Source organism: Quercus robur, chromosome 2 (genome assembly GCF_932294415.1).
Source record: "Quercus robur chromosome 2, dhQueRobu3.1, whole genome shotgun sequence".
NCBI lineage: Eukaryota > Viridiplantae > Streptophyta > Magnoliopsida > Fagales > Fagaceae > Quercus > Quercus robur.
The window spans coordinates 82571367-82632314 of NC_065535.1; the positions used below are offsets into that span (position 1 = coordinate 82571367).

Sequence of the window (60948 nt, forward strand, 5' to 3'; positions counted from 1 at the left end):
ACTATTTGTTAGTGGATTCACGTGGACATCTGTTTGCATTTCCAGATAACCTTAACAACTTTCCTACATTTTCTTAACCAGTGCTATTTCTAACTTTGTATAGTCACGTTCATGATTCATCTTGCCCTTCATATGAAGTTAATTGTTTAATAAATTTAAAGAAAAAAAATTACTCTGACTCGAAATCATTACTTTTTGGAGACTTTTCAATTTCATTCTTAGTTGAAAGCTTGAAATTGTCTAAAAACACAAGAGCTATTTAGACCCCCAAATTAAATATTACGGCTCGATTGATTTTACTCTAACTTAAACTAAGTGCGAAATAAAGTAAATGCGAGCAAACAAACAATAAAACTACTCTAAGCCATATTCATCAAATCACAGTAATAAAATGAAAGCTAAAAGAGTAGAGAAGAAGAATGCAAATACAAGATAACACGCCAATGTGTTATCGAAGAGGAAACCAAAATACTCGGCGAAAAACCTCTCTGCCGTCCTGATGGAAATATGAGTGTACGCAGCGGAAAAAATAAAAATAATGGATCTACTTCATTCGCAATTTATAACATGTATTATGTAAGTTTCAGAATTCAAGAATAAGAGAGTGTACCTTGGTGTGGTGAATTTCAAAACTGAAGATCAGAAGTTCTTAAGAATACTTTCAATCTTCACTTCAATTCCACTTATGCCCAAGAAGTGTGTTCTCTCAATCAGTTTGTTCTAGGGAGAATGAGAATAGTGTCTCTTTTACCACATACAAACCTTTTCATATCCTATATAAATTCTGTATGTTTCTCTTTTTAAAACTGATTATCTAATTGGGCTAGCCTTTTGGGCCTTTCCAATTGGGTTTTATTATGTGGCTTGAAGTGGGACTAAAAGGGAACAAATAAGACACTAGCTCCAATAGGCCTTAGGCTTTTCTGTCAACTCTTGACAAGTCCAAAGTTGCCATTAATTATATTTAATACCACTATATAAATATAATTGCACTCTAAACTTTATTAATAAATTATATCCCAAGACTTTATTATACATGCAACCCCTTCATAAAATATTCGTAGTAATACAAAGTCATGAATGTAAACTGTCACTTTGTAAATTACTACATCTTAATCATTGAGTACCTGGTTTAATCCTTTTAAGTTATTCTTCATATATTTATGAAATCCAATTTCATAAATATATACTTTAGTAATTTCTTACAAAAGTGGTTAGACCTAACTCTCTGAATAACAAATCCATTAAACTTATCTCAAGGGAATATTTTGTATCTCCATTAAGAGACTATGAATTCCATCTTGAGAATATATGTTCCATCAACACTAAATGTGGTTGTCCAACATACTGAGATTTTGACCATTAATATAGATCTCACTCCTAATATATCAAAACAACCTACACTTCATGATTAGGTCCATTATTCTCTCAGGATTAAGAGTTTATGTAAATAGAAGTCGTGAGATTTATTATTCAATTAACAGTCATTAGCAGAATAATAAATCTCACAGCGGTCTAATTCAATATGTCTTAACTCTTAAAACATATCAACATATCAACTAGAAGTCTCCACTTCCATGATTAAGACAAATCATCTTAGTTGATATGTTATAGTTTTCGCAAATGAAATGCCCAATTTCATCACCGACTATGAACTATAATTTTGAGTTCACAAAGAACTTGTGATTTATATCTTCTATGACTTTTCACATAAATCACATACTATACATCTCATGGACTATATGATAATGTACGAATATTCATGTTACCATTATTTTAGATAATAATAAAACAACTTTATTAATCACAATATTAAGTCATACATCATGTCATACATAATGTCATATATAATATCATACATAGCATCATACAATAGAATTTAAGGGCACTAATCCTAACACGCCCTCCAAGCAGTAAATCGATCCACTAGACAATAAGTTGGGATACACAAATAGCAAGAGACCTTCTAAGCCTAATCCACCCAACGCACCTAAGCCCTCCAAGCTCCTACTCCAACAAGGCTTCTCGGAATCGTGTCTTGTCTAGCTTTCCAAATCCCGCAATACGCCCGATTGCATCTACCAAACAAATGGCTTCTTCCAATACTTCCCAGCAGCAACAAAACTTCACTTTACACTTAGAATGGGTGTGGTAAGTGTTTGAGTTATCAACCTTTCAAGGATTTGAAAATGGAGAGGTAGGAGTTAAGGAAAACCACAATGGATTATGTAGAGGATTGTAGATATAGAAATCTCTAACTCTCAAAGGTTGTGGCTAGGGTTTTCTCTTTGAAAAGCACTCCTCAATATATATGGTAATGATGGTATATATAGTGTGGGTGAGGATGTAGTAGAGCAGATATGACAAAATAGCAAAACAGAATGTTTTGCGGGTATCTCACGGGAAGGCCTTACTCGCGAGACACTTGCGAAAACCAACTGTCACCATCCTGTCATGACTCTTCGCAATCCAGTCATGTGCTAAGCACATGCTTCACTTCACGGGAAGGCTACTCGTGAAAACTTCTTTGGTCTTCAATTTGCCTTGAGTCTTCACGCTCTCTCTCACACACATAACCCTTACAAAGAAATCTCACATAAAATATAGGGTACATAAGATTGAACAAAATTATAATCAAATTTGGCACGGAATTAAAACCAACACAAAATAGTTGTAAATCACAACTTTACATTAGTCCTAGGACTATCTTTAATGCAGAGCTCCTTGATCTGGTTACTACAGAAATGAAAATGGATTTTGTTCTAGTATTAGTATTTGCATATGATTTTTGTATTTCACATTATCTCATGCCACAATTGCATTTTAGGAACTGAAGGATTCAAATATCATTTCTTATAGTTGCATTTCATTTAATAGTAATAGCTTGATAATTTTGACATAATTAGTTAGTTTTCTCTATGATAGATTATTGCCTGTTCATTTCAATAATATTTTCTTTAAGATGCTGATCGCTCCTCACATTGCAGATTGCTTTGCTCATCTAGGCCAAAATGCTTCTGCACAAGGTATATCACTATTGCATATTGCTTCTAATAAAAGTTAATCTTTTCTCCTCATAACTGATCGATAGGGTTGTCTAACTGTATGTTTTCATGAAAATATTATTTTTTAGAATATTATTGTTGATCATTTTCCTTCACCTCTCTCACTCCCCAGCGAATCCTTTGGTAATCTCTAAATATGGAGCAAGCAAAGATTACCTTGGTTGTACGGATTTAGCAAATAGGAAAGCTATTGATGATCGGGTAGATATACTTGACTGTCTTGTTCGATTGGCAAAGTCTAGGACTCCATTTTGCTTTACTATTAATCTTTTCTAAGCATACCTGTGCTAATAGAATTAGGTTGAATGGTAATTATATTGGTCAAATTTGGTTTTGGGGGCTCTGGTGTGTAGAACCATCTTCAACTCTTTGCACAGGACATTCGCTACAAAAAAAACGTTCTATAGTTGCGTTTTTAAAATGAGGCTATAGCTCAGAAAAACGTGGCTATAGGACGATTTGGCCTATAGCCACCTTTTTTTAGACCGCGTTTTCAAAAGTGGCCTAAACCCTGTGACTATAGGCCTGAGGGGTCTATGGCTGCACTTTTTCAAAGGTGGCTATAGGATCGGACCAATGGCCATGTTTAAAACGTGGCTATTTTTTTTTTTTTTAGCAAAATGTAAGCGAGATATAGCTATAAGTGAAAGCTATAGCTACGTTTAAAACGTGGCTATAGGTGAAGGCTATAGCCACGTTTTTTAAATGTGGCTATAGGACATATTTTTAGCCGCGTTTAAAAACGCGGCTATAGCCCCTTTTTTTTTTCTTTTTCCTAGGCCAAATGGCTTAAGAAGGATCTCCACACCTGAGTTTAAGTTAAGCAAGCTTTAGCTTTGTTTTCTACACAAGAGACTATTATGTGGAAAATTCATTATACTAGTGCAATCACCACAACTTATCTAGAAGAAAATAACCCAGCATATGCAACATCAATTGTTTATTAGAACATCTTCAGCAAGAAAGAACATAATATTCCAAATGTATCACTCAAAATAAGCAGTATAAGTAAGATATAGAAATAGGCTGTGTAACCCACTAGATGAATTAACTAGCATGGCAAAGAGTAGTATTCCAAATCCTATTTTTCATATATCAAACCTAACTACCAAGTATCTAAGAGGTTAGTGACTGAGATTAAGGCTTTTTATTAGTTGAGTTGACTAGTTACGTAAACATTAGAATAACACCACATCTGGCTGCACAGAATTAATATATAACTGGCAGCTAAGAATAAACAAAATATAGATTTATCTAAAGAAAAATTTAGAGTACCCAAGCCTGAAATGCACAATTTATTTATATGAGAATCAACCAAGTCAAAAAGCTAGAGGGTGTAATCAATTTCCATGCAACCAAATTAACACAACCCAATTGTTAATCACTAACTGGATTAGCTATAGGTCAAGAATAAATTGCAACACCATTAATAGCCTTCCTTTGAGGACCAATCAGCACAATGCTGAAGAAAGATATTCACTATCAAATAAATCATCAAATTCTTATCAATGTAACTCTCCTCAAACGAAATCCTTGTTTTCAATTTCAATTTACTGTATTCCTTACAAGATCTCCACCCACACAGTAAACAATTAAGTTGGGACTCCTAACCTTTTGCTTAGTAAATCAAAATAGGCATTTAACCAAACATAACAAAAAAGAAATCCAAATCTGAATATGATGGAAAAGAAACCAAAGAAACAAACTTTAAAATGAAATGAAAGATATTCATATATCCACCCCCCCCCCCGGCCCCCCCAAAAAAAAAAGTTCATATGAGTATAAAAGGGGGGAAGAACATAACACAGTAACTATTCTCAAGGACTAAATTGTGAAATAAAAAGAAAACTAAAAGAATCTTAGTTTGAGTCACAACTCCATTGCCTAAAATTTTTTGTAATTGCATTAGCCAATTCCAATAGGCCAGAAGTAATCAAAATTGATATTTACTAAGAGACAAATTCAATGCATACATAGGGCTTGGGCAGCAGTTTGTCTTGCCCGAGGATCCTTCACCAGTAACTTCTTTACAAAATCTTTCACACTGTTGCTTATGGTTGGCCATGGTTTGCGGCGAAAATCAAGCTTGTTTCATAAGACCTACAAAAGTGAGACAGTTAGATAAGTATACAAAAGGAAACTATGGGGGGGGGGGGGGGGGGAAGAAGCAATATTGAAGACACAAACTTTATGGGAGATTGAGATAGATAAGGCTCGACGATTGAACTCATTTTCTGCAAATTCACCGAACCGGGTTTTCCACAACTCCATTGCCTCTCTTCCTCTCCCTCACCCCAAGACATCACACACACCTCGATTCCGCAAACTCCTTCGATCCCGCTTCTTCAGCGCTGATTCTAGTAAACGACGACGAAGCAAAGATCGTCAAAGCAAATAGAAAAAAGCAAATCAAAACCCTAATCGCAATTGCAAACAATACAATTATTTGAAATTTGTTGAGTCTTTGGGGACAACAATCCAACCAAGGTTAAAAAAAAGTTCAAAGATTGGAAGGATAAGAACTAATATTAAAAATTTTCAAGTTTATAGAATCTTTTTAGAGGCTAAGTATTGACAACCAAATTGATAATATGCATCTGGCAAAATATTGATGCCAAGCATGGATAACATCTTGGTCGTGTATTTGAGATTGAGATTGAAACGGAAAAGTGAAAGGCCAAAACTCAGAATAGCAAGAGGTAGAAAGCTATGAGTTTGTGTAATTGAGGAGACGTTTGGATTTTGCAAGAGTAAGAGACATAAAGAGAGAGTTGTGTTATGAGAGGGAACTTCAAAGGCACTACATTGTTCTATGTGCATGGGGTTAATTGTAGCTATTAATTATTACTTATTAGAGTTTGGCTGGGATAAAAAATGGGCTTGGGCTTGCTATGAACTTTGATCTTGGACAAAATATATTGTTAATTTTAAATATATTGTTAATTAAAAATGGGCTTGGGCTTGGGCTTGAGCATCATCGATTGTTGTTATACTAAGTCCTAACCTTACTTGTTTGCAAACTAAGAAGAGGTAATTAATTAGGAAATCAAATTTGTTATTGTCTTTTGATATCATACTAATTAATTGACGGCTTTAATTTTTTATTTGGCTAAATAGTAAATACTGCTTATGGAGCATCTTCGATTGTAAAGAGGAAAAACAAGAATCAAAGAAAATAAGAACTATAGAAAGGGATTTTACGAACCATAATCTAAAATTCATATCTTACCAAGAAATATGCATCATAGATAAATGACTATCTGAAATCGAAAATCTAGAAATTGCAAAACAAGAAGTTAATTCCCTTAATGTTTTACCTAAGGAGTGGACAAACCTTTACTTCAGATTTCCTCAAAGTCTTAATCATGAATCGATCATCTTGGGACAGGAAAAAAACACTCCCACTTTTCCCAAGAGAAGAAAGTTCCCGCAGAGCATTATTCCCACAAATGGACATCATGTAATCAGCAGTGATGACGTCGAAAATTGTCACCAGTGGGTCACACCGTACTCGCGACTCGAAGCGAACCTGCACGACAGAAGCAATCGAAAGAAGTCCTTCAAAGAGCACCGGTGTGGTGCCGGCCAAAAGCTCTCCGACGGTCAAGTTAAAATTCTTCTGTTTTACTTAGAGCGTTAGAGAGGGTCAATTAAAGCGTACCTCGATTTCTGAGGGTGGCAGGCCTTTTATAGTGGCAAAGGGTTGACTTTTCTTCTTGGTTTCCAAATCTTTTCCATGTGGGACTCTAATACAAATTCCTCTGAGCGTGGTGAGCAAGGATTTCCATTTTTGGCTCTTAAGGCTTTTCTAGGCGATATGGACCTCGGATCATGGGCCCTTACTACGTCTGTCAGCAATGGGCCTTCAAAGTGCAGGGGATCATCTTTATACAGGCCCACCAGTTCCGATCCGTCAGGCCCATTAAGGTAGGCCCATCAGGCTCTATATTTTACCATCTTCAGTTGCCCCCTTCACCCCAATGGTCCGTCACCTTTTAGGTCAAAGGATCAATGGGGTGACGATCCTTACGTATGGGTATGGCGGGCATTTTATGACGGATTCATGCAAGATAGGACGACGGTTCCAGATGGATCAACCCGTCAGAGGAAGATTCATCAAGTTGACGGTTACATGACGGGTACAAATCTGTTGGTACGTACTGACAGGTTGTCAGCATTTATTAAGCATGCCACGTGTCACTCTCTGAATGGCCGTTGTATAGGATCGAAGCGTCGCTTCGTCTTCCGTGCATCTCCTATATATATAAGGCGCCTCACTCTCTCATTTTTCAATTTTCACTCAGAAATCATTTGTCAGAGCGAAGCCGTCAACCTTGTCAGAGTAATCCGTCGAGGACGAGCATCTACTGATTACACCAACCGTCACCTCTCCTCTGCTAAGTTTGGTAAGTACTTCTAATATACTATAGTCAAGTTACATTTCCGTCCATGCATTGTTGTTAGGCTTTCCATGCCCGTCAATACTTTCAAACCTGTCGGTCTTAGGTTTCATTGTCAATTGTAGGAAATGTCTAGTGCGTCAAGTAACCAGTCGGTGGTTCGTGATGGGACGGAATACGAGGATGTATACCCGTCCGGTCATAAAGACCAAGAGAGCCCCGGCGAAGATAGGAGTCCGTCTTCCTCCTCTTCATCCTCAACAAATGAGGATGTGGAGATAGTTGAAATAGAGGGTTCTGATGACGACGGGGATCAAGCACTGGAGTCCGTTGTAGGTGCTGATGGACTAAGGCAGTTCATCATGTTGCCAGAGTGGACGGTGCATAGGTTTACATCCGTCATCAGGGAGAAACATTTCAGCACCTTCAGAACCAACTTCCAAATCCCGGACTATGTTTCCATCCGTCTACCATACGTGTCGGAGAAGTGTTACTATGAAGGGGTAGACGGTGTCGGAGTGTACGAGCAGGCGTTGAAGGCTGGACTTCGATTCTCGCTTTCTACACTTCATAGGGAACTTTTACAGTATCTGGGGTTGTCCGTCACCCAGATATCCCCTAACGCCTGGAGGGTCTTCATAGCCATGGAGATTCTTTACGGTGCAATGTCGGATGGGGAAAGGAAACTGACGGTCCGTGAATTTCTTCACTGTTACCGTCCAGACGAGATTTCTGGATCAAGGGGGATGTATAGTTTTGCTAGTCGGAGCCCCTTGTTGAAGGTGATCTTTGAGACCCCAGACTCAAATAGAGACTGGAAGAGTCGCTACTTCTTCCTGGAGGGTGACAGATGGATGAGCCATCCAGGGGAGACGGAGTACATGCCCGTCGACACAACTTGGGCAGTGATAAATCAATCGTGTATGCATCCGTCTTAATTTTGTAAAGCTTTTCGTATCCGTCCATTTTTATGTGTATATCTTGATCGTCTTTCTCTGCAGGTAGACAGCGCCCACAAGTCAGCCTTGAGGAGTTTAGTTTCCTTGAAAAGATTTGCAGGAAAACTACGCCGGAGGAAAGGACTTGGGCTAAGTTGGTGAACCCGAGGACCATACATTGGTACTGCGACGGTCCTGAGCCCACCCAAGAGGCAATTAGATACGACGAGCAAGTTCATAGACGTAAGCCCGTCAACTTTACTTTGCCATTTAACTGACTTTACTTAGTTTTAATTTCATCCGTCATTATTTGCAGAGATGGAAGACGCAAAAAGGAGAGCTTTGATCAAATCCCAAGCCGTCAAGAAGAGGGAATCCGGCGAAGTGGTGCCTAAGGTGTCGGCTTCAGCCCCTAAGAGGAAACCGACATCAAAATCCGACCGTCCATTTAAGCAACCAAAGGTCTCTCTTGAACCTGTGGTCGGTTTAATGGCTGAGGGTAACAAGACCGTCACCCCAGCTAAGTAGGGGACGGGTAAAGGATTGATGACGGCCCCAGACGGTAAGCAAGAGAGACCTCCTTCCCTTCTCCGCGACGACTCCAAGTATGCATTGGAGAAGCTGTCGTCCATCATCACGGCGGAAGACTATGAAGATCTTGGAAACCACTCGACGGAGGCCATGGGCGAGACGGGCCTCTTTGCCGTCGCTCAGGTTGGTTATGTCCGTCAAATAAGTTTATTTTTCTTTTTCGTTGTTATTTACATTATGTGACGGTCTCTTTTCTATTCGCAGTCCTTGGTCATGATGAAGGGACTACTGGACCGGTGTCTCAACCGTGAGAGTACCTTGGACTAGGTGCGCGCGAAGGCGAAGCAGACGGAGGAAGAGCTCGGAAAACTCCATAAATGGAGGTCCAAGATGGAGAAGAAGCTGGAGCTTTCTGAGAAGGCAAGGAAGGAGCTGGAGGAGAAGACGGTCTCTGCGCTGACGGTCATAGAGAAAAAGGAGGCGGAGATCAAAGAACTCAAGGAAGAGATCCGTCATGTGAAAGAGGTAGCCGTCGAGGAGTACCGAAGCTCAGAGTCCTGCTTAGGCGAGCTGTCAGATTCTTTCCTTCAAGGCTTCGATGATTCTCTCCGTCAAGTAAAGAAGGCCTATCCAGAGCTGGATTTGTCAATGGTCAAACTTGAGGACCAAGCCCAGACTTCTGCCCTCCCCGTCGCCTCCGAAAATACGGAGGACCTCTTTGGCAAAGACGCTGCTCAAGGAGACGGAGAGTCCGTCCCGTCGAAGGATGTCCAAGTCACTGAACAAAAGAAAGATTAATGTCTATGTAATTTATTTTGAGAACAATCCGTCCCTTTTTTTTTTTTTTTTTTTTTTTTATTTACATTTCAGAACAATCCGTCCTCTTTAATTGTATTAAACACTTGCCTTTGGGGCTTTTGGCTTAATGTTCATATATGCTTTCTATCATTGTTTGGTACTTTGTTTAAAGGTCCGTCCTCCTTCTTGAGGAAGGATTTTTGTGAGAATATTTGTTTATCTGTGATACTCCGTCCACATTGCAAACTTGTTATCTTGTGTTGATTGAGCATTTACATCCGTGAGGATTTTCCTTTTCCGTCTATTTTTAGAGGTTCATTATGAGGACCCGTCCACTTTGTGGCGTTGTACATCACTTTTTTAAATGTGATGCCTATTTAATGGACCTGTAAAAAATTTTAACGTAGTCAGTGGTCCGTCCACTTCGCTTGCATGTTCTTCCATTATTTCCGTCCACCTTGTGGACTTGAGTTATCATCCCTGTAGGATGTCATCATCCCTGTGGGATGGCCCGTCGGCCTTGTGGACTTTATTTTATGTCCGTCCATTTAAGGACTCACAGTGATCGTCCTTGTAGGACGATCCGTCCGTCTTGTGGACTTTCGATTGTATCCGTCCACCTTGTGGACTTGAGTCATCATCCCTGTGGGATGGTCCGTCCATCTTGTGAACTTTGGCTACTATCCTTGTAGGATGATCCGTCCATCTTGTGGACTTTATTATGGGTCTGTCCATCAATTTTGTGGATTGAGGGCGATCGTCCTTGTAGGGCGATCCGTCCATCTTGTGGACTGCATTTATATCCGTCCATCTTGTGGACTTGAATGATTATTCCTGTAGTATCTTATCATCCCCGTAGAATGATCCGTCCATCTTGTAGACTGCATTTGTATCCGTCCATCTTGTGGACTTTATTTAGTTTCCGTTAATTTTGTAGACAATTATAATGACATCCAAGTAGAAGATCAAAGTAATATCTGATTATAGAAATGCGTAAAGGAAAAAAATGCCTGCCCCCTTTGGGCTTAAAAAGGGCACAACAAAATTGTAGCAAAAAGACAGTTAAAAGAGAAACTTATAAAAAGCTCAAACAAAAACTGGTTGCCGTGTCACTACTACTGGTAGTATTTCCTCAAATGCTCGGCATTCCATGGATGTGGCAGCTTCTCTCCATCTGTTGTCTCCAGGTGGTACGTTCCTTTCCTTTTCCATGACGTAACTCTATAAGGTCCTTCCCAGTTGGGGCCGAGTTTTCCTGTGCAGGGTCTTTAGTTGCACCCATGACCTTCCTGAGTACGAGGTCTCCAACTTGGAAGTTTCTATGTCGGACCCGGGTGTTGTAATGTCTGGACATGCGATCATTGTACCTAGCGATCCTTTGCTCCGCCACCGACCTAACCTCATCTATCAGGTCCAGCTGTAGCCTCAGGGATTCGTCATTCCTGCATTCGTCATGGTTGTGAACCCTGTAACTTGTGAGTCCAACTTCTGCTGGGATGACCGCCTCGCTCCCGTATGTCAGTCGAAATGGCGTCTCTCCTGTCGGAGTCCTCGCCGTTGTCCTGTATGCCCATAGTATGCTCGGCAATTCTTCGGGCCATATGCCCTTTGCCCCCTCGAGCCGAGTCTTGATAATCTTTAACAGGGATCGGTTCGTGACTTCAACCTGGCCATTAGCCTGAGGATGGGCGGGTGATGAGTAGTGGTTTTTTATTCCTAGCTGAGTGCAGAAATCCCGGAAGTGGCCGTTGTCGAACTGCCTCCCGTTATCTGAGACAAGAACTCTTGGAATACCGAACCTGCATACGATGCACCGCCAGACAAAACTTCTAATGTTTTTTTCTGTAATGGTGGCCAAGGCTTCCGCCTCTACCCATTTTGTGAAGTAGTCGATACCCACTACCAAGAACTTCAGCTGCCTTACCGCCGTTGGGAAAGGTCCCATGATATCTAGTCCCCACTGAGCGAACGGCCATGGAGCCGTTATAGGGGTTAGCTCCTCAGCTGGTTGTCCGATGAAATTGCTGAACCTTTGGCATTTGTCGCAGCTTTTAACGTAAGACTCGGCATCCTTCTGCATGGTTGGCCAGTAATACCCAGCTCGTACCAGTTTGTGCACTAACGAGCGCAATCCGGAATGGTTCCCGCATATTCCTTCGTGTACTTCCCTCATTACGTAGTCTGCCTCTTCAACCCCGAGACATCTTAGATAAGGACGGGAGAAACCTCTCTTGTAAAGAATGTCTTTTATCAAGACGAACCTTGCCGCTTGGACTTTTAGCTTTCTCGCTGCCTCCTTCTCTTCTGGCAATATCCCGTCCTTTAAGTATGAAGTTATCTGCGTAGTCCAGTTTCTTTCGGAGCGTATCTCCTGCATGTTGTCGGGGTCTATTAGCGGAAAGATTTGAATAAAGGAAAGTACATTACCCGGTGTCATCATATGTTCTGCTGAAGCGGCTTTGGCTAGCCGATCGGCGAGCTCATTTTCTCCCCTGGGGATCTGGACGAACATTGCTTTTAGCCCGTCGACTCTCGCCCTTACTTGATCAAGATATCTCTTCAACCTTTCCCCTTTGCATTCATAATCTCCGTTTACTTGATTGGTCACGACTTGAGAGTTGCAATGCACGACCACACTTTCAGCTCCGGCGGCTTTGGCTAGGTCGAGTCCTACTGCCACCGCTTCGTATTCTGCTTCATTGTTGGTAATGGGGAAGTCGAGACGGACCATACATTCAATCTTGTCTCCTTCAGGTGACAGCAATACTATGCCGGCTCCTCCAACTCGCTTATTGGATGATCCGTCGGTGTAGATGTCCCATGGGGGGGTTCTTTTGCCCCCTTGTCCGCGTCACGCGTAAACTCTGCTATGAAGTCGGCTACAGCTTGTCCTTTAATGGCCACACGTGGACCGTACTTGATGTCAAACTCACTCAATTCTATTGCCCACAGCGTCAGTCGACCCGCGGTTTCAGGATTACTCAGTGCCCTTCGCAAGGGTTTGTCGGTCATTACGTTCACAGTATGGGCTTGAAAGTAGGGCTTGAGCTTGCGAGCCGCCGTGACCAACGCAAAAGCGAGTTTCTCCATAGGTTGGTATCTTTCCTCGGCACCGCGGAGCGCCCGGCTGGCGTAGTACACGGGCTTCTGTGCCCTGTCCTCCTCTCTAATTAAGGCCCCGCTGACGGCCACCGGAGAGACAGCCAAATAGAGGAAGAGTTCTTCACCTGGTTGCGAGGGGCTCAGTAGAGGTGGTGAAGATAGATAGGTTTTTAACTCCTCGAAGGCTCGCTGACACTCGTCCGTCCACTCGAATGACTTTTTCAATGTTCCAAAGAAGGGTAAACACTTGTCCGTCGCTCTCGACACAAATCTATTCAATGCCGCTACCTTGCCGTTAAGGCTCTGTACTTCCTTCACGTTTCTCAGGGGGGCCATCTCCATTATGGCTCGGATTTTGTCCGGGTTAGCTTCAATCCCCCTTTGAGATACCATGAATCCTAGGAATTTGCCTGCTGTTACACCGAATGCGCACTTTCCCGGATTGAGTTTCATGTTGTAGGATCGAAGCGTGCCGAATGTTTCCTTGAGATCTTCCAAGTGGTCTTCCTCCTTCCGGCTCTTCACCAGCATGTCGTCGACATAGACTTGGACATTCCTCCCGATTTGCTGTGCGAACATCTTGTTCATTAGTCTCTGGTATGTTGCCCCTGCATTCTTCAGGCCGAATGGCATTACTTTGTAACAGAAGAGTCCTTGACTGGTTACAAACGAAGTCTTCTCCTGATCGTCCTCGTGCATGCGGATCTGGTTATAACCCGAGAAAGCATCCATGAAGCTTAGCAATTGGTGTTGAGCCGTCGAGTCTACTAGGATGTCGACCCTTGGAAGGGGATAACTATCTTTGGGGCATGCTTTGTTAAGATCGGTGAAGTCCACGCACATCCACCATTTGCCGCTCGTTTTCTTCACCATTACCACATTCGCCAGCCAATCGGGGTAGTAGACTTCCCTGATGAAGCTTGCCTCTTGGAGTTTGCGGACCTCTTCCGCTATTGCTTGGTCTCGTTCCGGGGCGAATACTCTCTTCTTTTGTCGGACGGGTGGAAACGAGGGCAACACATTCAACTTATGTACCATGACCGAGGGATCGATTCCTGGCATATCGTCATGGCTCCAGGCGAACACATCCTTGTTGCTTCTCAAGAAAGTTACGAGCTCTTGACGGATTGCGGGTTTGGCAAGCGTTCCGATCTTGGTGGTTCGGTCTGGATTGGAACTGTCGAGAGTTATCTCCTCTAGCTTCTCTGTAGGTTCTGCCGTCGTTCGGTGTTCTTCTATGTTCAAGGCCTGGATCTGGTCTTCCACCTCCATCATAGCTACGTAGCATTCTCGTGCGGCAATTTGACTTCCGCGTAGCTCTCCTACCCCATACTCCGTTGGGAACTTGATCATCAGGTGGTAAGTTGATGTTGCCGCCTTCCACGAGTTGAGCGTGGGTCGTCCAATAATAGCATTGTAGGCTGACGAGCAATCGACCACCAAGAATGTTACGTCCTTGGTGATTTGTTGGGGGTAATCTCCTACTGTCACCGATAACGTGACTGCGCCCAAAGGGAATATTCTACTCCCTCCGAAACCAACGAGCGGGGCGTTTGTCGGTATTAGCTGCTCCCTGTCAATCCTCATTTGTTGGAACGCCGGATAATACAAGATGTCAGCCGAACTACCGTTGTCGACCAACACTCGGTGGATATTGTAGTCGCCTGCCCGCAAGGTGACGACGAGGGCATCGTCGTGTGGATGGTGTAGGCGTCTTGCATCCTCTTCCGAGAACCCGATAATGGGGCATTCCCTTCTTGCCATCTTTGGCACTGTACCCGCCAACTGGACATTCTGTACCATCCGAAGGTATGTTTTGCGAGCCTTTTTCGACGATCCGGCCGCGGTTGTTCCTCCAATTATCATCCTTATGTCCCCCAATGGGGGTCTTGGTCGCTCGTTTTCTCGACGGGGGTGTTGTTCTTGTGGGGGTTGATCCGTTCTCTCCTTGCTGAAGAACTTCTTCAGCTTCCTTTGTCGGATAAGGGCTTCGATTTGTTGCTTCAAGTCGTAGCAATCGGCCGTGTCGTGACCATGGTCACGATGGAAGCGGCAATATTTGTCTCTGGACCTTTTGTTGGGATCACTCTTCAGCTTTCCCGGAAACGTCAGGGATCCTTCGTCCTTAATCTGCATTAGGACTTGGTCTATCGGAGCGGTCAACGGGGTGAAACTTGTGAACCTTGCGCCCATGGGTTTTGGACGTCTCTCCTCCCTTCGATCTCTCATTCTTCCTTTCTTCCGCCCCTGGTCCTGTCGGGGATCCTCTTGTCTGTCTCTTTTCTTGGGTCTATCTTCTCGGGCTAATAGTGCGTCTTCAGCGTTCATATACTTGGTGGCCCTGTAAAGCACCTCCGACATGGTCTTTGGGTCGTTTTTGTATAGGGAGAACAAAAATTTACCCCCCTTCAGTCTGTTCGTGAATGCTGCCACTAGTATCTTGTCGTCGGCTTCGTCGATCGAGAGCGCTTCTTTATTGAAGCGTGATATGTAGGCCCGTAACGTCTCCTCCTCTCTCTGCTTGATATTCATTAAACAAGCCGTGGATTTCTTATACCGATGTCCTCCGATGAAGTGCGTAGTGAATTGAGCGCTCAGCTCCTTGAAGGTGCCGATGGAGTTTGGTGTTAGCCGGCTGAACCAAATCCTTGCTGCGCCCTTTAGGGTTGTAGGGAACGCCCTGCACATAATTGCGTCTGCCACTCCCTGAAGGTGCATCAGGGTCTTGAAGGTCTCTAGGTGATCGAGAGGGTCCTTGATTCCGTCATAACTATCCATACTTGGCATGCGGAATTTACTTGGCAGGGGGAAGGAATTGACGGTTGCCGTAAATGGCGAGTCAGTCCGGTTGACAAGGTCGTCAAGATCATTGGACAATCGCCCCTTGAGAGCGTTCATCAGTACTTCCATCTGTTCCTTCATCGCCTGCATCTCCACGATGATGGGTTGTGGAGCTGTATCCGTCACTGAAGGGATGCTAGCGTCCCGTCGCACTTGTTTGCTCGGGGCGTTGCTCTCCTGTGGTCCGTCATGATTCCTCCTTTCAGCGCTGGTTCCTTCTTGATCCGCTCCTTGGTTATTGACCGCCGCACTCTTTTGGTTTAGCTGCTCTTCTAGGTCGTGGTTTTGTTTGGTGAGGCGCTCCACGGCTGCGGCGAGTGTCCTGACCTGTCTCTCAAGGGCAGTCGTAGGGGCTTCCTCTTCTTGAGCGTCGTTAGTGGTTGCCATCGAGCGTGTGAGTACCATGTAACTCTTTTGTCTAAGAAGCGATAATGTGTTATGACGATCGTGTTCCCACAGACGGCGCCAACTGATGACGTCGAAAATTGTCACCAGTGGGTCACACCGTACTCGCGACTCGAAGCGAACCTGCACGACAGAAGCAATCGAAAGAAGTCCTTCAGAGAGCACCGGTGTGGTGCCGGCCAAAAGCTCTCCGACGGTCAAGTTAAAATTCTTCTGTTTTACTTAGAGCGTTAGAGAGGGTCAATTAAAGCGTACCTCGATTTCTGAGGGTGGCAGGCCTTTTATAGTGGCAAAGGGTTGACTTTTCTTCTTGGTTTCCAAATCTTTTCCATGTGGGACTCTAATACAAATTCCTCTGAGCGTGGTGAGCAAGGATTTCCATTTTTGGCTCTTAAGGCTTTTCTAGGCGATATGGACCTCGGATCATGGGCCCTTACTACGTCTGTCAGCAATGGGCCTTCAAAGTGCAGGGGATCATCTTTATACAGGCCCACCAGTTCCGATCCGTCAGGCCCATTAAGGTAGGCCCATCAGGCTCTATATTTTACCATCTTCAAGCAGCATCAATCTTGAACAATTCAATTAAATTCCTACATTGAATTTTCAGAAGGACATGTATATCAACATCATTTTTTTTTCCTTTTCTTTTTCCACCGATGAATATCAACAGCACAAAAGGATAAAAAGAGGCTCCCCTGCTGGGGAGAGGCAGTTTAAGATCAACACAGAATTATAAGGACACATGATAATGATCTGCATATACATTTTTTACCAACTCATTGACTTAAAAAATCATAGGTAAATGTAGAGTAACCTCCAAAATAAATGATGATAAGCACAAAGTCAAGAATTCAAATATTCCTAGATTAATAATGACATGATTCGGATGTACAATCTGGATGGTGTGTCAGCATCCTATAAAAGTGCTCATAGAGTTGAAACAAAAGTATCATAGCTGCCTTCATGCTACAATTCATTCACGTTTAAGCCTTGGGACTTTTAAAAGAAAAAAGAAAAAAAGTGTTGAGACTAGACACAAGGGCAGTATCAACTGTAGCACAATAGGTCATCCAGGATTTAGCAATTAGCATTCAGGGACACTGGTGTTTCAGAATATAGTGTATTAAGACTGAAGTCACATGGAGGCTTAAGTATTATGCTTCAGAATTCACTATGTATGTATAAGGAAAGAAATAGGACATACAATATAAATCAAGATTATCCATGTTTGAATGAAAAGAATTTGAATGACATAAGCACTCCACCTATAAGAAACGACCATGCAATACAGCTTTATCAAAACAAATAAGAGGAACACTGTATCAAAAAATTTTCTAAATCATATACTTTAGCCTGGCTGTGATCCTAACTGAAACAAAGCAGCTTACCAAGCACTAGGATTAACCATCACAAGCATGCCTCATAAACACATCATACAAAATAAATGAGCTGCATAGAAGATTAACCTAAGTAGCAATAACGGGAAGGTCAACTACCAACCTGAAAACCATTGGGCAATAATCTTTCCACTTTAAATCCACTGATTGATGAGGTGGTGTCAATTGGGACCCTTCTTTAGGAAAATTCATCCAAAAGCTAGCACGGGGAACAAAATCTGAAACACCAATAAGTGAAATTTATCATTTTTATAGAAAATTGTGCATAATTTCTACCAATAAACTAGTAGTGTGTACAAATAATCATGAAGTCAAAAAAAACCCAAGGAAGAGATCACCATATTCACATAAGAAAAAGAATAAAGCTCAATAAATTTTATCAAAAGAAGAAAGAAATACCCAGTTCTGTACAATATGCTACTGATTCATTCAATTTTCATAGGACATCCCAGCATCTGACTATAAAGTTTGTCATTTTTTAAGGTCAGCATTCTACTATTTTCAACATATTCTACCTGAACTTATTAGTGAGATGGTTTTTAATATAATTTTTTTTTTTTTTTTTTAACTATAAAGTGTTGAAAAACATTGATAGGCACTATTAGCTTTGACAATCAAATGTATCTTAGTCAAACACTGAAGTTTACACAAGACACAAATTGACCATCATCAAATGAAGCACCAGTCACAGGGATGAGGAAGTCCTCACCCAAGAATGTAAATATCTGCTGGCTCTTCTGTACAAAGCCAGTCATCAATCTCAAGATCTTCACATGGAAGTCTTCTAGCAACATTCCAAGTACCAATTGTCACCCTACAGTAATTAAGTGTCATTATAAGAATCCAGTGAGAAACAAAATAGTAATACCTATAGAAAAATGGAATTTGATCCTAAGTCTTTAATTAAAACATTCACGCATAAGGACTTTTTTTGTTTTTTATTATTCAATCGTTACAACATGGTGAGGGTGACCTCATTCCTCATAATTCATAAAGAAGAGCCAACAATGTCATTAAAGTAAAAGACTGTTGATCATATTTCTATACATGCCACCATTGGTATTTTATTTTCAGTATTTTTCCTAATTGACAAATTCAACCCAGTTAATTAAGCTATTAAAACCTGCAATGGTAACTTTAAAATCAGTGGAAATAGTGGTTTGTTCGAATGGCATGATTTGGGCATTTGGATTTGGATTTGAGTGATTAAAATCCAAATATTTTGTTTGGAGAGTTTAAAAAATGTTAAGGATTTGGATTTGACAAATCCATCAAGAATTTTAAACCTTTAAAATGCTTGGATTTGAAATAACTCCTAAAATCAATGCTTGGATTGAGGGTGTCCTCAGCAATCACTAGGATATAATTCTATTCCTTTCAAAAGTGAATTGCTTGTATTTAAGGGAAAAGTTCTTGAGTATTCCACCACTCTTCAAACGGTAAAAATTATAAATTTTTCCAAGAACAATTTATTTGGAGAGATCCCTAGAGAAGTGACTAGTCTCACAGGATTACAATCATTGAATTTGTCATTTAATATCTTGATTGGAAGGATTCTTGAGAATATAGGTGATATGAGATCATTAGAATCTATTGTTTTCTCAGTAAACCAACTTTCAGGTCAAGTTCCTAAATGTATGTCAAGATTGACATATGTCACTTGAACTTGTAAAACAACAATTTAATTGGAAGAATTCCTTCAAGCACTCAGCTACAAAGCCTCAATGAGTCCAGTTTCTTTGGAAACAAACTTTGTGGACCTCCACTTACTGATAATTATACTATAAAGGTTGTAAAACCCATCTTTGAAAACAAATGGAGCAAGCATTTCCATCCACTTAAGCTAGATTGGTTTTATGTGAGTACGACACTTGGATTTGTGGTTGGGTTTTGGGTTGTATTGGGTCCCTTACTATTGTACAAGCAGTGGAGAATCATGTACTTTCAATTCCTTAATCACCTAGGGTACAAGCTTTGGAGTGTTGTGGCACAAACTTGGTAGTAGTGTAACTAAATGTTGTAAGCTTCTTAATATTTAGTGCAAAAATATGGTAACCATATGAATAAATATTTTGATGATTTCTATACAAGCTTTGAACTAGCTTAATACTTGTATTATTAGCTATATTCAATCAATTGATATATGTGAATATCATGTTTCTTCAATGAACGTCAGATGCAATCCAAGTTGAAGTTTTATAAACTGTATGAGGATTACAATGTAAAATCAGTTTTCAATTAATAAAAGAAATTGACCACTTAAAACAATGTACAATTCGTTCAGGTAAAGCCCACAAGTTGTTTTTGCTTGGTTATTGGCTCTTTAGATTGCTACCTGTTATTGTGATTGATAAAGCCCACAAGTTGTTCATTGGATTTGGTAATTTCGATTTTTGTCATATGGTTATATTTTGAACTTTTGCACTTTGTAACTTTACGAATGAAACAGGAAATTAAATTAACCTCCCCTTCCTACCAAACCGTATCTCCCTGAGTTCAATGGTGATGGGTTAGATCCATTTGCAAGCATGGACTACTATTTGGGCCTCCCAATTTGTGCTTATATTTATTCTGCTTTATAACCTATGATGACTTCCACCAGTTTTATTGATTCTATGGATTTTGTTTTATTGTTTGGGCCATAGTGGAAATTTGCTTGCATTTTCCTTTTTAATATTTTTGGGCCCGTTCGGCCAATATTATCGGTTCGGGCTTTGTATAAAAGGTTGTGTAAAAACCTTAAGTTTTGGGTATCAATAACTTTCTCCCAATCAATCATCATAATTTTGATTGGATACCTCTCGTAGACTCCCACTCCTCTCCTTATTTATTTACCCCTAAAGTCCTAAACACAACAAAATGCACCAAGAGAAGACTTGTTATGTTTTCTTAATGACTGACTTCTCCTCTAAAATTTATTTTAATTTGGGATTACAATTCCAATTGATTATTTCTTGAATGAATATTTTCTAACAGACTGAGTCTATAAGAGAAGGCAGATAAATTACTAAATTGGTCCTAAAATTTTCAAAATGAAAATTTCATTTTGATTATTTTCTACCTAATCTACCAATTGGATTGATTTGCTTTGCTATTAACATACTCAATTGAAATTTTAAAATAAGTGGGATTGAAAGTGTGATCAGTATTTGGATGAATTTTAAAAAGAACAAAAAATTATTGTAAAACGTTTTAAGGTTTTTTTTTTTTTTTTTTTTATTTGCATAAGACCACAAAAAAGCTTAGGCAAAAATGCAAAAACGCCTATCTAACTTTGGGTCACTTTCACGCAAACTCTAGTTGTAAGGACACGATTTGTAACGACCCCAAATGATATTGGGTTCGCACGTAAATAGGCCCAAACAATATCATTTATAGAGCGTGGGTTTGAAAGGCTAGGCCTTAGTCACCAGATAGTGGATTTTTCGTGGTGTTCATACATAGTTAAATCGTGTTCGCTCTAGGAGTCTTTCTCCAAGAGGCGAACTGGGAAGCTCTGGTTTTTGGCCATTTTTCCCAGCCCCTTTATCCGGATTGCTTGTTCCTCTTTTTATATTAGTCTGCACTCCTTCTCCTTCGTCCACGTGTAGGATCAATTTTTCCATGACTGATACTTGTCCCATCAGCCCATACCCAAAGTGGTTGGGGGTGATTGTAAAAGTTGAAGAGCATGACTCTGTCAGGTGCAGAATGCTTTATTGCAATTCTAGCAGCCTTTTACTCGTGCTGTTCCGCACTGTGATCACCCTTCCTTTTAGGGGCATTTATGGCATACCGAGCAGGAGCTCGTCCTCGGCCATTTCCTTAAACCGTCCTCGACTCTCATGGTGCGTCCTCTGTCCTGTATCTCCTCGGTGCAGGCCTTGGGCCTTAACATGAAATGGGCTGGGGTCACAATCTTTCTGGCCCCACACTGGTAATTCCAATTTGATGTTATTTTACTCAACTGGATTAATGAAATTTTCAACCAAAAAAGAACCTCCATAGAGCTGTATATTGTTTGTGTGGGTTTGGATCCGCATTTCCAAACCCATGTTTGCCTTTTTTTTTTTTTTTTTTAATGACCAGCGCTTGGTGCACTGTTCATGGGATATGAACAATGCACCAAGGCATATGAATAGTAAAAAAAAGAGTGAACAATACTTTTTCACACATTTAAAAATTATTTTGTTACAGTGCTTTCAGTTTTCAGTTTCAGCAAAAATAAATTGTATCCAAACGAACCCTTTATGTGCATGGTTTGTGTTTAATAATAGGTATATGGGCCTATTAGTTTCTGTTCAAATAACACATATTTTAATTTTTCTTCAGAAATTATCAAAAGCTAAAATATTATGCGCGCACAAGAATTTAAATGTTTTTAGCTTTTCTTGAATTCAAAAATGTTATTTGGAATTCGAATAAATTTTCCATATTTTTAATTAGTGTACGCTTTGTTGTGGATCAAATTTTAAGTTTATATGTAGTAGTAATAATCAATGACAAAGATTTTTAGATTTATTGGTATATTAATTTATTTTTCTTTTCCAATCTTTTCTGCAACTTATAATGAGGATTTTAAATTCAAAAAATTAATCTCTTTTACTTTTCTTTATTCCCTCGGCATCTTGACTGATCTAAATCGTTTTCATACAAATTTGTTTCGCTGTAGGAAAATTACCAGCAAGCCAATAGTACAAATTGTTGGCTTGAGTTTACCAAAAAAATTGTTAGCTTGAAAAAGAATAAAAAATATTGTCCGATGTTTTAACCATGTTTTATGTGAGTAAACTATGACAAAATGCAAAGACCCTCCAACTTAGGGTCACTTTCACACATACTCCGTTTGAAGCTAAGGTTTTTTTTTTTTTTTTTTTTTAGGTCTGGGGTTTTAGATTCCACTTAAGCCACTTGATAACTCATTTTTGCCTCACGACGCCTCTTTGATCAAAGCCATCCCTCTAAGCCTTGAAAGCTGTGAGGATAAGCTATTTTGGCCTAGGAATTCTAATGGACTTTATTCCGTCAAATCCGGATACAAGCTGCTCATGGAGTGTGAAATGATAGACAGTCCTTCTTCCTCTGATTTGTCACTAACTAAAAAAGTTTGGAAGGGTATTTGGAACCTTAGAATTCCAAATAGAGTGAAAACTCTCTTATGGAGAGCTGGTTCGGAGGCCTTACCCACCAGAGTGAACCTCAGGAAGAGAAAAATTTTGATTGATGACTCCTGCCCTCACTGTAATCTCGACAAAGAATCCTCTTTCCGTGCACTTTGGTCTTGCTCAAGCTTGTATCCTGTGTGGAAAGTTCATTTTAGTTGGTTAATCAAGTTAGCTGCGAAGTGCACTTCTCTGCTGGATATCATTCAGCTCTGCCAAGACCAAAGCAACCTATCGGAATTACTTGCCATGACAGTAGCACTGATTTGGGCGCGTCGGAATCAGATCCGAGCTAGTGAAAATACACTTCCAATCGAGAAAATCAACTCAATGGCCCTTGAAAACCTCCAGGAATTCCAGCTTGCTTCCTCCACTCCCCATCGTGCTCCTCCCACGGTCAGGCCAGCTAATTGGTCTCCTCCACCTCTGGGTTGACTGAAGGTTAACTTTGACGGTGCAACTTTCGCCTCCAAAGGCCTTGCTGGTTTGGGAGCCATTATCTGGAACGACCAAGGTCTAGTTATGGCTGCCTATACACATCCTATTCCTCTGCCTACTTCTGTAGAGACAGTGGAAGTGTTGGCAGCGCGTAGTGCAATCAGCCTGGCAAGGGAACTGAACTTTGACAAGGTAATCTTCGAAGGCGACTCGGAGATCATCATCAAAGCCATTAACAATGGGGACCTTTCGGCTTCAAGCTTTGGTCACATTCTTAAAGACATTAATCTCCTATCCAATGCCTTTCACAAGGTGTCTTTTTGCCACACCCGCCGACAAGAGAATAGAGTAGCGCATGATTTGGCTCGATTGGCTTGTAATTTTTCTTCTTATCAAGTCTGGATGGAGGATGTTCCTCCAAACTTATCCTCTGTGTATTGTTCTGACTTCCCTGAATGAATTGCTCCCCCCTATTCTTGGGGTGGTTTCTCAAAAAAAAAAAAAAAAAAAAAGAAAGGCAAAGTAGTGGAGTATTGGGAAGGAGGGTACATCAGTCATTTTATTTGAAGGAGGGTAATTACGGTAAAAAAAAAAATTTGAAAGAGGAAATAATAGTATAGTGCAGCAGACAACAGTACAAATTAGTAACAAAATAAAGCAAGGCCAAATTTATTCATTTATCTCGTTTAATAACACATTAATTTGTATCGTTTTTTTTTTTTTCCTTTCTTTTTTTCTTTTTATAAACAAATTTTAGAGACCTACAACGTCACAGATCTAGAAACTCAAGAAATAAACTAAATGAATTGAAGTGGATTGAAAATAACTAAAATGGACCGAATGGACAAAAATTGACTGAAGTAGACTAAAATATATCAAAGTGAATCAAAATGGACGGAGTGGACCGAAGTAGATCGAAAGTGGAAGTGGTCCAAAATTTACCAAAGTGTACCAAAATGGACTGAAGTGGACCGAAATGAAACAAAATAGACCAAAATGAACCTAATGGAACAAAGTGAATTGAATGGACCGTAATGGAAAGAAGTAGACCGAAATGGACCTAATGGAACGAAGTGGACCGAATGGATTACCTAAGTTTCTGCTTCTTCCGCAAGAAACTAACCAAAAATCTTGAGCTTGGCAATTGTTTTACCTTTTGGGTCAAGAATATGCAAAGAACATCTGATCCCAATGCATTTACTCTTAAAACCATAAAAATCTTAGATATCCATAAAGACCCACACAAAATAAGAAATTGTTAAAAACTAAAATAAAAAAGACTCCTCGTCATTTAAAAAAAAAAAAAAAAAATCAAATGGGATGGGGAAAGAGAGAGTGAGAAGACAAAACTTATTATACCAATAGTTACAAAAGGACCTAACCTTTGTAAGTACTAGTCAAGCTTATAAACCGAAAACTCATTCACTAACTGACCAATGTGGTACTTTAAACCACTTATCTTTTTTTGAGATAATATAGATAAAAGACATAAGAGATGTGAAAAGATGGTACTTTAAACCACTTATCTTTTTTTGAGATAATATAGATAAAAGACATAAGAGATGTGAAAAGATGGTACTTTAAACCACTTATCTTTTTTTGAGATAATATAGATAAAAGACATAAGAGATGTGAAAAGAAGGAGTGGGAAGATAAGACTTACAACACTAGCACTTAGCACTTACAAAAGGGCCTAACCTTTGTAAGTGCTAAGGAGACTTATAAACCGAAGACTCACTCACTAACTGACCAATGTGGTACTAGCGAGACTTATTAATAACTAATCTTGAATACACGACTTGTAGCTGAACTACATACCAAAACCATGACTTGTCGTGAAGCTATGATAAATTTGACTATGACATGTTTTTCTGAATTCTGGAAATATATTCAGTGGCAATTATTTTTAATAATATTTTTGAGAAGGGATTGTTTTGGAGACAATGATTTTTTTTTTCTTTAAAAAAATGGATTCTAACTTCAATGTTTATTAGGGAAACATATTTTTGTGATATTTTTTTAAAAGAAGGATCATCTAGTTCCATACTTGTACCATAACGTACAATAGCTATATCTCTTTGTTATTGATTAATGCAACTAGACCGAAATAAACTAAAAATAGGCCGATTTTTTTTTTTTTTTTTTTTAGATAACTATGGCTGCAAGTTTTTCTGTTTAAATTTGGGGGGTGTTCTAATGTTTTTCATTTTGGAAAATTAAAATCCTCTTGCTGCGCATATTTTTTGAAAATTTTTATTCAATTCTCAATCTTATTTCTTTTTTTCTCTTTCTATATATATATATATATATATATATATTCTTTTTGAGGAATTGTAGGCTATGATTGAAATTCTCAATGACAATTATTTTAATTCTCCCTTGGAATTTATATATATATATATATATAAATTTATTATTAACGCAGAAGAATGTTAAGGTTTTTGAGCTTTCTTGAATTCAAAAATGTTATTTGGAATTTGAATAAAATTTTTGGATTTTTAATTAGTGTACAAATGAACAATTGGGAGAATGTAATCGTAATTCTCATTGATTCTGTGAAATAACACCTCTCTCTTTTATATACAAGAAAACAAACTAAGAAATTAGCTAACTAACATAACGGAAAGAATAACAAAAAAATCCCGCCAACTCTAACAGCCTATCAGTAAACAACACCTGGTAATTAATAAGTAGTCTAAACGACGCTTAGTTTAGTTTACAGAGAAATTATTTACACGACAAGTAGCATAACAATAGCTTAGAACTAAGCAACAAAAGCACACTGAGATGTTTAATTGCTTCAATCTTTAATATATACTTTGTTGCGGAGCAAATTTCAGTTAAGTTTATATATAGTAATAATTAATCAATGACCAGCAGCAAAAAATAATAATAATAATCATGGAGAAAATGGGCAAATGCCCTTTTCTCCCAAACTAAGCAGCGTTTTGCCCAATTTTCCAAACTAATTAAGAAAATGCCCATCTTTTGTAACTCGATTTGAGATAAATCGAGTTAAAAAAAAAAAAAAAAATTCTGGAGCCCTATAGCGGCATTTTTAAGAACCTATAGTGCCGTTTTGTAACTCGACCTCCATAAAATCGAGTTATAGGCAATTTTTTTTTTTTTTTTTTTACCTATAACTCGATTTCATGGAGGTCGAGTTATAGGCAATTTTTTTTTTTTTTTTTTAACCTATAACTCGATTTCATAGAGGTCGAGTTACAAAACGCCACTATAGATCCTAAAAACATCACTATAGGCTTCTTAAAAATGCTACTATAGGGCCTAACTCGATTTATCACAAATCGAGTTTCAAAAGAGGAGTATTTCCTTAAATAGTTTAGGAAATGGGGCAAAGAGCAGCTATTTTTGCCCGAAAAAGGCATTTGGCAATTTTTTCTACCCATTCGACATGGCAATGGTTTTTTAGAATTGCAAATGTTCAATAGGATTGTAAAGACTAGAAGATAGAAAAATTTTCAAGCAAAAAGGTAATAGATTAAATTCTATTAGCAATAGCTTACTATCTTAACAAAAAAAAAAAAAAAAAAAATTAAAAACCCAAAAGTTTAATATAAATAAAATTTAATTTTCTAAATTCTAAGAAAATTTATACACTACACACTGTATTTGCACAAAAAAAAAAACTCAATACATGTATATATTACATGTCATAAAATTATATATTTTTTATCATATGGCGCACAATTTATTACTGTAATTAATTTTTTATTTGATATCTTAGATAAGAATTCTAAAATTATTTAGTAATAACTATTCATGTATTAATAGATCTCAAATAAATCATATATTATATTAGTTTATGGGCAAACCATGCAACACACAGGAATTCAACTAGTATTTATAAATTTAAAATTAAATAAAATATTTGTTTTAGTTATTTTATTTGTAAGGTCCCGATTTATGGCCCAAACCTAAAGTATATGGAATCTCAGCCCAATGAGTCCAATACAATAAATTTGTAGAGAGTGGATCAAAGAACTAGGCTCTAATGAATTGAACAACGGCTAATATGGAATTTAAATGACAATCAATCACTAACAAGATGTATTGATATCAATAGACTTTTCGTTCAAGGAGCCATTAATTATGTATATTGATCACGGTTAAATACAGAGATAGTTTTGATTACTATAGTATTCTCTCCCTCTCCCTTTTTTCGGATCCCTCTCTTACGAAGAATCCTTCCCACTATATATCCTCCTCCGGACCATCCTCATCCTACACATGTTGATCATTCGAGCCTTCACTTGAATACCTGTCCCATCAGACACCCTCTCTAGTTCCCTGTAAATTGCGGTAGCCAAGGTAGCACTGTTCAGGGGTCTTCTCCACATAAATGCGGCCAGAAAAGTAATTGCATTGCATTTAATGCGGTGGTGGCAGCTTTCCCTTAAATATTTTTAAGTTTCCTTCCTTCTCATATGTTTATGAGGCACATCCCTATCATTGAAACTTCTTGGAAGGTCACTTTAATTGCTGGATTACATACTTTGAACCATGTTCATCAAATCCGAGGAGGATGTACTCCTCGAACAACCTTTCATCTGCTCCCTACTTATGGGACCTGGTCTGGGAATATCTAATAATTATTTGCTCCTCCTTGGACCCATTTATATCCTCGGATAAAGCCCAAGGCCCAATATACAATCTTGGGCCCTTGCCCCTACATTATTCATCTATCATAATTATGTATTTCAATATGATAACACTTACATATTTAGTGTTGTCCCTTCATCATTGGCTCAATATATGTATCTATTTTAGAGCATGCAAAAAAATGCACTTTGCTTTCCCAAAGTATTATTTTATCTATTTTACATTCTCACTGAACAATACGCCATGCATCTCATTCTTTGTTTTGCATTCCATCACATTAAATCATATATTTTCTACCAACACCAACAGTAAAAACTAAACCCAAACAACAAAATCAGCCACTAGTTTTCCCCAAATCCATCGCCCACCCACCTCCCCAAATACGCACTTTGCTTTCCCAAAGTATTATTTTATCTATTTTACATTCTCGCATCTCATTCTTTATTTTGCATTCCATCACATTAAGTACCCATTTGGGTACTAATGAAAAGGCAGTGTCTTACGTCTGCGTTTTCTCTTTTCTTTTTCTTTTTTTTTTTCTTTTTTTTTTTAAGATGCGAGTTCCATGGTTGTGGTGTGTTTTTAGTGGGTCTTGTGCACTATTCACGAGACCCACAAATATCTTTTTTTCAACAAAACTTTCATTAAAAATGGGTCACACGACACTATTCATACATTTAAAAATTATTTTTCTACAGTGTTTTCAATTTTCAGCTTTTAGCAAAATAAGCGGTATCTAAACACACCCTAAATCATATATTTTCTACCAACACCAACAGTAAAAACTAAACCCAAACAGCAAAATCAACTGCCACTTTTCCCCAAATCCATCTCCCATCCACCTCCCAACCACCACCGCCCATTGCAAAATCAAACCCATCAACCCAAACCTAAACTCGATTAGCAGCATAATAACCCACCAGTCTTTGAGAACCAAACCCAAGTCGATTTGAGTCCAAACCCAAACCCAACAATGGTGGAGCATTCACACTTGGCGCCTTTGACTTTGTCCTTATCCAACAATGATGAGCTCCGACAGAGAGAAAAAGAGAGATCTTCGAATTTCTAATGAGAGAGAGAGAGAGAGAAAGAGTTAGGATAAGAGGAGAGATGAAGAGTCATGGAATAGCAAGTTCAAATGAGAGAGACCTCAAAGGAGGGAGAGAGGTGTTGAATAAAGTAAGAGTTTTTTTTTTTTTTTTTTTTTTTTTGAGAAGAAAAAAAATAAAGTTTTTAAGTTTTAAAGGTTGTCTTATTTTAGATGTTACTTTACTAATTTGTATTAAAAAAAAAATGCATTTTGACTCCATATATGGTATTTTTTGCATTTTTTTTTTTGAGAGTACGAGCTATGTCACATCTTTGGAATTTTTGCATTCAAGTTGCTCACTAATTATCAAGATAGTAAAAATTCATGAATTTTTTTGTTTACATAAATTTTTTAATTAGTCTGTATATCTCACGTACTACTAGACTACAAGTCGTACTAAACAACTTAATTATCTAAAAGTCTAAACGACACAAGGAAATGACCTCATACATAACATCACTACTCCCAATTCCCATAACCTCCCAAACACGCCTCTAAAAAGGAAGGGACGACCCCCTTTCCCCACTGATATTTTTCCACAATCCCCGACCAAGCATGAAACAACAACAACAACAACAACAAATACTAGAGATTTCTCCAATTTTTAATCTCTCTCTGTCTTTCTCCAAATGAAACCCTATTTGGTCAATTTTTCCTTTACTCTAACTCACTGATAAAACATCCCCACCTCGCTTCCATCTGTAACCTCAATTTCTCTCTTCCATTATTTTCAATCCACTCCAATTTCTAATCCTTCGATTTCACTTTTTTTTTCGCAAATTCAAAATCCCCAAAAAAAAAATTTCTAGGGTTTTCGGTTTTTTCTTAATTGGAAAATGGAAGGGAACAAAGACGACGCTTTGAAATGCTTGAGAATCGGTAAACAAGCTATGGAAGCTGGAGATCGAAGCCGAGCCTTGAAATTCATCTCCAAAGCTCGTCGTCTCGATCCCACTCTTCCGGTCGATGATCTCTTATCGGAGATTGAGAAAGAATCCAATGGTCCCGGCGATCCACAACCTCATGGCTCTTCGGGGCCGACCAATAACGGCACATCGGAGCCATCGAAACCGTCCGATCAGCCATCGGTCCGCCACCGAGGTCCGTCTTCATCGTCGGCCTCATCGGCATCCGCATCGGCCTCGTACACGGAGGAGCAAATCGCGATCGTGAGGCAGATTAAGAAGAAGAAAGACTACTACGAGATTTTGGGGATGGAGAGGAGTTGCACGGTCGAGGATGTGCGAAAAGCGTATCGGAAACTGTCTTTGAAGGTTCATCCCGATAAGAACAAGGCCCCGGGCGCCGAGGAAGCCTTCAAGGCTGTTTCCAAAGCGTTTCAGTGTCTCAGCAACGAGGAGAGCAAGCGGAAATACGACGTTTCGGGGTCTGATGAGCCCGTTTACGAGCGTCGTCCTGCGCGGCGTGCTCACAGCTATAATGGTGGATACTACGAAGCTGATTTTGACGCGGAGGAGATATTTAGGAACTTCTTCTTCGGTGGTGGAATGGCTCCAACTGCGGCTACGCAGTTTAACGGGTTTAGTTTTGGGCAAGGAATGGGGCATAGGGGTGGTGGTGATAATGGGTCCGGTGGGTTCAATCTTCGGATGCTAATTCAATTGCTGCCAGTTCTGCTCATTCTGCTTCTGAGTTTTTTGCCGTCTTCTGATCCCATTTATGCTCTTTCGAGGTCTTATCCTTATGAGTATCGGTTTACCACCCAAAAGGGTGTTAATTATTATGTGAAGACTACCAAGTTTGAGCAGGAGTACCCGCCGGATAGCGCGCAACGGGTGTCACTGGAAGGGAAAGTTGAGAGGGAGTATTTTACTATACTTGCACAGAATTGTCGGCTCGAGATGCAGCGGCGCCAGTGGGGATTTATTCGTGAGACGCCTCATTGTGACATGCTACAAAAGTTTGAATCTGTGGGGGCTTGACGATTTGGATCAAGGTTTTTAACTTTTCAATTTATCTCCTGTGTTTTTGTTTAAGATTTTACTGTATTATGAAGGTTACTTTTGGATCACTCTTTACAGAATATTAGTTAAGCAATGCTGAATAAGTTATTTTGTTCCTCTTCTCTCTAGGTAGGGACTATATAGGCAGGAAACTTTTGATTACATAATTCACTAGATGTGGTTTTGTATTGTGAAATATTTGTTATGAGACATACAAACATTGTTACTTTTAGTATTCTGCTATTTAACTTTACACATGTTTAGATAACAACAACCATTAAAACTTAGTTGGCTATGGATCCTCAATAGAGTAGTCAAGGTTGGTCACATGCTTGTATTCTTTTCCAACACGTGTTTAGAATCTTGATTAATTGTTGGGAGTGGTTTGATTGCAACTAATAAGCAATGGCCTTAAATATGCTGTGCTGGGTTGACATATTCACTTTGAAGGTTCTAAACTTGGCTGGAATATATATATATATATATATAGAGAGAGAGAGAGAGAGAGAGAGAGAGAGAGATTAAATTGTTAAATACCAGTTAAGAATTTTTTTTTTGTGTGGGTAAAAAGGGGAAATTTATATAATAATTAAAGAACACATTACATCAAGTATGTCCAGTAGACACCTGTAGATGCTGTGCTGGGATGACATATTCACTTTGAAGGTTCTAAACTTGGCTGGAATATATATATATATATAGAGAGAGAGAGAGAGAGAGAGATTAAATTGTTAAATACCAGTTAAGATTTTTTTTTTGTGTGGGTAAAAAGGGGAAATTTATATAATAATTAAAGAACACATTGCATCAAGTATGTCCAGTAGACACCTGTAGTTGGTGTCTATTTACAAAATGAACCATGGAGCACTCTCTAGGAGTACACTTCTGCAAACGGGCCCATATATGACTACAAGGTACAAAAGATGGACAGTGTGAATAGATTTTTCAGTTGGCTGCTTTGCTCCCTTCCCCTTTTTGCAAGCCTGTCCGCCACTCTGTTTACCTCATGGTATGTATGATGCAGACAAACCATCCATTTTCTGTCTAGGAGGATCCTGCAATCACAAATTAAAGGGGCCAAGGCCAGAGCCATATCCCCAGGAGAAGTTAGGCAACTTATAACTAAAGTAGAGTCCTTATGGGGTTAGCTTGTGGAGATACATTAGAAGTGGCTGGTTGAACTTCTCTAAACTCCTAGTATATGATGTGGGGGATGGTACTAGAGTGAAATTTTGGAAGCATGCGTGGTGCGGGGATTGTACTCTCCAAGAGGCCTTTCTAGAGCTTTATTGTATTAGTAGGTCGAAGGATTCCTTGTTGGCTGAAATTATGGGTTGGTCTGCTGGGAGGTTTCACTTGAATGTGCAATTTTGTCGTCCACCCCAAGATTGGGAAGAAGAAGCCTTTGATTGGTTTATGGGGTTGGTCTATTCTTCGACAATGCAGGGGTTTGGCCCAGATAAGGTTTGTTAGAAGCTTGCAAGGAATAGAGGTTTTGAGGTTAGAGGATATTATAGTTCCTTCTATCCTCCTACTGTTGTTTCCTTCCCATGGAAAATGATATGGCAATCGAAAGTTCCTCCACGGGTGGCTTTCTTTTCTTGGTTTGCTTCCTTAGGTAAGATCTTAACCACAGACAACCTTCATAAAAGATGTGTGAAAGTACTTGATTGATGCTATATGTGTTAGAGACGTGGGGAGTCGGTGGATCATCTTTTACTTCATTGCTCCATAGCTTGGGAGTTGTGGTCTTTGGTTTTTTGCTTGTTTGGTATTCAATGGGTTATGCCTCATACTGTTCTTGAGTTTTTTGAGGCTTGGCAAGGAAAGTTTACGCGACATCGTCACATTGATTTTTGGAGATTAGTGCCTCATTGCTTGATTTGGTGCATTTGGCGTGAAAGGAATGCTAGAAGCTTTGAGGGTTGTGAACGTTCTTTGATAGAGATTAAGTCTTTTTTCTTGCTTACTCTCTTTGATTGGAGTGTGGTCTTTTCTCATTTTTCTTGTTCTTCTTTTCCTATTTTTCTTTATCGTTGTTCTTTTGTTTCCTGATTCGTGCCCCCATAGTACATCCCCAATGTACTCGGCTTGGCACTTTTTCTATTATTATTAATATTCTTACGTTACTTATCAAAAAAAAAAAAAAAAAAAAAACTAAAGTAGAGTCTACCTCTATATTTAAAATTATTATGCCTGCATCCCATGCCATGTATAACCTTTGCCGAACTGCCCAAAGCTCAGCTATATTGTTGGTTGTTAAACCTATGTGAGGGGGAAATCCAACGATTCATCTCCCTTGAGAGTCTCTTATCACTCCCCCACCTCCAGCATATCCTGGATTGCCTAAGGTACTTCCATCGATATTTAGAGTAACAAATGGATCAACAGGAGGTTGCCAAGAGATGTTTAAGATGCATTTGGGAATGCTAGATTTGCGAGGATGAATAAGTAGAAAATACTGCGAAGATAAGTGAAGGGTTCTGTGCAGCATTTGATTACGGGTGTCAGATGGGTTAAAAATCCTTTTTTTGAAAGATAACCAAAGTTGCCAAATCCCATATGCAAAAATAATATTCCAAGGGGTATAATTAGAGGTAACTGGAAGAAATTGATGTCTGTCCAGGAAGAGCAATACAAAATTCTATGGCTCACATAGAATCCCTTATAGCATGCAAAGTGGTTTCAGGAATATTACATCTAGGACAATCATGAGTAAATCCAGGGAAATTGGCCAGAATTTGAATAGGGAAGTTGTATGTGAGTTTGGTAAAAAGGTTCCTGTGAATTCATGGGCTGTGACTTGCTGCATCCAAGTTTGTCAGTTGATATTTATGTGAAGGAGCTATTTTCCATGAGATAAAACAAAGGCAGTGGTATCTTGTTGGGTATGTGGGATATTGTTCACAAGTGGTTCAAGGCAGTTAGTTGGGGGCAAGTTTGGACCTCCAAAACTTAAGCGAAGTAAAGCTGTGAATTTGGTACTTAAAACAATAATTAATGTTTCTAATTTTTAAATTGTACTGATCTGGACTGGCTACTGCCTGGTGCAATTGTGAAATTCTTAACTGTCAAGATAATATGGGTTAGATTCTTCAATCTTGACAGCAGCTACTTCATTCCAAAATGCTGAGAATGTGGCAAAGACTATAATGGAGTGTGGCTAACTGTAATGGGTTATATGTTTACCCAAGTGATAGATAATGTTTAAAATATATTAGATGTGTGCAACAAAGTGCACAGCTTTGCAATTACTAGACGGTTTTTCATGTATGAATTATAATTTTCAATATATATATAAAGCTTTCAAAAAGATTGTTAAGTGCCATTATTGTACCTTTGGCATTTGTGTTTAGTTATCCTTATACTTGTAAATATTGCATGTAAAATTATATGAAAAGGCTAGAGCTACAAGCTTTTTTTACAAAATGCTGATGTGGTGAGTAGTTATTAGTAAGGAAAAAAGTAATGTTAGCGGTGAGGCCAAATGAGAATGAGTAATAGTTTGCCGCATTAACCGTTTGTAAAAATATTGTAAAAAAAATGTGCCTGTAGCATTACTCAAAATCATATAGTTTATGGATTAGCTGCAAAGGTTGCCACATTGGCTTGCCAACAATTGACTTCCCCCCACCCCCCTTCCACACACCCCACAAAAAAAAAAAATTCCAGGAGTTATTGTTGTTTTTGTATATGGTAAAACATAGCAACTTTTATCTAGAGTAATTTGTTTCTTCTTTGCAGATTGCTTGTTCAGTGCCACTGGCCCACCGTCTTAGCATTACCTATTCTGAAGAATGCACGGAGACTGGGGAATCTGCACAAGAGTAAAGGGTTATAGCACCTTTAGCTTTATATCTAGTAGACTAGTACTACACTGCGCCATGATGTTGTAAAATTATTGCCTTTAACTATGTGAATGCTTGCTGCAGTTTGGATGCATCGGGCAAGTTAAATCATTTTTCAGGCTATATGCTATGTTGAATATAGTATTCTTTGTATGTGTTTGTTAAATGAGCGGCTTTTTCTCCCAACCCGCAACATCTATTCATGCTCAGTGCATAGTTAAGAGGTGGATTAGATATGTACGGTTATTAAGCTTGCAAAATACTGGGGTTTTCTTTAAATTATATCCTGTTTTGGCATCGTTGACAAAGCTTTTAAGATGATCATAATGTTAGAAGTGTAGAGTCGAAAGTCTTGTATTTTAATCATGTTACAATGGATTGAACAGGTAACCCTTTTCTGTATGTTAATCTTGAGGTAGTTTTGATTATTAATAAAACTATGGTACAGTTCTTTAGGTAAAGTACATTATGTTCCCAAATTAATCCATTTTTAAACAAATAGCACCATTGAAGCTATTATCGTTGAGAAAGAACATTGGTTGATTACCTATCAAAAAGAAAAGAAACAAAATTAGTTGTGTTTTATCAGTCAACACAACTATGTGTTTAAATTTATTTAGAGAATCTAATGTATTGCATCTAAGCAAGTGTTTACATACTTTGCTCTTATATAGTTCTACACTCCGTTTTGTTTTGAAATAAAATATTTTTTGAAAAAATATTTATCTTTATTTAGGTGTTTGTTTGCATGTAAAATGTGGTCAAACTTGTAAAATATTTTCAGTTGATTGTAAAATCCTTTATAAAAAGTAGTAAAATGTGATAGAACGATAGTGTGACGAAAAATTATGACAATGATATGGTAATAGTAGAAGAATAGTGTGATGGAAATATCTAATTTAATATGGAGGAAGTTCATTTTATGGTTACATTTTTTTTAATCTGAATTTATTTGTTTTCAAATAGAGATAATCATTTTATGTTAGATGTTGGTTGCGATGGGTGGTAGTGATAGCAATATGTGGTATTGATGGTAATGGTGACAGTAATAATAGTGGGTGGTAGTGGTGGCGGTGTGTGTTAATTTGAAGAGTAATCAAAGTAGTCAATATCATATTGGTACCAATTGGTATCTACCATACTGGTTACTAGATTGGTGCCAATATTCTTTTGAAACATTTGGGTAAAATTTTGTTATTAAAAAAATGGTCATAAAAAAAAAAATTTATACAGCTAATATATTAAGTTAATATAGTTAGTTGAATATATATATATATATATAGTTTTTTTTTAAGAAAGTAATTAGTTGAATACTTGGGCTCATAAAATGTGTGTTCTATATTTTATTTTTATAAACATAAATAAGGGGAGATTAGACTTAACCCAACTGTGGTTAAGTTGGTTTTGATTTTGCCATTTGTGGTTTGAAAATTATCATTTTACTCATCAGAGATGTCCTCCATTAAGTCTCCGTAACTCACTTTTGTGAAAAAACAAGGATAAATGTGTCTTTTGATTTTCTTTTATGACTCTTTCCTCCCTATCACAGTTAATATCAAAAAACATCTAACAAAAAAACTAGAGGAGGCTCAAAGTTGAATTATATGGCTTCAACCACTTTGCTACTATCAAAATCGCACAGAAAAAAGTTTTATATTCTTCTAAAGGACTTCGTCGTTTGAAGTCGAGTTCCATGCTTCCAGGAAGCACACCTGCCATAACAAATAAGCCTGAAAGAGATTGCCAAAAAAAAAAATGTCATCTCCAAAAACTAAAAACAAACGAATCATTCATTTAGGGTTAAAGCCAAGAAACCATATCGTGGTAGTAAATACCCAAATAAAGATAGAAAACCTGACGAGAAAGCTAGGGACAAGTGAAAGGCTCGTTATTCAGGGAGAAATCCAAGAAGCCAAAAGGGACGTTAGATTACACCATATCAGACCATCACAACACAGCTATACGAGAAAATTAGAGAGAATCCCTAGTAAAAACAAGAGTTTCCCATGCAGTATTCTAGGAATTTGTAGTAGAAGAGTAGTTTTGACATGCACTACTAGGATAACTTCCTCTCTTCCATGAAGACCTCCTCACCAAAATCTCTCTATAAGAATTATTCCAGCGAGGCCACTTGGATTCAAGTCTTAAACTTCACAGTTTTGTGCACCTTTAGGAATAAAGCAACAAGGCTGCAAGAGTTGGTGCCGAAAACCTTGTGGCCCAACTCCTGTTATGAAGTACATATATATATATGAGATTACATATGCTAACCTATTGCAAGCTAACATTTACTACTTGATAATATTTCCTTTGGGTTTTAGTAATTTGCATGCAGGTCATTAGCAACAACAGAAAAATAAAAGGTCACTGTGCTGTTGAAAGTGGGAAAAGGTTCTTTCTATGGCAGTGGATGGAGAAAGGTTTCTTCTGTGACAAAAGAAGACGCAGAAATGTTCCTTCTGTGGTAGAAGAGGAGAGTAAGTCCATTTTGCATGAATGTTCTTCGGACTTTGGATTTAATGTTTGTGCACAGACTTGGCAGCGGCAAGATGAGACCTCCAAGACCATTCTGCAAAAATGCTGGACCTGGTTCCAAACTAGAAGCTGTCTAGTGGTTTCAGGACATGTGTCTAGGGTGTGAAAAAGTAGAAAAAGGACCCTAACAATGGATCAGCTGTAGACCAACAAAGTGCACAGCTTTGCAAGTACAAGATGGTTTTTCCAAGTCTCAACTATAATCTGCCATTAGACATGATAAATAATTCAAACACATTATAGCTACAAGATAAGCATCAGTTTTGAAAATGATTATCAAGTGCATCATTGCACCTTTTGTATTTGTGTTCAGCTGTCCATAACCTTATAAATTTTGCATGTAAAATCATATAGTTTTTGGATTAGCTGCAGAGGTGTAATTACTTAAGAGAGAGAGAGAGAGAGGGTAGCATGGCTACTTTCTCTTTGGCTTACCAACAATGAACTCATTTTTTTTTTCCAAATTTCAATTAAATTATTTTCGTTTTTGCATTGTAATGGTCAAATGAGTAAAATGGGAACTTTTATCTGGAGCAATGCGTTTCTCCTTGCAGATAGCTGTTTAAGGCAGAATGGACGAAGCTTATAAGATGGTCATAAAACATAATGGTAGATATATATAGGAGTAGAAGTCTTGTGTTTTAATTATGTGAAAAAGTATTGAGTTGGAATTCCTTTTTTGTATGCTTGTCTGGAGGTAGTTTTGATTATAGTTCTCTTAACTCTGGACAAAATGTGGGTTGTCCCATGAAGCAGTAGAACTCAACCATGGTTTCCTTCTATTCGATGTGATGCTTACTAATCTAACTCTCCTCTCCATTATTCCATTTCCTGCAATATTTGTGGATAACAAGTTGATTTTTTTTTTTGGTGTGTGCATGTTTTGTGGGGGACTGGTGGAAAACTGATGTTTGAAGTACTGAAACCATACCCTAACTTTCTATTTTAAAACAACCATTCCTTAAATAAAAAGGTTAATGTAGTATTAGGACCAAGAATCTTGGAGATTGAATTCTTTAAATTAAAAAATTAATGTTATATTAGGAAGAAGAATTTAACAGAAAACTGGAGTTGACATGATTTTTTTTAATAAGTGCGTTTTGGACCCCAATGTGAAGGGAAATGTGATGAAATTCAAACTAATAACTTTCACTTCATGAGGTCTGGTTCTTAGTCGATTGCTTTATCTCAAAGTTCAATTGACGTGAATACTAACTCCATTAAAAAATATGAATTTTTGAACAAGCATATTTGAAATTTAAGAAATTACAGTCTAATCAAGTAGTTGTTACACCTATGATTAAGTATGACAATGAAGTAGTTGTTACTTGTTACACCAATGATTAAGTATGACAATGACTTTGTAATAGTGGTGGTATGGTGTGATGGTGTTGGTGGCAATAGGGTGATAGTGATATCGGCGCGTGGTAGTGATGGTAATGATAATTGTGGCTGTTTTGGTGGTGGCAATAGCAATGATAAATATTATGATTGTGGTAGTAGCAATGGCAACGTGAAGAGTAATAGTGGCACCATGAGAAAGATAATATTGTTAGAATTTATCATTAACACATTCTTCATGAAATTTGAAACTCCGGGATTTGGTTATAGTTGAAAACCGTTCAATTTAAAGTTTTACAGAATTTTGAAGTTACTCTTCTGTTGGCATAAAAGAGAATTAACATTGAAAAACATAAAATGACAATTTTAAAAAGAAAATCCTGCATCAAAATTTCTCATCCAAACACTCCATATGATGGTAAAACAAAGGCTAGTACAATGACTGGTACTAATTATGAATAATCTTGAATATTACCTTTCAGAGAACAGAGTTGTAATTTGTATGAAAAAAGAAATGCATCGTTGAAATAAAAATTGCTGATCACAAGTAAGCAGAGAGGGTATTTGTATGATGCAATAACAGCCATGACAAATGTTTTATTCATCCATAATATGCTCTCAGTCAAGGCCATAGCATTGACCCATAGAAGAAAGTTTGTAGCAGCAAGATCATGTTGTCCAAGGCACTGAGGAGATTAACAAAAGAAACATCTCATCCAATTGATATCAACCTTAACAAGTATATTTAATCCAAGTCTGTGTTTTGACTGTCAGTCTACATAACAGAAAAGATATTCAGATCTATAAAATTTATCCGGAGTATGACCAAGCCTAATCTCCTATATATCTCCTTTCTTCTTGGTCTCTGTTAAATCTGTATTGTGAGAGCCATGTATTGAAACTGGAAATTTATATCTCTAATTCTTTGAGGTAGCGATCAGCAATGCCAATGTGCCTAAAACTATGTACTGCAAGAAGATATGGTAATTTAGAATTGAAATATGCAAGTTTAAACTGGTAAAAAGAAACAATTTAATTTCACAAGCAGTGCCAAGCCCAAGGAAAGGTTACATAATTTAAACTGAATGAACTTCTTTTGTCATAAGAAAAGGAAAATGGATGATTTGAAGCAGTTTTTGAGAAAATGTCTCATTTCTATTGATAGAAATAAAGGATTTTCATGCTGCAAAAACTTTAAAATTTCAACACAAGCAAACCTTGATTATGGGGTTTTCAGTAAGGATAAGTTTGATCCAACCAACATAAGGCAACAACCTGCATGGAAAAGGAATATAATTGAACATTGTGCAGATCAAAGGAAGTCATTGATTAGGTTTCTTTTGGATACAATATATTGACAAGTTATGACCATATGATGAAGATCCTGGAAGAATGATCAAACCTTTGGCTTCATGAAAAATTGAGATGCTTAATGTACAGGTCTATGGTTTATTATATTTAAACGCCAAATAGGCACTGATAATCTAATGGACAAAGACACTTTTAAAGAGCTGGATATGCTTAGTCATTTAATTTTAGCCTAGGCAAGCCCCCAAGCATGAGGCACAATCCCCATGAAGAAGCCAATCAAATTAATTTGTCATTGATATGACCATGCCAAGGCAGGGACAGCACCACAGGAAAGCAAGCACTGAGGGACAAAAGGTTCATCCCACATGGGAGCAAAGACCTGCAAGCCTCCGGTTTCCATCAGCAGCTTGCTCTTGTGTGGTATTGGTGAATGAACACTATTTGCCTTGCAAGAGTGTGTTGCCTAGACAACCCCCAAGCATTAGGCTCAACCCCATGAAGCCAACCAAATGAATCAATCATCGGCACGCTTGGACAAAGCAGGGTCAGCACCTCAGGAAGATATTTTATCATGCTCATGCATTTAGCTCCATTATGCTCGATGTGGACATTTGTGGAGAGAGAGATGAATGATTGTATGTTTGAAGATGTGAAAGCCTAATTGGTTCAAATGAAACGGGCTTTCATAAGAACATTGTTCAAATGATCCCAGGTTTTGGGTCCTATCAATATCCTCTCTCTTGTAGATTTTATTGAATATTTATTTGTTTGTTTTTAATTCCCATTCATTTGTAGTTCTTTATACTATTTTATGCATATCATTTGTACATCAGGTAGTTCCAATTTTCCAATAAAAAATAATGACTTAGAAAAAATATTGACATAAACTGACATGAGTATATAAATCAACTTATGGTATCTCTAATATAAGTTTATTTGTGATGTCCTGTTTATTAATTAAAAAACTTTCACTGTGCATAACTAAAATCTATATAACATTTTCTTCTAAAAAAAAATAAAATATCTATATAACATTCTGAGAATGCTTTGGTCTTTTGACAAGTTGGTAGTAAAAGAAGAGGTATTATTCTACATGTGAACTTTACCCAACAACTCTCGCAATGACATGGTGTCGTAGCAACCAACGTTGGCCTCGAGCATATAATATCCTGTCATCCAAATGATTACTGTCCCCTGATAAAATTAGCAGAAGGGAAATTAGAGTCAATAAAGTGTAGTATTTGCTTAAACAGTATCATATGATTAAAATCACTCATACTAATACAATCAAACTAGATTTCAATTTGAAAGACAATATAAATTTTCATGACTATGTCAGGTTTATGCAATCCCATAATAAAGACTGTCAAAGAGGAATTTCAATGATGAGCAATGATAAATTTAGAGATAAATAATATAGTACCTCTTGTGAGGATATAAACTTTTCCAGTATTTCGGTGCCCATGAACCTGACAAATAATAAAAGATGTATCTTTAGCGCAGATATATATGTTGTTAGAAATAAACAGCAACGAATGAATATGGCCTGGTGCAGCAGAAGCAATTTTTTTTTTTTTTTTTGAGAAACAGCAGAAGCAATAAATTATTCACTTAATTGATTACATAAAAAGTTATAGATGTTGGGGTATAAGATAGGACTGACTGAATATAAAAGCATTAACCAATATTGAGGTAGGACAAAACCAAAAGGATGCAAAAATAAGATTGAAAAATAGAATAATAAAGGATAAATAACCTAGGAGCCACTACCTAGGCTTGCTTGGAGTCAGCGCCAAACAAGAGAGAGCAAAATCATACCATTCCAAGAGAACTTTTACTAATCAATTAATAAAACTGTCTCCATAGGAGTACAATACTGTTTTATATAGATTACTAAGACTAAACCCTAATTCTAATTGTAATTGACTTAGGAAATCCTAATAATTGAATAACGAATATACTCTTAATTCTATGAAATTTAATAAAATACTATCAACTTCACTATCTAGATGTCAAGCCTTGGTGCAATGACTTATGAATGAAGTTAAAATACAAACACATGTACTCTTGACTCTAGGAAATTTAATAAAATACCTTCTTCGTGATCAAGCCTTTGCTTCATGCCTTCTGAATGAAGTTATACACTTCAACTTATGTTAAAATGGACGGGTTTTGGTGTTGGAAGCAAGTTTGTTTCCAAGTGCTTCTTTGCCTAGGTTTCCAAAGATTCTCAACCATTTTGGAGTGTTCGGCAAATAGATATACCTTATCTATGTTTATATCATATTGATATGGAAAAAGCAGGGACAAGTGAAGGCTGAGTGACATTGAATAGAAAAAACACACAAATGAAAGACAAACAAGCTGTCAACAGAAAATTCTTACCGTGATTACTCGGTGGGAAATTGGAACATCAAGCCCCTGAAGAATGTACAAAAGATACTATTAGAGCATCCAATCTAGACGCTTAAAATTTTAAGTGAAGATGCACAATCAGCATATAAACCCACATCAAATACAACACCTTCTGGGAATTGTATTAATACCCCCTCTCATATCCAGGCCCAAAGAACCTAACGGATTGAGAGACCAATGGGGCCAACTAACTCAACTGAAGTAGAGAAAAACAGGCCTGGCATGTGGAGCTAAAGCACAATGTATGGATAGCAGCAAAAAAAGAACATACATCTACATTGAAGAGGATGATTTCTCCTGCATGAATGGGATCCTTGCTAATATTCAAGAACATGAGGTCACCCTGCCAGAGAATCAAAATATTATGCCAACAAACAGAATGAAGCCAAATAGAGCATTTAATAGTTAGGCACTTCACTACATCTACATAGGAAGTGTCATAACATATTTATATGAAAAAATCCTACTAAGTCAGATTTATAGTTTAAACCCCTCAGTGATTAACAACGTGGAATTAAATTAAAAAAAAAACATTTAATCACATAACATATTAAAAAAAAGAGAAACAGTTACTCTTCCATAACATAGTTACATGAAAAAATCCTATTAAGTCGGATTTATAGTTTAGATCCCTCGGTGATCAACAATTGCTGAAATAAATTAAATAGACATTTAATCATATATATTCGCAAAAATATACCCAGAAATTTATATATTTAGGCCTCAAATATAGGACCAAAGAATGGTTATGAGGTGCAAAAAAGCTTTCCAATGGAAAAATCACTACAAGTGCAAAAGTTTCTCGTCGCAAAATCACATATAGAGAAACAGTTACAATGTCAAAGACACACAAAACCTTTGTAGCGTAGACCTATGCAAACTCTGTAAGTGCTTTACTTGCCTTCCTACTGCAATATCCCCAAAATTTCTAGAATTCTTTTCCAGTGATCTCCTCTGAACCAGAATCTCTAGCACTCCAAGGACATTTTAAAAATTTTCTCAATGAACCTCGCTAGATTTGGGCTCTCTGGTTTCAACCTCACTTTGCTCACAATGGGTATATAAAAATTTCTATGAACTTGGCTTAATCAATGGAGTGTGAAAGAATGCTTAAGATCAAGAACAAAAACAAACTGAGGGAGACGAAGATTTTTCCTATTTTGCTCTCGAAACTCTCAAAAAATTATTTTTCTTTTTGCTCTCTCTTGGTGCTTTCAATGGCAGCAACACCCAGCCTAAAAAGAAAGCTCCCCATTCTATATTTTTTTTTCTACACAGCCAGCCTTAATACAAAAATGAAAGCCAGCCCTCCTTTTGTTCCACTACCCACATGTGCCATTGTAAAGAATCTCAGCTCCTTGTCTTTGGATTTTGTTTCAGCCTACTGCACTCAACAAACCACTACATGCATTTAATGAACTTCACATCAGTCACTTAGGCATACTTAAAAAAACAGAAGGCATCAAGTTGCTTCCTTTCAGTCAACAGAGCAAGAGGGCCTCTGCTGCTTGAGCAATCCAAAACCAGGGCAGAGGCCAAAAATCTCTGTGATGGGTACTGTCCGCGCTACATTGCTTGCTCAAGCAAGATTCTGCTAATTGTAATATTTTGATGCAGCAACTGTTAACTGATTTTTTGGATTAAGAATTTTTCATCCTAGTCAAATTTCTGTCACGGAAATTAGCCATCTAAAATCCTAACACTAAATGCTTCACTGATGGAATGTATAAGGGTGAACACAGTATAAAATCTTTCATACAGCTTTCTCGGCAAACAGACAAAGTAAACCATGGAATACAAGGTTCTGTGTTGTTACTGGTACAACTACCAATGCATGGCCATCATCTGCCAGCAATTCCTATCACTACTTAGTAAACCCCCCAGTAATTTTCTCATAGATTTTTTTCCTGATTGGTAAGTTATACACGCATCTAATGAATCTTGAAACCCACAATAAGGATAGGATTTGCCAATTAAATTAGAGCTCTTTGACATATAATTAACAATAAGAGTAATTCAAACATTCATTTATTATTATATTTTGGAATCCATTAATCACATTCACCACACCAGGAATAAAGAAAACCAAAAGCATTTGTATAATTAAAAAAACTGAAGCAACCATCATAATTGTGACAACAAGAATACATCATTATTAAAAAAGAACTGCATTAGATACACAGCTTGTAAATGCAAAATAGGGGTCTAAAGATACATCAAGCACTTTGCCACAATCAAATTGCAAAGAAAAACCAAAAAAAGTGTTATATACTACTAAAGGACTTACTCTCTTGATGCCGGGTTCCATGCTCTCAGAGATTGCAACTCCAAGAAGTGATCCAGGAGAATCAGCACCGGCTAGACATGCTAGTCCTTCAGATAATATGATAACTGACGAAAGAAATGAGACTGAAAAAAAAAATGCAACCCTTCTTAGAGCATGAAGAAGTAAACAGAATTTTTTTTTCAAGAACATCAAGTAGTAAACAGAAACTTTTCAAGATTCAAATAAGAAGCAACCTTGGTATCATATATAAACCAATAAGAAATTCAAGAACATGTCAAACATGTACATTTTGAGGGTCGTCGAGATAAGAAGCAAGCAGCTTTACTGACACATAGTAAGAGCAATAAAAATGATGTGGGATTAGAGTACGGACCAAGATTGACGAGCTGAGGGAGAGGTCTGAATCTTCTGGATTTGACAGAGTCCACGGTATTTCTAATCCATCCCATTTTCTTTTTCTTTGCTTCTTCTACTGGGTATGAACTATGAAGTATGAAATATGAAAGACGCACAAACTTTTTTATAGTTAGAAAGAAGACGCGGCAACTTTGGTTTGTATAGTTTTTTAGAAATTCGGTTTTTATAGTTGGCGGCGTCGTTGAGTTGGATTGTATGGTACTTTCATAAGTTTCAATTGTGTATCAAATTTTGTGGGTCCCAAAATGAGCGTTGGGTTGTGGCACAATGAATGATGTTGGACATCTCAATTTGAATAATGCTAATTCCACGACAAAATTCATAAATTTTGTTTGTGTGGCGAGTTATGAAGGGAGGAGTTATGAACCCATTATTTAATTTTATCACTCACAACTTAACATGTGGGCAAATTATGACAAAATTTATGAATTCTATTATTGTAATAGTTTTATTTTCTAGATTTATGTGGCTCCTAAAGTAATGTTATATATACAACATTTTTAATAACAAAACTTACGTGGCAATGTATTACTAGTTCTTATTTGAGTTTATCATTGGCATCATTTTTTTATTTATTATTAATAATTTTCTATTTATAATTTGTTATGAAATTATTGTGATAATATTGTGTCCCTAGCTTTATTCATAGGATAACATTTTCACAACATCCTTACACTTTTCTATTTTATTTTATACCTCCGTTCTCCAAAAGGAAAAACTAATAATTAATAGGCAAAAATTAATTGATAAACTTGAGAGTGGAAAATTAATTAGATGAGTACTTGCTTGTGTGAGAGAGAGAGAGAGAGAGAGAGAGAGGTCGGCGTAGAGATGTGCTTGTTTCTCTTTGGCTTACCAACAATGAACTCGTTTGTTTGTTTGTTTCAAATTTCAATTAATTATTTTCGTTTTCGCATTGTTATGGTCAATGAGTAAAATGGGAACTCCTATATAGATTAATGTGTTTCTCCTTTGCAGATTGTTGGTGATAGATGGTCATAATGTTTTTTTTTTTTTTTTTGGTTGCTAAAAAGATGATCATAATGGTAGATATATAAAGGAGTTGAAGTCTTGTGTTTTAATTATGTGATAAAGGATTGAGTTGGAATTCCCTTTCTGTATGCTAATCTGGAGGTAGTTTTGATTATAGTTCTATCAACTCTGGACAAAATGTGTTGTCCCATTGAAGCTGTAGAACTACTACTGTCAAACTAGATTTCAATTTGAAAGCCAATAAGAATTTCATGTTTACGCAATCCCATAATTCAGTTTTTTTTTTTGACATAACTTCCATTCTAAATAAATAAAGACTGTCAAAGAAGAATTTCAATGTTGAGCAATGATAAGAATTGAAAAAATAACTTCATTCAACCTTTTAGAGATAAATAATATAGTACCTTTTGTGAGGATATAAACTTTTCCAGAGTTTCGCTGCTCATGAACCTGACAAAGAACAAAAGTTGCATCTTTAATGCAGATATGTTGTTAAAATTAAACAGCAGTAAATGAATATGACCTGGTGCAGCAGAAGCAATAAATTATTCATTTAATTAATCACAGCAAAAGTCATTGATGTTGGGATAAAAGTTATACTCACAGTTTTCTAATTCTAATTGACTTGGGATATCCTAATTATTGAATTAAAAATAGACTCTTGTAAAACAGATCGTATGAGTAATAAAAATGATGAGGGGTTAGAGTACGGACCAAGGTTGATGAGATCAGAGAGAGTTTTTATTCTGATCCATCCCATTTTCTTTTTCTTTGCTTCTTCTACTGCCTACTGGGTATGAAGTGTGAACTAGTATAAATTATGAAGATGCACAAACTTTTTTTTATCTTTTTTCTTTGGAACGTTAGAAAGAAGAGGCAGTTAGTTTGGTTTGTGTAGAACTTTTGGTCTGTATATATAGTTGGTGGCATTGTTGAGTTGGATCGTGTATATATTAGGTAGGAATGGGGGAATTTTGGGTTCCCAGAGTAAGCGTTGGGTTGTGGCACTATGAATAATGTTGGACGTGTGGATTTAGGTGGGTCCAAAATCCAAATGGATGAAAGAAAGAGGAATTCTACTACCATATAAAATGTCACAACTTTTATTATAACTATCTTACATAGTAGATTGAGACTGGCTGTTTATCATTTTCACATGAACCCACTATTTTTTTTTTTTTACTACTCATAATTTGCTGTGGACAGTTGTGGCAAAAGTTGTAATTAATTAAGTTGTGATTATAAAATTTTTGTAGGAGAAAGTATAGTGTAAGGTACTCTTACATGGCTACCTGCTAAGTTGAGCCGGATTATACCTTCCCATGTCTTAAGTGCATGGGAACACCGGGCTTTGGTTGTCTTATGTGCATGGGAACACCAGGCTTTGGTTCAAGTCCGGAAGTTTTTTATACATTAATAATAGGCAAAAATGTAAATTAAACTTGTTAAGTTTGGTTAATTGTCATTTTAGTCTTTTAAATTTTATTTTCGTCATTTTAGTCCTTTAAAACTATTTTGGAGAGAAACTTTATCCTTCTCAAATTTTAATTCATTACTTTCGTTTTTGCATTGTCATGGTCAAATAAGTAAAATAGAAACTTTTATCGAGAGCAATGCGTTTCTCCTCTGCAGATTGCTTGTTCAGTGCCACTGGTTTAGCATTTCTCCTCTACACAAGATTCAAATGGTTACAATGGCTTGCACTCCTTTATCTTTATAGCTAGTGCTACATTTCGCCATGAATTTTTGTAAAATTATTGTCTTCAACTATGCCCGTAAATGCTTGCTCCAGGTTGGATGTGTCAGGCTAGTTTAAGACCTTACCCATTTTTAAGGTTACTATGTTGAATATAGTTTTTTTTTTTTTTTTTTTTTTCGTAAGCTGGAATAACATTCAACTAACAACTGGAAATAAGCCCAGGACAGCGCCTGCTACAAGATTCACCGTGAATATTAGCCTCAACAAGGGAGACTAAATCCACAGGAGGAACAGAAAAAATACAAAACTCCGAAGCCCAGGACAGCGCCTGCTACAAGATTCACCGTGAATATCAGCCTCACCTTGAATATAGTTTCTTTATCACATTCTGACCGTCTGTATGAACCGAGAGGCTTTTTCTCCCAGCCTGCAACATATAAGATTATTTATGTTGAAAATAATCTAGATTACATCCATTTTTAAAGCTTAAGAGCATAGAGAGGAGGTGGATTAGATTATAGCAGCTTGCAAAATACTGAGGTTCTATTAAATTATATCCTGTTTTGGGCAGCATAGATGAAGCTTATAAGATGATCATAATGGTTTTTTTTTTTTTGGCTGAAAAAACGGTCATAATGGTAGATATATAGGAGTTGAAGTCTTGTATTTTGATTGTGTGAAAATGGTTTGAGTTGGTATCCCTTTTGGGTATGCTGTTCTTGAGGTAGTTTTGATTATAGTTCTCTCAAAGCTGGACAAAATATGTTGTCTTATTGAAGCTATAAAACTAAAACAATTCCTTAAATCAAAAGAATAATTTTATGTAAGAAGAAATTTTCGAAATAACGGGAGTTAACATGATTGTTTTTAATAAGCACATTTTTGGAAGTTACTCTTCCGCTAGCACAAATAAGGGAAATTATCGTTGGAAATTATAAGATGAAATAAAGTCATACTTCAAAATTTCTCATCCAAGCACTTCATATAATGGTGGAACAGAGGCTAGTATAATGACTGATACTAATTCTGAATAATCTTGAATTTAACCTTTCAGAGCATAGAGTTGTAATTTGAATGAAGAAAAACTAGAATGCATTATTGAAAGGAAAATTACATTTCACAAGCATGCAGAGGATGATATTCTTATGATGCAATAACAGCCATGGCAAATGTTTTATTCATCCACAATATGCAGTTAGTCAAGGCCTTAAGCAATGATCCATGGAAGAAAATTTGTAGAAGCAAGATCATGTTATCTAATGCACTGAAAAGAGTGACAAAAGCAACACCTCGTCCAATTGATATTAACCTTAACAAGTATTTGATCCAATTGGCAGTGTTTTGACTGTCAGTCTACAGAACAGGAAAGGTAATCAGATCTATAAAATTTATGTGGTGTATGACCATGCCTAATTGCCTACTCATTCTCCTATCTTCTTGGTCTCTGTCTAGAAAGAAAATTCTGTATGGTGAGAACCTTGTATTGAAACTGGAAATATACATCTCTAATCCTTTGAGGTAATGACCAGCAATCCCAATGCGCCAATAATTATATACTGCAAGAAGACATGGCAATTTAGTTCCTACTTATAAAAACAAACAATTTAATTTCACTACAAGTGCCAAGCCCATGGAAGGTTACATAATTTAAACTGCATGAACTGTTTTTGTCGTAAGAAAGGGTAACTGCATGATTTGCAGCAGTTTTCAGAACTGTCTCCTTTCTATCTATGGAAATGAAGGATTTGCATGTCAAAAGCTTTGAAATTTCAACACAGGCAAACCTTGATTATGGGTTTTTCAGTCATGATAATTGTCATCCAACCAACATAAGGCAAAAACCTGCATGGAAAAGGAATATAGTTGATCATGCAGATGAAAGAAAATCATTCATTAGTTTTTTTTTTTTTTTTTTGGGATACAATAAATTGACAAGTTTTGACCATATTTGGATCCTTGTGGTAGAATGGCAAAACCTTTGGTTTCATGGATAATTGAGAATGTACAGGCTATGCACAGATAATCTAATGGACAAGATTAGCCAAGGCAAGTCCCCAAGCATGAGACGTGACCCCCACAAAGCCAACCAAATAGATCTCTCATTGATATGCCCATGCCAGGAAGAGGTCAGGAAAGCAAGCACTGAGGAACAGAGGTTCATTTCCGCATGGGAGACCTGCAAGTCCAGTGGCCATCGGCAGCTAGCTCTCGTGTAGTATTGGGTGAAATGAATACCATCTGCCTTGCAAGAGTGTGCCACCTAGTCAACTCCCATGCATGAGGCCCAATCCCATGAAGCCAACCAAATGAATGTCTTTGGCACGGCCATGCCAAGGCACATGCAGCACCTCAGTAAATATTTTATCACACTCACTCGTTTAGTCTCATTATGCTTGATGTGTACACCGTGGAGAGATGAATGATTTTACTTTTGAAGATGTGGAAGCCTAAGTGGTTCAAATGATTGTCCTTTCTCTTGTAGATTTTATTGAATCTTCTTATTATTTTTTATTTTTTTTTGGTATTTAATTCCCATTCTTTTGTAGTTCTTCATACTGTTTTGTGCATATCATGTGTACATGAGGTAGTTCCTATTTTCCAATAAAAATTATGACTATAAAAAAAAGTGACATAAACTGAAATTCATAAGATCAACTTATGGTATCTCTAATATAAGTTGATCTGTGATGCCCATTTAAAAACTTTTCACTGCATAACTAAAATCTATGTAACACTCTGAAAATGCTTTGATCTGTTGAAAAGTTGGTGGTAAAAAAAAAGGTATTATTCCACGTGTGAACTTTACCCGACAGCTCTCCCCATGACATGGTGTCGTTGCACCCAACGTTGGCCCTGAGCATACAATACCCTGTCATCTTTAGGATTATTGTCTCCTGATGAGCAAAGGGAAATTAGTGTCACCAAACGTGTGGAACTTGCTAAAAAAATATCATATGATTAAAATCACACATACAAATACTGTCAAGCTAGATTTCAATTTGAAAGAATATGAATTTCATGGCAATCTTAGGTTTACGTCCTATGCAATCCCATAATACAGTGTGGGGTTTTTCCCTTTCTTTGCTTTCATTCTTTATTAAAAAAATAAATAAATAAATAAATGATTGTCAAGAAGAATTTCAATGTTGAGCATTGACAAGAATTTAAAAAAAAAAAAAAAAGACTTCATTCAACCTTTTAGAGATAAATAATATAGTACCTTTTGTGAGGATATAAACTTCTCCAGTATCTTGCCGCTCATGAACCTGACACAGAATAAAAGATGCATTTATAGCACTGATATGTTGTTAAAAACAACAATGAATAGCTAGAAAAGGTGCTAGATAAGGTGGTGTTTGAACCCCATAATGCTTTTGTCAAAGAGGGACAGATCCTGGACTCAGAGTTGATAGCCAATGAATGCTAGGATAGTCAACCCAGATCAGGCAAACCACGGATGTTGTGCAAGTCAGATTTGGAGAAAGCATACGATCATGTGCATTGGAAATTTTTGTTATATATGCTTCGTAGGTGCAGATTTGGTCCTAGATGGAGACATTGGATATTTTGTGTATTTCCACAATTCGATTTTCGTGTATTCCATAGTTTACAGGGGTTGACAGGTTGAGAAAGGGAAATCCTTTATCCCCTCCTTTGTTCATTATTGTTATGGAAGCCCTTAGTATGATGTTGGAGAGAGCTAGGAGAGGCAATTATATTTCAGGGTTCTCAGTGAGTGGACATTCTGGTGGTTAATTAGAGATCTCACATCTCCTCTTTGTGGATGATATGCTGATTTTTTGTGGAGTGGATCCAGAGCAAATATGGCATTTGAAAACAGTGTTTGTTTGGTTTTAGATCATATCTTGTTCTAAGATAAAATTTGGGAAAACCTGAGCTGGCTCCAGTTGGAGATGTTCCTTCCGTTAATGTTTTGGCTGGTATTTTAAGATGCAAGGTTAAGTTATCCATGACTTATTTAGGTCTCCCCCTAGGAGCTACTTTCAAGGCGAAAGCCATATGGAATGGTGTCCTAGCGAGAATGGAGCAGCAGTTGGCTAGGTGGAAAAAATTTTATCTTTCCAGGGGGGTCAAATTATGTTGCTAAAGAGCACCTTATCCAGTCTGCCTACCTTCTACTTACCTTTGTTTCATATCCCAATGAGCGTCTCTAGGCATATAGAAAAATTAAAGAGGGGCTTCTGTAGGGAGGGATAGGAGATGAGTTTTAAGTTTCACTTGGTTAATCAGACGACTATTTCTGCACCAGTTCAACATGGGGGGCTGTTTACTCATGACTTGGTTCTTTTTAACAAGGCTTTGTTGGGAAAATGGTTGTGGAGATATGCTATGGAGAGGAATGATTTTTGGAGAAAGGTAGTAGACAAGAAAGGGTGGGATGCTTTCCATTGTTTTGTTAAGGTGGGAGATGGCTCTCATATTAAATTTTGGTGTGATCCTTGGTGCTAGGGACTTCCTTTGAAAAATAACTTCCTAGAATTATAAAGTATTGCTCGTAATAAAAATGCTTCAGTGGCTGAGCTGTTATCTTTTTCAGAGGATAGTTACATTTGAAAAATCAGTTTCATTTGACCAGTTCAAGATTAGGAGTTAGAGTTGGATTTCTCCTTTACGGATCTGATATATTTTTTCATTGAGACCGAATGGGGTGGATGAATGAAGTTGGAAACTCTCTTTTCCGGGGGGTTTCAAAGTTCTCAAAGTTCGATCTTATTATAGGGCATTCACTAATCCGCCATCTTTTCCATGGAAGCCATTGTGGAAACCAAAAGTTCCCACAAAGGTTAGTTTCTTCCCTTGGATAGCAGTGTTGGGAAAAATTTTGATTGTTGACAATTTGCGGAGGTGGCAAGTGGTTGTGGTGCAATGGTTTTGTATGTGTAAGAGAAATGGGGAGACTAACGATCACTTACTTCTACACTGGGGTAGCTCGAGGGTTGTGGAATATGGTGTGTTCATTATTTGAGGTTCATTGGGTCATGTTGTCATGCCACATGGTGTTGTGGAGCTTCTCGCTAGTTGGATAGGCAAGTTCAACAAACTCAGATCTTATGGTGATCTGGAGTATGATCCTTCTCTACCTCATGTGGGGTATTTGGAGGGAAAGAAATGCACCCACTTTTGAAGGGAATGAAAGATCAATTCATGATTTGAAGTTTCCTTCTTTCAGACTGTTTGAGTGGCCAAATGCATCGAGTTTTTTTACCTTCAGTTCTTTGCCTGATTTTCTTGATTTTTGTACTTTCATTTCTATTAAGATTAGATATTCTGCTAGTATCATAGCACACTGCCTGTGTGCTTTGGTTCATTTTATTTTCTCATCTTATTTCCATGAAGTTTTTACTTATCTATCTATCTGTCTGTCTATATATATATATATATATATATGAATATGACTTGGTGGAGCAGAAGTAGTAAATTATTTACTTCATTGATCACAGCAAAAGTTATTGATGTTGAGATTTTAATATAGGATCGACTGAATATAAAAGAAACCCAAAAAGCATTAACCAACTGATTTACTGAGGTAAGACAAAACCAAAAGGATGCAAAAATAATATTGAAGAATAGTAAGACTAAGGATAAATAACCTAAGAGCCAATATCTAGACTTGCTTGGAATTAGCATTAAACAAGAGAACAAACCTAGGAGTCAACAAGGTTGACTAGAGTTAGCACCATACCATTCCAAGACAACTTTTATTAATCAATAAAAGTGTCTTCATTGGAATACAGTACTGTTTTATATAGACTACTAGGACTAAACCCTAATTCTAATTATAATTGACTTCGGAAATCCCAATTATTGAATTAGAAATTTACTCTTGGCTCTAAGAAATTAATAAAAAACTAACAACCTAACCAACTGAAGGTCGGGCCTTAGTGCGATGGCAAGTGCCTTCCAAAAAAATTTAGGAGAAAAGCTACCTACCAATCTCCTCTCCCAAACCCTACAAAAGTGGAAGCTTGTGCATTGGGTACGACCTTTTCCTAATAACCTAATTAACTACTTAGACCTTTTACTAATATATATGATTGTGCATGTAACTAAATCTTCAATTCCCAGTGGTTTTTCATCATTAATTTGGGGATGTCAGTTGATAATTCAATACAAATCACAACTGCCCGCTGCAGATGGAAAAATTGCAAAGGTAGGTAATATGATGGGCTTGCTCCTTCCTTCTTCTCGGTTGGTTACCTTGCTTGATGTCTTGTGAATGAAGTTATATACTTCAACTTATGTTAAAATGGATTGGGTTTTTGGCCTTGGATGCAAGTATGTTTCCAAGTGTTTGCATTGCCTAGGCTTCCAAAGATTCTCAACTATTTTGGAGTGCTCAGCAAACAGCTACACCGTACTGATATTTTATCATGTTGATATGGTAATAGCAAGGACAAGTGAAGGCTGGGTGACATTGAATAGAAGCAACATAGAAATGGAAGACAACAAAGCTGTCAATTGAAAATCTTACCTTAATTACTCGGTGGACAATCGGAATATCATGTCCCTGAACAATGTGCAAAAGTTACTGTTAGAGCATCCAATCTAGAAGCTTAAAATTTTAAGTGGAGATGCACAATCAGCACATAAACCCACATCAAATACAACACCTTGTGGGGCTTGTATTAATACCCCCTCGAACAAAGTAGAGAAAAACAAGCCTAGCAAGTGGAGTTAAAGAACAATGTATGGATAGCAGGGAGGAGGGGAGGAACATACATCTACATTAAAGACGACGATTTCTCCTGCACGAAGAGGGTCCTTGCTCATATGCAAGAACAAAATGTCACCCTGCAAGAGAATCAGATAGTTATGCCAAATAATAGAAGCATTTAACAGTTAAGCACTTCACTACATCTACATAAGAAGTGTCATACAATATCTATATGAAAGATTCCTATTAATTCGGTTTTATAGTTAGACCCCTCAGTGATTAACAATGTGGAATTAAATTAAATAAACTTGTAATTAGACAATAATAATAAATATATAATCTAGCAGTATATATATTCACAATAATATGCCCAGCAGATTATATATTTAGGCCACAGATATAATACCACAGCAGTAAAAATATTGGTGACACAGAGAATGGTCACAAAGTAGAAAACAAAGGTTAATATTTCCAATAGAAAAACCACTACAGGGGGAGAAAATCAGTTTCGTCGAAAATCACTAAAGAGAAAGAGTTACATTGATAATGATTCACAAAACCTTTATAGCCTAGACCTATGCAACCTCTGTAAGCGCCCTACTTTCCTTCCTACTGCAGCACTCCCAGAAACTCTGGAATTGTTTTTTAGTGATCTCCTTTGAACGAGAACCTCTGGCTTTCCAAGAACCTCTTGAATATTTTCTCAGTGAACCCTACTAGACTTGGACTTAGTGGTTTCAATCTCACTTTGCTCACAATGGGATTGAAATTACATGTGTGTACGTAAAAAAAAATTTATGATCTTGGCTTAATCAATGGAATGTAAAAGAATACTCAATATCAAGAACAAAAACAAACTGAGGGAGAGAAAGATTTTCTTTTTTGGCTCTCAAAACTCTAACACTCACAGCTGCAAAACAATGACAGGATCTTAAGATTTTCTTTTCTTTTCTCTCTCCTGGTGCTCTCAAAAATGTCAGCACCACCCAGCCTAAACAGAAAGCTCTGCTTCTATATTTTTTCTACACAGTCAGCCTTACAGAAATGAAAGCACAGCCCTTCCTTTTGTTCCACTGCCCACACGTGCTATGTGTAAAGACCCTCAGCCCCTTGTCTTTTGATTTTGTGTCAGCCTACTGCACTCGACAACCCCACTGCATGCATTTAATGTAGCTTTCATCCAGTCACTTAGGCATGCTTAAAACAGAAGGCTTCCAGCAGCTTCCTTTAAAAGCTTCATGGAATTCAAAAACTTAAGAGCTTGCTTGAGTAAGTTTTTATTGGCTCAAGCAAGAGGACCTCTTTTGCTTGAGCAATCAAAAACAGGGAAGAGGCCAAATCTCTGTCTGATGGAATTCCTATTCATGCTACAGTGATTACTTGAGCAAGATTCTGCATATTGGAATATTTTGATGCAGCGACTGTAATTGGATTTTTGGATAAAAAATTTTCACCCTCATCTCATTATACTGTCATGGATATTAGCCAACTTAAATCCTAGCACTATATACATCAAAGATGGATCATATAAAAGTGAAAACTGATACAAGCAGCCATTAAGAATCAAGCAACATGTATATAAGTAGTGCTTAGAATCTCCACTTTCACATGAATGTAGGTATTCACTGCTTCATTGTCATAAAATAGAATCTCTCATACAGCTTTTTCAGCAAATAGTCAAATAAAGTATTTTATAAAAAACCCAAGATCCTGTGTTGTTACTGGTACAACTACCAATTTATGGCCATCATCTGCCTTCTTCCAGCAACTGCTATCATAATTTCATAAACCCCAGTAATCTTGCATAGATTTTTTTTTTTTGCCAAGAGCCTTGTAGCTCGATTGGCACCTCATAGTGTTTCTAACAAAGACATCCAGGTGCAAATCCCTCCACCCCCAACTATAGAATTAAAAAGATAGTATTAACAGTCAAAAACAGATTTTTCTTTTCCCCTGATTCGTAAATTATAGGCGCACCCAACCCATGACCTCACCCGCCACCTAGGACTTATAAGGACTGGAGGCGCCAGTTGAATTAGAGCTCATTGGCATATAATTAACAGTAAATATAAGTTTTTTCACTATTTTAATCCAACTGATGAGATTCCTCACATGCTTGATTGACACAGTACAACCATTCTAGACAATTTGATCATTTACAATGGAGAAAACTGAAGCAAACACCATGATTATGATAGCAAGAAAACATCATTATTAAAAATGAACTGCATTAGATGCACAACTTGTAAATGCAGCTGCATTGGACCAAAATAGATGTCTCAAGATACATCAAGCACTTTGGTACAATAAAATTAAAGGAAAAAAAAAGTTATATTCTACTAAAAGACTTACTCTTTGGAAGCCGGGTTCCATGCTTTCAGAGAGCACAACTACAACAGGTGATTCACTACCAGTTATACATATTAGTCCTTTCCATATAATGAGAGCTGATGTAAGTATTAAGCCTGAAAGAGATCACCAAAAAAAAAAATTTAAAAAAAAGGCCACCATTAGAACATCAAGTAGTAAACAGAAAATCACATCCCCCCCCCCCCCACTTTTGTTGTTACGTAATAGTGGCGGATTGAACCCCGTTCCTGGTACAAGACCACACTAGGGGCACGTTTTGTATATTGTAATGGTGAATTAGGAATTTGAATCATTATTACAATGCATACATGCACTCCCATGGATTTTGAATCCATGACCTCACTCACCCTCCACCTTGCACTAAATGTGATGCCTATGCAAGTATTTCATCATTATGTCTGTGCAAGCATTTCATTGCACTGCGTGCATGTTTGGCACGGCTTTTGCCTTTTGTTTCTAAGCCATGTACGGCTTTTTAAAACCTTGATTCCTCTTACTTTTTTTTTTTTCACTTTTTTTCAAAATACAATATATTTTAGCACAAAAAGTTTTCAGCAAAAAACTAAAATAAGTTATTTCCAACCAAACAAACAGTACGGCTTTTTAAAACCTTGATTTCTTTTACTTTTTTTTCGCTTTTTTTCAAAATACAAGTATATTTTAGCGCAAAAAGTTTTCAGCAAAAAACTAAAATAAGTTTTTCCCAACCAAACAAACAGTACATTATAAATTTATAATAGAAGGGCTGAAATGCATCAAATAGCACAATAATATGACACACTCTTACAGCTTGCTTCAAAGCCCACATAATGCTCTTTCTTCTGCTACATAACACTATAACTTTTAAACTCCCCACCCCACCCAAAAAAAAAAAAAAAGTCAAAATTATTGGATTGTAAAGCTCCTTTACAAGATTTCAATGAATATAGTATCAAAAATAAACCTATAACAAAGTCACAAGAACATGTAATCAAACTCATTTGAGGGTTGAAATATAAGAAGCAGCTTTAGTGAGAACATGTAATGTAGAGAGTAATTAATAGTAAAAATAATGTGGGATAGTACGGACCAAGATTGACAGCCTGAGAGAGAGTTTGTCTGAGTTGAATGGATTTGATAGAGTCCACGCCCTCTCTGATCCATTCCATTTTCTTTTTTTTCTTTGCTTCTTCTGATGGATGTGTATGTAAAAATATATGAAATATGAAAATTATAAGGACGCACGCTAAAACTTTGTTTTGTTTTTGTACAGTGGCTGCTGTTGTTTGACTGTATCAGGTAGAACGTGGCACAATCAATAATGTTCGGCCATGTGGATTTTTGCGGGTCCAGGGAAAATAATAATTAATACAGGATATTAATAGATTTTCTTGTTGAAAGTCTTTTTTAATCAGTAAGATCAATTTATTCTTCTTCTTTTTTTAAGTGCAATAAAATTAGATAAAATATTTTGAGAGAATTTTAATTTATGGTGTCCAGGGTCTATTTGGAATCTGTTTATTTTGTTGAAATTAAAAACTTTTTACTGAAAGTACGGTAGATAAAGGTAAAAGTTAACTGAAATAGTATAGTGAGACTTATAAATAGTACCAAAAAGTGTAATGAGACCATGAATAGTAGTGTGTCCAAGGTCTATTTGGAATCTGTTTATTTTGTTGAAATTAAAAACTTTTTACTGAAAGTACGGTAGATAAAGGTAAAAGTTAACTGAAATAGTATAGTGAGACTTATAAATAGTACCAAAAAGTGTAATGAGACCATAAATAATAGTAAAAATAAGTTGAATGGTAAAATAAGTTGCAAAATTAATCGTGCCAAACAGACACAAAAAGTCTTTGTTTCAAATTAAATCCCAAAATTTTAGTTTTTCTAATTAAAGTTCCAAAATTATGAAACTGTTTCAATTTAAAGCCTTCATCAGTCTTAGTTATTCTGCATGGTAATGGAATAGGGAAAAACGAGAAACTTTGAAATGGATTTGGGTTTCTTGCCTTTCTTTGGTTAGTTATTGTCCACAATAACATAGATGACAAAGATAAAAACTTCAAAATTAATACAACTTCATAAGGTTGAGATTTTTATTAGCAAAATTAAAATATGGACCTCATTTAAAAACACAATATATACTTTGAGACTTTTCATATAATTTCTATTAAAAATTGAACATAACAAAATTTTTATGTTCAAAAATAGAATTATTTTCTTTCAATACAAAACCAACAGATGATTTTAAATGTATTTTGACAAATACCATCAGTTAAATCTAACTGAAGGGAGTGTTTAGAACTCTTTGAGTACTTTACTATTCTCTAAATGTGTGTAGCCTCTACTGTTCCATACACACCATATAATTACAATGAAGAATTCCTTAGAGGTGACCTTAAGATGCTAGTTAGGAAATTTGAACCCAGGAGCATCCCATGGATCTGATGAAGTTTTGGGAACCACTAGACGAACATGTTGGGGTTTCATTGATTATATCTTAAGTAATGCTAGAGATAAAATTTTCATAATTGCTAAAATGATACACTATGATTAGAATAATATCATTTTTGTGGATTTCAGTTAACTCAACTAGTAAAATCTTTGATAGTTGAATAAAAAATCTAGAATTCAATCCCCACCTACATCAAAAACCAATTGGTGTCTTAGTCTGATAATAAAGAGATATTATCAGGAGCAGATATCATAGGTTGAAACTATTTCAAAAAAAAAGAATAACATCATTTTCACATGAGTTATTGTTGATGCAATTTTTATTAGTACCAATTGTGAAACACCCCCTAAACAATTATGTTGTTGCACTAAGACCCCTAATCTTATTTAAATTTTGGCCAATTTAGTACAACAAGTGTAATATTGTAGCAAATAGCCCTTTTTATCAACATTTTGTCCAACTTACTAATGGAGAGAACACATGACTCTCATGTGAGTCACAAAAAGCAAATTATAATGGAAACAAACAGAGAGGATGTTATTCGATCATGTAGGTTTTGTTGGGGGAGGGGTGTATGGATGATTTGGTACTCATAGATTATGATTCGAGGAATTATTTGAAAGGAGTTTATATTTGAGATCGGTTTACACTCTGTTTGGGAGGAGTGAAAGAAAAAATTATTTTGTAATATTCATTCCATTTCATTGTTTAGGAGTTTCAATGGAGAGAATGAAAAAACCGTTCTCCTATTTGAGAGTTTTAATGGAGAGAATGAAAATACTATTCCCTTGTTTGGAAGTTCAACTTTTTTTTTTTTTAATGAGGGAATGAATGAAATAAAAAGAATTATTTTGGAATCTTTCTTCCATTCCATTGTTTGAGAATTTTAATGGAAGGAATGAGAAGGTCTTTCCATTCCTTTGTTTGGGAATTTAAGTGGAAGATAATGAAATTGGTAGGAGGAAACATTCATTCCTCCCGTTTCCCTCAAAATCTCAAATGTTCAATATATATATATATATATATTTATATATATTAATAGCCAGAGCTGAAAGAAAATTCAATCTGGAATTCAATTAGAGTTTAATTTTGCGCTATATGTTTCATCTAATCTAAACTTTTAAATTTTTGTGCCAAGTAAATTGATTTAGTGTAAAATTGGATTTCAATTAGAGTTTAATTTTGCATCACATGTCTCATATATATTTTTTTAATTTTTGTGCCAAGTGAATTAATTTAGTGTAGAAAATGAGAAGTCCAATATAAATAAACCTAGGTAATATATATATATATATATATATTTTTTTTTTTTATAACCAAAACTTAGAGAAAATTTTATTAGAATCAAAATTAGATTTTGCCTTTGTTAGCTTTTCATACAAATAAAATTGTTTAGACTTTTGCTTTCTTTTCTTTTTTTGAACTAATGAGTATACTTTTTATACTGTTTATATTTAAATATTTTGTATGTGAAGATTTTGAATGTAACAAACTATAATTGAGCTACACAATTCCATACACCTATCTCCATTTAATTTAGGAGATACTATTGAACCAATTTATTATTTTATTTTGTGTTGTATTTAATAGAATTTCATGAATAGTGATAGTGAATTAATATTGTATATGTAGTGTCTAATAGTGATTTTCAAAATTATATTCATAACAACAGTGTAATGAGAAACTTGGCACAACCAAAATCATTCAAATTGCAAGGAAAAATTATTTTAGTACCTCCAAATGTCCTAGTTGAATTAATGTCTTATATATTCAACAACTCAAACTAACATCAATAGCACTACTAAAATTCATCATTCCTATGCGTAAGCACAAATTACATACTAGTTGAAAGTAATAGGATGGAATTGAATTAAGTTTAATAAATT

General features: G+C 36.9%; 3 protein-coding genes across 5 annotated transcripts; 1 reads left to right on the forward strand and 2 right to left on the reverse strand.

Moving 5' to 3' along the window:
• Positions 1-29247: 29247 nt before the first annotated feature.
• Positions 29248-47535, forward strand: LOC126715363 (chaperone protein dnaJ 49-like). Of its 2 annotated transcripts, none has more exons than XM_050415938.1 (2): positions 29248-30726; positions 47513-47535. In XM_050415938.1, exon 1 carries the CDS (start codon positions 29606-29608, stop codon positions 30710-30712), a length of 1107 nt encoding a protein of 368 aa, XP_050271895.1. In that variant the 5' UTR covers positions 29248-29605; the 3' UTR covers positions 30713-30726; positions 47513-47535. The 2 variants fall into 2 exon arrangements, with proteins under 2 accessions (XP_050271895.1, XP_050271894.1); XM_050415937.1 differs by lacking the exon at positions 47513-47535 and adding an exon at positions 34478-34880 and having other exon boundaries at positions 29251-30726.
• LOC126704368 (uncharacterized) lies at positions 39153-44919 on the reverse strand. The gene is made up of 8 exons (XM_050403354.1): positions 44844-44919; positions 44471-44592; positions 42455-42526; positions 42154-42189; positions 41192-41237; positions 40875-40962; positions 39675-39732; positions 39153-39425 (listed from the first exon to the last, which is right to left on the reverse strand). Exons 1-8 carry the CDS (start codon positions 44917-44919, stop codon positions 39375-39377), a joined length of 549 nt encoding a protein of 182 aa, XP_050259311.1. The 3' UTR covers positions 39153-39374.
• Positions 47536-48853: 1318 nt separating the features above from the next.
• LOC126715364 (uncharacterized) lies at positions 48854-57854 on the reverse strand. 2 transcript variants are annotated; one of them, XM_050415939.1, is made up of 8 exons: positions 57695-57854; positions 56608-56720; positions 54321-54392; positions 54073-54108; positions 50800-50845; positions 50386-50473; positions 49364-49421; positions 48854-49135 (listed from the first exon to the last, which is right to left on the reverse strand). In XM_050415939.1, exons 1-8 carry the CDS (start codon positions 57771-57773, stop codon positions 49085-49087), a joined length of 543 nt encoding a protein of 180 aa, XP_050271896.1. In that variant the 5' UTR covers positions 57774-57854; the 3' UTR covers positions 48854-49084. The 2 variants fall into 2 exon arrangements, with proteins under 2 accessions (XP_050271896.1, XP_050271897.1); XM_050415940.1 differs by lacking the exon at positions 49364-49421.
• Between the last annotated feature and the right edge of the window lie 3094 nt (positions 57855-60948).

Excerpts from the sequence above, each read along its gene's own strand:
- LOC126715364 (XM_050415939.1), bottom strand. The coding sequence starts at position 57,773 with ATGGAATGGATCAGAGAGGGCGTGGACTCTATCAAATCCATTCAACTC. Across the intron at positions 56,721-57,694 it reads CTCTCAGGCTGTCAATCTTG|GCTTAATACTTACATCAGCT; the intron begins GTCCGTACTATC and ends GATCTCTTTCAG. Across the intron at positions 50,474-50,799 it reads AGTTTATATCCTCACAAAAG|GAGACAATAATCCTAAAGAT; the intron begins GTACTATATTAT and ends TTTGCTCATCAG.
- LOC126704368 (XM_050403354.1), bottom strand. The coding sequence starts at position 44,919 with ATGGGATGGATTAGAAATACCGTGGACTCTGTCAAATCCAGAAGATTC. Across the intron at positions 40,963-41,191 it reads AGTTTATATCCTCACAAGAG|GGGACAGTAATCATTTGGAT; the intron begins GTACTATATTAT and ends TAATTTTATCAG. Across the intron at positions 39,733-40,874 it reads GTCATTGCGAGAGTTGTTGG|GTTGTTGCCTTATGTTGGTT; the intron begins GTAAAGTTCACA and ends TTTTCCATGCAG.
- LOC126715363 (XM_050415938.1), top strand. The coding sequence starts at position 29,606 with ATGGAAGGGAACAAAGACGACGCTTTGAAATGCTTGAGAATCGGTAAA.